At 36.7% G+C, this 72,089-nt stretch overlaps 1 protein-coding gene across 1 annotated transcript; it reads right to left on the reverse strand.

Moving 5' to 3' along the window:
• Window positions 1-9,182: 9,182 nt before the first annotated feature.
• Window positions 9,183-31,903, reverse strand: LOC124508908 (olfactory receptor 2M5-like). The gene is made up of 3 exons (XM_047075611.1): window positions 31,840-31,903; window positions 19,922-20,870; window positions 9,183-9,450 (listed from the first exon to the last, which is right to left on the reverse strand). The coding sequence occupies exons 1-3, from the start codon at window positions 31,901-31,903 to the stop codon at window positions 9,183-9,185; spliced, it is 1,281 nt and encodes a 426-aa protein (XP_046931567.1).
• Between the last annotated feature and the right edge of the window lie 40,186 nt (window positions 31,904-72,089).

Below are 72,089 nucleotides of genomic sequence, written 5' to 3' on the forward strand. Positions count from 1 at the left end.
GCTGGATCACAGGGTAGCTCTATTTTTAACTTTTTGAGAAATATTCATACTATTTTTCAGAGTGGCTGCCCCAGTTTGCATTGCCACCAAAAATGCAAGAGGGTTCCCCTTTCTCCACATCTTCACCAGCACCTGCTATTTTTTGTGTCATTGATTTTAGCAATTCTAACAGGTGTAGGTGATATCTCTGTAGTTTGGATGGATTTGAATTTCCCTGATGATGAGTGATTTTGACCATATTCATACAACTATCGGCCATCTGGTTGTCTCTTTGGGGAAATATATATCCATGTATTTTGCCCATTTGTTTTTCATTGGATTATTTGTGTGAGTTGTTTTTTTTTTTAATTTTTATTTATTTTATTATTGGTGTTGAGTTTTATACTTTAAAAAAAAATTAATCTTTATTTTTGTGAGAAAGAGAGAGAGAGAGAGAGAGAGAGAGAGAGAAGGGGTAGAGAGAAGGAGAAGGAGACACAGAATCCAAAACAGGATCCAGGCTCTGAGCTCTCAACACAGACCCTGACACAGAGCTCGAACTCACAGACTGTGAGATCTTGACCTGAGCTGAATTTGGACACAACCAACTGCGCCACCCAGGCACCCCAAGTTTTAAATGTTTTTTATATATTTTGGATACAAGCCTTTTATCTGAGAAGTCATTTGCAACTATCTCTTGACTGTGTCCTTCACTGTGCAGAAGTTTTTAATTTTGATGTAGTCCCAATAATGTATTTTTGTTTTTGTGTCCCTTGCTTCTGGAATATCTAGAAAGAAGTTTCTCTGAAGGGGTCACACAGGTTATTAGCTGTGTTTTTCTTCAGGATTTTAATGGTTTCTTTTCTCACATTTGGACCTGTAACCCATTTTGAACTTATTTTTGTGTATGGTGTAAAAAAAAAAAGTGGTCTTGTTTTATTCATTTGGATGTGGCTGTCCAGTTGTCCCAACACAATTTGTTGAAGAGACTGTCTTTTTCCCACTGGATATTCTTTCCTATTTTGTTGAAGATTAATAGACCTTAGAGTTGTGGGTTCACTTCCGGGTTTTCTCTTTTGTTCCATGATCTATGTTTCTAATTTTTGCAGTATGCAGTAACATACTTTTGTGCTCACCACCCTTTGTAATACACCTTGAATTCTGAAATTGTGATGCCACCACTTTGCTTTACCCTCCCCAGGTTATTTTGGCTATTTGGAGTCTTTTGGGGTTTGAACAAATTTTAGGATTCTTATAACTCTGCAAAAAATGCTGTTGGTGTTTTCATAAGGATTGCTTTGAATGTGTGGACTGATTTGGGTATTATAGACATTTTAATAATATTTATTCCTCCCGTATGTTAGCATGGAATATCAGTCCTGACAAAAAGATCTACTTGGGTGGCTCTGGCTTCTGGGTCTATGGAAAGGGTGGTGTGTGTAGCCTGAATCTTCTGGGGTTGATAAATACTCATTTCCACTGGAATCAGGCTTGTGTCTTGTTTCATGGGGATAAACTTGGAATGCAGATCTGTGGGGAGCAGCCACTGTGCTGATTCAGAGCATATACAATCTTCTGGACCACCTTCTCTAGTCCTTCAAGTTACTGCCACATAGTTGACACTAACTGAGTCATCAAAAGGCCATTCCACTGTTTTATCAAGCAAGCTGCCTCATGGTGGTGAGGAACATGGTAAGACCAGTGAATTCTATGGTCATGGGCCCAATACTATTCTTCTCTTGCTGTGAAGTGTGTTCCTGGATCAGAAGCAATGCTATTTGGAATACCGTGAAGATGGATAAAGCATTCTGTAAGTCCATAGACAATACTTTTGGCAATGGCATTGCATGCAGGGAAGACAAATCTGTATTCAGCGTGTATATTTCATTAAGAATAAAATGTTGCCCTTTCCATGATAGAAGTGGCCCAATGTAATTAATCTTTGGCTAAGTGGCTGGATGATTATCCAAGATAATGAGTCATTTTGGGAACTCAGACTTGGTCTTTGATTCTGATAGATTGGACACTCAATATTGACTGTAACAAGGGTGTCCTTGGTAAGTGGGAGTCAATATTTCTGATGTCATGCACAACCTGTCCTTACCACCATGGCAATTTTGTTCATGAGCCCATTGGGTGATGATAAGGGTAGCTTATGAGTACTCATAAGATCATAAGGGTATGGAGCAATTGAAAAACATGATCCATCATCTTGGCTTAAAAGAAATAGACTGGTACCCACAGAAGGGGTTTTACTATCTAATATATTGTTAAAATCTACTGAGGTTACACTTTGGTGGTCATTCATGAGAGACACATTTTTATATTCTTTACCCTTTCAGAGAGCTCTATCTTCACACTTCTTTCCAAAATTTCATTGTCACCAATTTTCCAATTATGTTCTTTGAGTCCTTGACCAACCAGCCAAACCATTGGCCACAGCCCATGAATTGGTATATAATCACACATCTGGCCATTTTTCCCTTCTATCAAAGTGAACAACCAGATTTACTGCCCAAATTGCTACTTGATGGGAGGATTTTCCTTTGCCATTGTTTTTCAAGGATGTCTCTAATGGGGACTGTAGTACCATAGCCACTTACTTTTGGTTGATACCTGCATATAGTGCAGATCCATCTGTAAACTAGGCCTGAATCTTTTTTCTCTGTCAACTGATTGGAAGAAATGTCCATGAGAAGAGAAGGTAATGTAGCAGGAATGGAGATCATGGGCATTTGGACCATTTCTACATGTAAATTTACTTGTGACTTCAGAGTTTATCTGAATCAATTGCATGAAACCACTTTTATTTGGTAATAGAGTATTGGCATACATGCCCAACTTAACAGCTTGATAGATTAGAAAACACCGAGTTCATCATGGGCAACTCAGATTGTACAGTAACTTGGTATCTCATGGTCAAATATTCAGTTTATATTGAAGTCCAGTAGCATACCAAAAGCTGTTTCTCAAAAAGCAGTAGTTATTCATAGATGAGGAGAGAGAATTGATTCAAACTCCAAAAGGTCTGCACGATGACTCACTTAAAGAGACCTATTAAAAGCTCAAACAACATCAGTGTTTTCCACCAACACTTTAATAACCATTGCATCTGCTGGGTCATATAGCCCAAATAGTAGAGCAACTTTTACAACAGCCCGGGTCTGATGCAAACCATTCTCTTGGGCTCCATTCAAATCTAGAAGCTTTACAGATCACTTGATAAACGGGCCAGAGTCATACACCCCAACGTGGTATTCCATGTTCTCTCCAAAATCCAAAGAGACACATTCAATATCCCACTCTAAATATTGGAAGAACAACCAGTTACAATGTAAGTGAAAAAAAAGGACAAAGCACAATAAAATGACCAAATCTGACATACATATACAGAACATTCTACCCCATAAAAACAATATACACATTCTTCTCAAATGCATATGGGACATTCTGCAGAACTGAGCTTATGTTACCCTTCACCAGAGAGTCTGGCCCATAATTTTTTGCAAATGCCTACTACTAGGGTCCACTGGCAGACAAGCCTGGTGCTTGGGCCCATTGGAGCATGCCTAGAACCTGGGTCCATGAGAGTAGGCCTACAGTCTTGATCCACTAAGGCAGGCCTGATTATAAAATGAGTCTGAGGCTTGGGTCCTCATGGAGGTCATGGAGCCTTGGTCTGTGTGATCTTATTTGGTGTTGGGTACAACATGTAGAGGCCTAGAGCCTGGGTTCACAGGGGTCTGTCTGGAACCTGAGTCCATAAGCATTTACCTGGATGCTAGAGTCCATTGAGGCCTACTGGCACTAAAGTCCACTGAAGTGTGCATTGAGCCTGGGTCCATGAAAGCCTGGATCTTGGATCTTTATGGGTGGTCCTGACAAAAATATCTACTTGGGTGGCTCTGGCTTCTGGCTCCATGGAAGGGGTGGTGTGTGTAGCCTGATTCTGCTGGGGCTGGGGTTGATAAGTACTCATGTCCACTGGAATCAGGCTTGTGTATTGTTTTATGGGGATAAAGTTGGAATGCAGATCTGTGGGGACCAGCGTAAAATTTTGTTTCATTAGGGATGGCTTGGTACTGGGTCATACATGGATCTTAAGTCTTTGAGGCCTTCCTGTCATGGGTATCAATTGAGGGGTTTGAATCCTGAGATCTTAGGGGTATCCCACGGCATAATTCTGTTGAACTAGCTTTGCACCTTATCTGCTATGCTGGGCCTAGCATCTGGGTCTTCATGTTCAAGTTGGAGCCTGAGTGTGTGGGACAGGCTGGGACCTGGCTCTGTAAGAGCCTGTGTCCTTAAGGATTAGTCTGGCACTGAAGTTTAGTGAGGTGGACCTGATCCTGGGGTCTACAGTAAAATTGGAAGTTTAATTCATTTTTTTTACTCCACCCCTTTCTTCTCCTCTCTTCCTCTGTCTTTCTCAGCAGGAGCTTTGGGATGTGTTGCATGAGCATTGGGGTGTGGTAATGTGGGTACAGTGAAACTGTTTTTCCTATCCTTTCACTGAATACTTTCTCATTTCTGTACTCCACCCAGAGTATTGCAATCTCCCACCTGTATTCTGGAACTGTCAAAAACAGATCTTTGTGCATGTGTGGCTATCAAATTTGTGTTTCCATGAGAGGATGAGGGCGGAGACATCTTATTCCTCCATCTGGATATCATTTTCCAGTAATGTGTTGTTATTATTTTGCATCATGCCCTCATTTTCCCTTTGAAAATTCTAAGTAGATTTATCTTAATATTTTCTTTAGACTCTCCATAAAATTAATCCTGACATAGGGAGTTTGAAGATAGCAGAATGAGAGAATCCTGAGATCACCCCTTCCTACCTACACACTAAAGCAGCAACTATATCTCGATGACTAATTTTGAAAACCACCTGAACAATGGCAGAACAGGTCTTCCACAGCTAGTCATAGATGAGTCTACATCAAAAATAGTAGGACAGGTGGAAACATGGTTGAGAACCAAATACTCAGCAAAACGAATTATAATTGGGAAGGACATCACAAGCCTTAAGAAGCCAGATTATCAGGCCCCATCCCAGGAACCCATGGCACTGGAGATCTGCACTGGGAAGATGTGTCCCTATAACATCTGGCTTTGAAAACAAGCAGAGTTAAGTTGCAGGAACTTTAAAGGTCAGTGGGTCTAACTACAAGACAGCTAGAAGGCAAGAGGAAACAGAGTCTACATCCTTTAAAAGACAGCATACTGGGGGCGCCTGGGTGGCTCAGTCAGTTGAGCATCCAACTTCAGCTCAGGTCATGATCCCACAGTTCATGAGTTCAAGCCCTGGGTAGGGCTCTGTGCTGACAGCTCGGAGCCTGGATCCTGCTTCAGATTTTGTGTCTCCCTCTCTCTCTGCCCCATCCCCACTCATGCTTTGTCTCTCTGTCTTAAAAAAATTTTTTTAAAAATTAAAAAAAGACAGCATACTGAGTAACTCAGCTGAGACACAGCACAAAATCAGCCATTCAAAAAATGCTTGGGGTACACATAAAGATTTATTGACTAATAACTAAATGTGGCAGAAGGGCTGGGATCTGCAAGAAACTTATCCAGAGGGGTGCCTGGGTGGCTCAGTCGGTTAAGCGTCCGACTTCAGCTCAGGTCACGATCTCACGGTCCGTGAGTTCGAGCCCCGCGTCGGGCTCTGGGCTGATGATGGCCCAGAGCCTGGAGCCTGCTTCCGATTCTGTGTCTCCCTCTCTCTCTGCCCCTCCCCCGTTCATGCTCTGCTTCTCTCTGTCTCAAAAATAAATAAACGTTAAAAAAAAATTAAAAAAAAAAAAGAAACTTATCCAGAAACAAAAGTTCTGGTGGATGTTCTTTATCTTCCCCTCCTTCAGTCTAGATAACTGGACATTTGTGGGGATCGACATTAACACTCTCCATCAACCTTGCTAATAGCATATGCCCCATCCCTCTATTTCCTGGTGGACCCCCCACTTCCATCCAATATAACCAAGGCAGGCATTATTTCAAAACAGATCCTGCTCCATCACATTCTGAAGATATCCCCAACCAGATCTCCACCTCTCCAAAGTGACTCTTGCAACTGGTGTGTGTGGGGAGCTGAAATAACTACACTAATGAGCAGTTCTGTCAGTGTGGTCTCTTAGCTGGCTGTTCAAGGAGCATGCTTTGTGCGTTGATGTGTCTGGAGGTATTATAGAGATGCTAAGTGCAGAAAATAAAGCTTACTGCCGGCCCCCCACAACTGGCCTTCAGTAGCCTTAGAAATACATCACAAAGCAAAAAGAACAAACTCGGCAAAATGCACCAACAGCAGCAAAGTGGATCCTTGCAGTTGGCTGGGCTGAAGGCAGTCATTGCTTAGCTACCTTAGAAGGGTGCACACAGCCCAAACAGAAGACATCCATGGAGCACCTGGTTTTGGTGACTGGGGATATTGTGCTATAGGGCTCCACAGGACCTCTTCTACAAAAGTCTATTAATTGCAAGACCAGGAGATGTAGTTGACATACACAATACATAGAAGCAAACACAGTGAGCTATATGAAATAAGGAAAGAGACAAATATGTCCTAAAGGAAAGAACAAGACCAAATCATAGTAAAAGAGCTAAATAAAATGGAAAAAAAAAAACAATGTGTCTGATAAAGAATTCAAAATAATGATCATACATCCATTTATGTAACAATTAGGAAAGACCTTGGGATTGAGGCTGATGTAGAGGAGATTAATTATTCTGACTTCCAATGCTTTGATGAAACTTCAGATGTGAAGCCTTCTGTCCAAGCATCTATGATTTCATATTGTTGAGCATTCATTGGATTCATGGGGATTGCAGCTTTCTATAAGTTTGCCGTGGCCAACCAAGAAAGAAGGCATATGCAGATTCCTACAGAAATTATGATTCTAAGAAACATTTTTGAGGAGATAATAAGGCTAATATCTTTTAGAGTATAAAGTGATTTTGTAATGTTAAGAATTACTTTGGGCTGAGTTTCATGGAAGTTTGTCACTGACTGTGCTCTTGAAAGATGACACAATAATATTGGGTTATGGAATAGTTTCTCTTGCTAAATAAACAATTAAAAATTGCAATAGTCATAAAGATACTCACTGGAATTGAAGAAAGAGTGGACAAACTCAGTAACAACTTCAACAAAGAGATAGAAAATACAAAAAAAATGTCCATTGAAAGCTGAAAATTTCAATAACTGAAAAAAATGTTTTAATGTTTATTCATTTTTGAGAGACAGAATGTGAGCAGGCAGAGGCAGAAGGAAAGGGAAACACAGAAGCTGAAACAGACTCTAGGCTCTGAGCTGAAGCAGACTCCAGGCTTTAGCTCAGAGGCCGGTGTGGGGTTCGAACCCACAATCCATGAGATCATGACCTGAGTCAAAGTCAGATGCTTAGCCCACTGAACCACCGTGGTGCCCCAAATAAGAGAAATTTAAAAGTGCATAGAGGGAATAAAAAAAAACAGATTAGAGGATGAACAAATGTGTAATATTTGAAGACAAGGTATGTAAAACAAACAACTTGAACATCAAAAAGAACAAAAAAGAATAATAAAAAATGAGAATAGGTTAAGGGAAGTCAGTGTCATCATTAAGAATAATAACAGCCATATTATAGGGATCTCAGAGGGAGAATAGAGGAGACAGAAAGCCTATTTGAAATAATAGCTGAAAACTTCCTTAATATGAGGAAGAGAACAGGTACCCAAGCCCAGAAGAACACAGAATCCCTAACAAGTTAAAGCCAAAAAGGTCCACAACAAGACACATAATAATTAAAATGGTAAATATTACAATAATTAGATAATTTTTAAATTAACAAGAGAAAAAAAAGGTTACATTCAATGGAACCTCATAAGGTTATCAACCGAACTTTTTTTTTTTCAAAAGAAACTTTACAGTCAAGAAGATATTGGCACGATGCATTCAAAGTGCTGAAAGAAAAATACTACAACCAAAAATACTCTACCTGGCAAGGTTATCATTCACAATAGAAAGAGAGATAAATAGTTGCCATACAAACTAAAGTTAAAGGAGTTTATCAACAGTATCCCAGTCTTACAAAAAAATGTTAAAGTGATCTTTTTAGTGGAAAGAAAATACCATAATTAGAAATGAGAAAATCATAAAAATAAAAAAAAATCATAGAAAAAAATCAAACAGAGTCAAGGTAGGAAATTAACATTTATAAAGTCAGTATAGAGGTAAAAACACAAATGTAGTAAAATGAATTATATCTAGAAAAAAATTAGTTATGGCATTGACAAAATAAAAATGGGTAAAATAAGACATCACATGCATAAAATGGGGACAGGCAGCAAAAAATTTTGTGCTTTTAGAATGTCTTTGAACTTAAGCAACCAACTTAATATAGACTGCTATACACATAAAAATTTTTATATGAACCCAAATGCAACCACCAAAAAAACAAACCCACCCTATAATAGACACACAAAGAAAAAAAAAACAATCCAAGTATAACACTATAGAAAGCCATGAAACCACAAGAAAGAGAGCAAGAATAAAAATATAATGTTGTGAAAGAGGCCAACATGGTAGAGAAGTAGTAGGTTCTCTACTTCCCGTGTCTCTCAAACAAAGAAGTGCTAAAGCCAAAGGACTTTGAACCCCAAGAGTCTGGGAGTAAAAGAGACTGAGTCAAAAAGGGAGAAACTGCTACATCCTTGATGGCTATAGGTGGGTGATTATGAAATGAGGGAGATAAAACAGGCCATGTAGGCATGGAGGGGAGAGATCCCCTTTTGCAGAGAGACAAAGGGAAGAGGAAGAGCAGCCAGGGAAATGTAAGACTGTATCTGGACAAGAGATAAATCTTGAACTGGGACTGAGAGGGATCCCATCTCTAACTGGGGCTTTCTTCTGATTGGTACCAGCTGCCCCATTCTTGCACCTGGGGAGGAGAGGAGCCAGCCCTGGGTTCAGTGGTAGGTCAGGGACACAGTCCACAGTAGGACAAAGCAGTCCCCTCCCTGGAATGCTGTGGGACAGGACAAAGCCTGTCTGCCCCTGCCACCCCCAGTCTCCTCTAGGTGGTGAGGTCAGCAGCACAGTCTGAAGCAGGAAAAGGCCGTCCTCCCTGAAGTGCTATGGCACAGACAAAACCAGCAGGGAGCACATATCAGGCTGCACAGAGAGGTGTTCCCCAGTGCCAGAGCACATGGAGGGATGTTGAATCCTAGCCAAGTGGAGGATCAGGGGAGTCAATGGAGTGAGAAGTACCACCTGTCTGTGCCCTGGGCACAGTGAGGACATCTTGAGCAGAATGCACCAGGACCATGGAGAAGAGACTAGGGGATGGCCAATTTCCTGCCTCCCCCCCATACCACCAAGGGGGGTCCTCAGTGATGGGTCCCCGGGGGCTCATAGTGGATGTAGGACCAGTCTTCACCATTCCACGCCCCTCCACTCTGGGTAATTGCATATCTGCTGGAGCAGGATAGATGCTGTGGAAACAGAAGGATCCATCATCCAGACCAGTGCTGCTGCATAACCTAGATTAATTCTAGGACAGTTCTTGTTATTTAGACATATTCTCCCTTCCTTACTCTTCCCTCCTCTAGGCTGATTTATTCTGGTTGTTGGTTTGTTTAAGCAGACATATTTAACCCATTCTCTTGGTACATGTTCTACTCCTTCTGTACTTTCATTTCTCTCTCTCTCTGGAATAATCAAGCCATATAGTTTCTCCGTGTGGGTATCTATTTCTTCGTGTTATTTTACTTTATTTTTATTTTTTTTCTACCTCCTTTATTTTCCTTTCTCTCTCTCTGGATTAAGCCATTTAGTCTCTCTACCTGGTCAATGTTTATTTTCTCTTTGTCCCCGACCATCATTTCTCTCTTTGTATGTGCTCTTCCATCAGCACTGCCTCCACCCTGTTCTTTACTTGTAGATGGTGTTTCTGGTTTTGTGCTTTTGGATTGTTTTTGTTTGTGCGTGTGTGTGTGTGTGTGTGTGTGTGTGTGTGTGTTATTTGTCTGTGTGCTTGCATGTCTTTCTTTCCTGTTTGTTTGTCTGTTTGTTTTCCTTTCCAGGGCTACTTAAGGGAAAAATCAAAGCACACCTCGGGAGGGTCCAAAACATCATTACAAGTAGAGAAACAAAATAACCAAAATCACAACAACAGAGAGCCAGTAACACTCTCCAAAAAACACCTCCAGGAGGGCCAGGCCCTGGACAGTGTATGACTCGCATTAATATAGCAGTGCACACAGGTGCAGAGAACATAACAAGTTTTTAAAACTCATAAGGGATAGAAAACTAGCCAAAATGACAAAACAGAAGCATTCCCCTCAAAAGAAATTCCAGGAAGAAGTTACAGCTAAAGAATTGATCAAAAAAGATATAAGCAATATAACTGAACAAGAATTTAGAATAAGAGTCATAAGATTAATCACTGGGCTTGAAAATGAAATAGAAAAGCAGCAGAGAATCTATTACTGCAGAGATTGAGGAACTAAAAAATAGTCATGATGAAAAAAAATGTTGCAAATGAGGTGTAAAATACAATGGAGGTGGCCACAGCGTGGATTGAAAAGGCAGAGGGGAGATTAGGTGAATCAGAAGATAAAATTATGGAAAAAGAAGAAGTTGAGAAAAAGAGAGAGAACAAAACCAGGATCAAGAGGGGAGAATTAGAGAACTAAGTGATGTAATCAAAGGGAACAATATCCATATCATAAGAATACCAGAAGAAGAAGAGAAAGGGGCCAAAAGTGTACTTGAACAGATCATAGCTGAGAAATTCCCCGATCTGGGGAATGAAACAGACATTGAAATCCAAGACACACAGAGAACTTCCTTTAGACATAACTTGAATTGATTGTCTGCATGACATATTATAGTGAAACTGGAAAAATACAAGGATAAAGAGAGAATTCTGAAAGCAGCTAGGGATAAACGGGCCTTAACATACAAAGGTAGAAGCATGAGAGTAGTAGCAGACCTATTTAATGAAACTTGGTAGGATGAAAGGAATGGCAGGGAATCTTCAATATGATGAACAGGAAAAATATGCAGCCAAAAATCCTTTATCCACAGGTGGTCATTCAGAATATAATGAGAGATAAAATTTTCCCATAAAAACCAAAAACTGAAGGAATTCACTACCACTAAACCAGCCCTCCAGGAGATCCTAAGGGGGAGTCTGTGAGTGAAATGTGGCAAGGACCACAAAGTACCAGAGACATAACTACAAGCATGAAACCTACAGATAACAAAATGACTCTAAACCCATATATTTCAATAATAATGCTGAATTTAAATTGATTAAATGCTCCAATAAAAAGACATAGGGTATCAGAATGGAAAAAAAAAGACCCATCTGTTTGTTGTATGTTAGAGACCTATTTCAGACATGAGGACACCTTCAGGTTGTAAGTGAGGGAATGGAGAACTATCTATCATGCTACTGGAAGTCAAAAGAAAGCTGGAGTTGCCATACTTATATGAGACAAACTAGACTTTAAATTAAAGGCTGTAACAAGAGGTGAAGAAGGGTATTCAATAATAATTACGGCATCTGTCCATCAGGAAGAGCTAACAATTTTAAATGTCTATGCACCAGATTCAGGAGAACCCAAATTAAAAATAATAATAATAATAATAATAATCACAAACATAAGCAATCTTATTGGTAAGAGTGTGGTGTTTGCTGGAGACTTTAGTATTTCACTTACAACAATAGACAGATCATCTAGACACAAAATCAGTAAAGAAGCAATGGCCCTGAATGATACATTGGACCAGATGGACTTGACAGATATATTTTAACCCCAAATCCCAAAGCAGCAGAATATACATTCTTCTCGAGTACACATGGAACATTCTCCAAGATAGATCACATACTGGGTCACAGAAGAACACTCAATAATATAAAAGAATTGAGATCATACCATGCGCACTTTCAGATCACAATGCTAATGAAACTTGAAATCAACCACAGGTAAAAGTCAGGAAAACCTCCAAAAGCATGGAGGTTAAAGTATATCCTATTAAAGAACGAATGGTTCAATCAGGGAAACAGAGAAGAAATTAAAATATATACTGAAACAAATGAAAATGAGAAAAACAACAGCCCAAACACTTTGGGATACAGCAAAGGCTGTCCTAAGAGGAAAATAAATTGCAATCCAGACCTATCTCAAGTTACAAGAAAAATCTCAAATACAAAATCTAACAGCACACCTAGATAACTAAAAGCAGAATAGCAAAGACACCCCAAACCCAGCAGAAGAATAGAAACAATAAAGATCAGAGCAGAAATAAACAATACAGAATCCACAAAAACAGTAGAACAGATCAATGAAACAAGAGGGTTTTTTTTTTCTTGAAAAACTAAACAAAATTGATAAATCTCTAGCCAGGTTTCTCAAAAAGATAAGAGAGAGGACCCAAGTTGATAAAATTATGAATGAAAATGGATTTATTACAACCAATCCCTCAGAAATACAAACAATTATCAAGGAATACTGTGAAAAATTATATACCAACAAACTGGACAACTTGGAAGAAAGGGACAAATTCCTAAAAACCCATACACTACCAAAACTCAAATGGGAAGAAATAAAAAATTTGAATAGACCCATAACTAGTGAAGAAATTGAATCAGTCATCAAAAACTTCCCAAAACATGAGTCCTGGACCAGATGGCTTCACTGGGGAATTCTACCAGACATTTAAAGCCAACTTAATACCTATACTTTTCAAGCTATTGCAAAAATTGAAATGGAAGGAAAACTTCCTGATCATTCTCTGAAGCCAGCATTACTTTGATTCCCAAACCAGACAGAGACCCAGCGAAAAAAAGAGAACTACAAGCAATTATCCCTGATGAATATGTATGCAGAAATTCTCAAGATACTATGGAATCAAATTCACCAGCATATGAAAAGAACTCTTCACCATGATCAAGTGGGATTCATTCTTGGGAGGCAGGGCAGGTTCAATGTTCGCAAATCAAGCAATGTGATACATACCATTAATACAAATAAAGATAAGAACCATATGGTCCTCTGATAGATGGAGAAAAAGCATTTGACAAAATACAGTATCCTTTCTTGATGAAAACCCTCAAGAAAGTCTGGATAGAAGGAACATACCTAAACATCATGGAAGCCATTTATGAAAAACCCACAGCTAATATCATCCTAAATAGGGAAAAACTGAGAGCTTTCCCCCTGATATCAGGAACACAACAGGGATGTCCACTCTTACCACTGTTGTATAACATAGTTTTGTATGTTCTAGCATCAGCAATCAGACAAGAGGAAATCAAGGGCATCAAAATTGGCACTGATGAGTCAAGCTTTCACTTTTTGCAGATTACAGGATATTATACATGGAAAACCCAATAGACTTCACCAAAAGTCTGCTAGAACTTATACATGAATTCAGCAAAGTTGCAGGATACAAAATTAATATACGAAAATCAGTCGCATTCTTATACACTAATAATGAAGCAACAGAGAGACAAACAAAGAAACTGATCCCATTCACAATGGCACCAAGAACCATAAAATACCTAGGAATAAACCTAACCAAAGATATCAAAGATCTGTCTGCTGAAAACTATAGAAAGCTTATGTAGGAAATTTAAGAAGATATAAAGAAATGGAAAACATCCCATGCTCATGGATAGGAAAAATAAATATCATTAAAAAGTCAATACTACCCAAAGCTACCTACACATTCAATGCAATCCCAATCAACCTTGCACCAGCATTCTTCTCAAAGTAGAAAAAACAAGCCTAAAATTTATATGGAACCACAAAAGACCCCCAAAGAGCCAAAGTAATATTGAAGAAGAAGACCAAAGCAGGAGGCATCACAACCCCAGACTTTAGCCTCTATTACAAAGCTGTAATCATCAAGACAGCATGGTATTGGCACAAAAACAGACACTTAGACCAATGGAATAGCATAGAGACTCCAGAATGTAATAGAATAGAGACTCCAGAATTGGACCCACAAAAGTATGGCCAACTAATCTTTCACAAAGCAAGAAAACGTATCCAATGGAAAAAAAAATACAGTCTCTTTAAAAATTGGGTCCTGGGAGAACTGGACAGCAACATGCAGAAGAATGAAACTAGACCACTTTTCTTACACCATTTACAAAAAGAAACTCAAAATGGATGAAGGACCTGAATGTGAGACAGGAAACCATCAAAACCCTAGAGGGAAAAGCAGGAAAAACTTCTTTGACCTCAGCCTCAGCAATTTCTTAATTCACACATCTCCAAAGGCAAGGAAATCAAAAGCAAAAATGAACAATTGGGGCCTCATGAAGATAAAAATCTTCTTCACTGCAAATGAAGCAATAAACAGAACTAAAAGACCACCTACGGAATGGGAAAAGATATTTGAAAAAGACATATCAGGTAAAGGGCTAGTGTCCAAAATCTATGAAGAACTCACCAAACTCCCACCTGAAAAACAGATAATCCAGTGAAGAAATGGGAAGAAGACATGAATAGACACTTTTCCAAAGAAGACATCCAGATGGCCAACAGGCACATGAAAAGATTCTCAACATCACTCATCAGTAGGGAAATACAAATCAAAACCACACTCAGATATCACCTCACACCGGTCAGAGTGGCTAAAATGAACTAATCAGGAGACTATAGATGCTGGAGAGGATGTGGAGAAACGGGAACCCTCTTGCACTGTTGGTGGGAATGAAAACTGCTGAATCCATTCTGGATAGCAGTTTGGAGGTTCCTCAAAAAATTAAAAAGAGGTCTACCCTATGACCCAGCAATAGCACTGCTAGGAATCTACCCAAAAGATACAAGAATACTGATGCATAGGGGCACATATACCACAACGTTTATAGCAGCACTTTCAACAATAGCCAAATTATGGAAAGAGTCTAAATGTCCATCAGCTGATGAATAGATAAAGAATATGTGGCTTAAATATATAATTGAATACTACTTGTCAATGAGAAAGAATAAAATCTTGCCACTTGCAGCAACGTGGATGGAACTGGAGGGTATTATGCTAAGTGAAATAATTCAGGAAAGAAAGACAGATATCATATCTTTTCACTCATACGTGGATCTTGAGAAACTTAAAAGAAGACTATGGGGGAGGATAAGGGGAAAAATTACAGAGAGGGAGGGAGGCAAATGATAAGAGACTCTTAAGGACTGAGAACAAACTGAGGGTTGATGGGGGGTGTGGGAGAAGGGAAAGTGGGTGATGGGCATGCGGGAGGTAACTTGTTGGGATGAGAATTGGGTGTTTTATGGAAACCAATCTGACAAATTATATTTAAAAAAATATAGTGTTCAGAAATAGGACAGTGTGTGGGAAACAGCAGAAAGAGTAAAGCAGGCAGCTGCTACTAGTGGTAACACTACTTCTTTATTTTAAGGGCAGGGAGTGGTGTAAAGGGAACCAACAAAGCTGCCCAAATGGGTTATGGCCTTTTGTGAAGGAATGCAATCAACTCCTCAAACCCAGCCTGGTGAAGGTAGGGCCACCAACACTCTAAACTCTTCCCTCTGATCTGCCAGTGCCTCTCGTAGATCAAATTTAACAGGATGTCAGAATACAAGAGAATTGGGGTGATAAAGCCTGAGTAGGGGTCCATACTGGTCAAGAGAGGGCAGGGTCAAATATGGACTACCTAGCACAGACCCCATGACAGTGACCCATAGCATATGGGTGCTTCCTGTCCCAAGGCCACCAAAGGAGATTTGTCAATAACCTGTGAGGCTGAAGTAATATGTCTCCCTTTTGGGTCCAGAGATTTAAAACTGCATTCTTTCAGTATGCATACCTTTGAGGTATGGTCAGAATTGGATTACATCTTCTTACTGATATTCTTCCACCTCTGTTCAAACTTCTACTATCTCTCACTTTAAATATTGCAATACTTTTCCAATTGGCCATAGATAATGTGCTCCTGATGCTGTCTTACTGTGTCTCCTATCACTTTTTCAATGAGTCTGGTGTCGCCTCATCAGTGTCCCTTGAACATGCTATGCCCACTTCTACACCCAAAGTCGTTTTTAAATTGTTCTTTTGTTTGAACAATATTTTCCTAAATGTACTGTCCCTCCTTTACTCATTACAGTCTCTGTTCAAATGACCTCTAATCAAAGATGCTTTACCAGGTCATACTGTATATGAAGGCATCCCATCTCTATCTTTCCTCCCTGTTTCTCTTTTCTTCATGTCACTTATCAGCATGTTACATATTGAGTATTTATTATTTCTCATATTCCACAACTAGAATTAAGTTCCATAAGAGTAGTGCTTTTCTTGTTTCCACTGCTTTAGCTCCAGTGCCTAAAATAACTCCTGCCATATAGTAGGTTCTCAAAAAATATTTCTCAGGGCGCCTGGGTGGCTCAGTCGGTTAAGTGGCCGACTTCAGCTCAGGTCACGATCTCGTGGTCCGTGAGTTCGAGCCCCGCGTCGGGCTCTGGGCTGATGGCTCGGAGCCTGGAGCCTGTTTCACATTCTGTGTCTCCCTCTCTCTGACCCTCCCCCATTCATGCTCTGTCTCTCTCTGTCTCAAAAATAAATAAACGTTAAAAAAATTAAAAAAAAATATTTCTCAAACAAAATGACCATAGTCTCTGATGTCATATTGACCTGAAATTTTATGAAGAAACCCTGATGTTTGTTCGTATGTCAACAAAAAGTTATTTGTCACCACAAAACTGCTCTCTTCCTTGATAATTTTCTCTTTCAAATTTAGAGTTAGTGAGGCATGCTCAAAAACAATTGGAAAAAAAAACAAGACTTTGACCAATCACTCATGTTCTATAGTGATTTTAGTTTTCGAGATATTTCATATGTAATTTTGTATCCCTTTGACTTTTTATGGTAAGTTGTAGAATTGGTGATTACAATCTACATATCTAATTTGTCAAGAAAGCCTCAGCTAATTTCTTGTGGTGATATGACTGATACTGCTATTTTTAATTGTCTCAAGTCAGAGAACCATTTGAAAAGTGTTTGTCTTCAAATACATCCTGCCCCCTCCCTGCTACAATTTAATGTTTATTTTCCATTTGTAGTATCTCAGAGTCTCTGTGCACCTGAGATTGTGGTCATCGTGTCCTTTTCATAAAAGTTTCATCTTCCTACATCTTTTTTTTTTTTTAATTTTTTTTTTCAACGTTTATTTATTTTCTGGGACAGAGAGAGACAGAGCATGAACGGGGGAGGGGCAGAGAGAGAGGGAGACACAGAATCGGAAACAGGCTCCAGGCTCTGAGCCATCAGCCCAGAGCCCGACGCGGGGCTCGAACTCACGGACCGCGAGATCGTGACCTGGCTGAAGTCGGACGCTTAACCGACTGCGCCACCCAGGCGCCCCTTCATCTTCCTACATCTTAAACCCATGGGATTCAGTTTCCATATTAAAGCAATTTATTCAGTTACAAAATTTTATTTTCATAGTATATTTAGTAATGTGGTTGATTTTTAAATATTTTATTTATTTACAGAAGATGTTTGAGTTGTTCCACAACAGATATATACATATAGGATATCTGTTAAAATGGAAGAAGAAAATTAAAATCATGAATATGAGAATGGGAAGAAACAAAAGAACCATGATTTAATTAGAATTGAATCATAATTCCTCTGAATAATCATGTACTTAACTACTTTATTTAATTATTTTCCCCTAAAGGATTAAATCCTCTTGTGTAAAGGTGCTCCTCCAACAATAGTTGTTAGAACCACATAGTTTAAAGTCCAAGATGAGTGCCTTCCAGAGATCCATCTGGAAAACTATTTGCTGTGAACTTCACATGGTTAAAATGTTCATTTATGAGTTACATATAAAAATAGAACTCTTTGTAAAAACTGTTAAACATAAATAACATGCTTTATGAACATATATGATTCAGCAGAAACTCTTCAGCTAGCACTATTTCCTCATTTAAGTATTTCTCCCTTCCTTCCTAGCATCATCTTCTAAATTCAATCTTATCTGTGGATTCCCCTTAGAGTACCAGAATATTATGGCACCACCAACTGGGTAGTGACAGACCATTGTAGTACCTATTAAATGACCCACTCCTCCAATTTGAGATGAGTTAGAGATAGTTTTTATTTTATTTTATTTTTTAGAGAAGTGGTATTTTGAGTCAGTTTCAAGTGAAATTCTCAGGGTCCTTTCTTGAACCATATTCTCTCAGCCATTCCTCTAGTAATTCTGGAGGGGACTTTTTTTTTTTTTTTTCTTTTTTTTTTTTCTTTTTTTTTTTTTTTCAACGTTTATTTATTTTTTTGGGACAGAGAGAGACAGAGCATGAACGGGGGAGGGGCAGAGAGAGAGGGAGACACAGAATCGGAAACAGGCTCCAGGCTCTGAGCCATCAGCCCAGAGCCCGACGCGGGGCTCGAACTCACGGACCGCGAGATCGTGACCTGGCTGAAGTCGGACGCTTAACCAACTGCGCCACCCAGGCGCCCCTGGAGGGGACTTTTTTAATATTGTTGGCACAGTTGAAATTTAACACAAATAATTTAAGTTTTTCCAAACTCACCTTTGTAATACAATCTCTGAAATACAATGTCTAATTGATGGCTTCTGAGATATTTAAGAGAAAAATAATTAGGCTGTTAGTTCTCCTTCTGAGTGTTTCCTATTCACTAAAAACCTGCTTTCCTGTAATTTCACTCAGTCACTTCTAAAATAAAAAGGCAAGGGTGCCTGGGTGGCTTAGTCAGCTAAGTGTCTGACTCCTGATTTCAGCTCAGGCCATGGTCTCATGGTTTGTGGGATTAAGCCCCCCATTCAGCTCCTGTCAGCATGGAGCCTATTTGGGGTTCTTTCTCTCTCCCCCACCCTCTGTGACCCTCCCCTGAGTGCACTGTCTCTCTCTCAAAATAAATAAAAATTAATTAATTAATTAATTAATTAAATTTTAAAAAGGAACACATGTAATAAATTCCTAGTGTTCTACCTATGTAGTATATTTTTGACATATATCAATATTTTAGAAAACTATGATGCATCCTGCTTAAAATTTCATTGTGTTATAAATATTTTCAATCATTCATATTTTATATAACAAATCTGAGTCTTCTTTACTTTCTCAACCACTGTGTGCTCAAATATTTAAATTCTGAAGTATTCCAAACATAAAGTTCATTCTCTACTATCTTAAAAAATAACATCAATTTTTGCCAGCCACCTTAAAGATTATTTTGCAAGGTTGGTCTAGAAAAGGGGGTCAATAATTATATCAGTGACTCACAAACTTTGGTAAACATGAAAATCACTAAAAGGTTTGCTAGTCAGATTCTTAAGCCCAATTTAACAGATTCTAATGATGTTCATCTGAGATGGGTGCAAAATTAGCATATTTTGTGAAGTCAACAAATGATTCTAATGCAAAAGTTCAGAAAACCACTCTTTGGAAGCACTGACATAGATTGAAGATTGTATTTTTCCAGGATTAAGAAGAATTAAAATTATGTTAGGGAGAAAAAAGAAATACTGGTAACTTTATTTGATTCCTGATGATTTATCATGGGACTCATTAATTATTTTTACCAGGGAATTATCCTGAAGCACAACCTAAATTCTAGGTGATTATTTTGCATTCTAGATATGCAGACACTGGCCTTTCTTTCATGGAATCAATATGATGCTTTGGAAATACTAAAATTCACATTACCATCAATTGTAAATCATGAAGAGAATTGATGTATACAGTCCCTTGTTCTTTATCAGCACATCATCTAGAACAATTGGACAGAAATTTTTAGATACAGGGAGGAAAAGATAAACATTTTTTTTTCCTTCAGATAAACTCAGTAAGATTAGTTGACTTTACCAGGGTTTGAAGGGATTATTATTTAACAGACAAAATGTCCCTTTGCTGGTACATCTTTATATTGCCTACAGCTGATATTGGGATTTCTGCCATTTACCTGGAGGACTGACACCACCCCATTAACTTTTTCAGTGCACTTAGAACTTCCTTATTCCTGAGACTGTAGGCAAGAGGGTTTAGGAGAGGGGTGAGGACAGTTCCAAACAGAAAAAGACCCTGATTTAACTTTGGAGTCTTGGCAGAACCAGGTCTCATGTATATGCACAAACCTGGACCAAAATAGAGACCCACCACACAGAGATGAGAGGAGCAGGTGGCCAGAGCCTTGTTCCTACCTTCTGGGGAGTTCATTCGGAGTACAGCAAGGAAGATGAGAACATAAGAAGACAAGATGAGAGATAAGGGCAGGAGCAGAACAAGGATGCTTGTTATCACCACTGCCTTCTCATAGGCTGAGATATCCTCACAGACGATCCTAAGCACAGCCATAACTTCACAGAAGAAGTGGGGAATTTCTCTGGGGCTGCAGATATTAAAATGCAAGGTAAAAGCCGTGTGGCCCAAGGAAGTAAGTGCCCCTCCAACCCAAGACATAGCAATCATCTGTAAGCATACCCTAGGATTTATAATGGCTGGGTACCGAAGAGGATTGCATATGGCTACATAACGATCAAAACACATGAGCGTTATAAGGATGCATTCCGCAATGGCCACCGTCAGGGAGAAGAAAATTTGAGTCCCACAAGCCAAGAATGATATGCTCCGCCATCCAGAGAAGAAGTTGGCGGCCATCTTGGGGATGATGCTAGAGGTCAAAGTTAAGTCCATTAAGGAGAGCTGACTGAGCAGGAAGTACATGGGGGTGTGGAGATGGGAGTACAACCAAATGAGGAGGATCAGAAGAGTGTTGCCAGTGAAGGTTGCCATGTAGATCAGGAGAATGATGGAGACCATGGCTGAAATGTATTTAAATTCAGGGAAGAAGCCCAGGAGGATGAAATCTGTGGGTTTTGTCTCATTCCTGCTCCTCAAGGCTGTCTGTAATGCTAACAGGAAGAGAGGAGATTTAAAAAAGGAAGAGATTTTTTTTTAATATCGTAGAAATGAAGCATTTTCTTATTAAAGTTTAAGAATAATATTGTAATAACAATGGCAAATATGAAAATAATCATCCATGATCACTTGAATCAGTTTTTAATATTTCTTTCTACATTACTTATCCATGCCCTAATGTACTTCTAGAAACCAGAGTGTATGTATTATAATGCATTCCATTAATTTTATTTTATGAGACTTATTTTCATATATTAAAAGAAACTTTGGATAAATGTAGTTGTTTTTTTCTTACAATTGTAAAATATGATGATGTGTTGATAAGTCACAATTTCCAACTGCCCATTGTCCAGTTTTTCATAACTTTAGAAAATTATGCTATTTCCATTCTCATCTTCTCAGTGATTTCCTTAATATAAATTATATTTATATATAATATAAAAATATAAATATATATATTATATAAATACATACAAAATATTACATATATATGTATATATATATATATATATATATATATAGTATATTTTTGAGAGAGAGAGTGAGCACAAGACAGGGAAGGATGGAGACAGAGACTGGGACACAGGATCCAATGTAGGCTCTGTGTTGACAGCAGAGAGCCACATGTGGGACTTGAACTCACCAACAGTGAGATCATGACCTGAGCCAAAGTCCCACACTTAACTGACTGAGCCACCCACATGTCCCAATAATATTTTTGAGGAAAAATTATAGATTTTGTTTTCCCATGAAAAAAAATCACTGTTAATTTAATTTATAGAAGGATTTTTCAAAATTTTAAAATACTTCTACTTTAGTCAAGCCTTTTGGCTCTGGGCACTTAGGGGACATTATAATTTCGGAGAAAATTGATCATTAGGCCTGTGCTTTGTGTTACACACATTTATGGTTATTTAAGTTTTTAATCTAATTGGTCTGATTTTCTATCCAGGGAAACTACTCATTGTATTTACATGGTTTATAGTAAATTCAGATTATGTATTAATGAGGGAGAAAGTTTTGTTTCTATATGAGCTTGTAGGGTTCTTGCTCTTATAGAATTTGTACTGTCTTTAACCTCTAGCTACAGCTGTTATGCCATTGATGGGCGCAGAGAAAAACTTTAGGTCTCCTTTCTTTCAAGTTTACTAACTTTATCCTTTTTAGATTATCTTAGCTCTATTTAATCCTCTTTCTAGATATCTATAAAACACTCTAAATATCTATACAACTCTTGCTGAGTCTATAACAAAAGGGAACACACCCATCTCTTTGTATGGGACTCCTATAACCTTATTACAAAAACCTGGCGATGATAGTACAAGAAAGAGAAATTGTATTCTTGCAAAAAGTTTCCAAATTATTTTTAAAAAGAGTAAATTGACCCTAATTGTGTATTTAAAAAAACATAATTACCTGAATTTAATGTAAGGCAAGATTAATATCAGAGTATTTCTAAAGTTAGTTCACCAATTAGAACAAATTAAATTTTAAAAAATGATATGCCTTTTGCATTAGTTACAAAAGCTTGATAGAATTTACTAAATCATGATTTAAAAACCTACCTAAGTAACGTGTAGTAAAATAAGAGACTCCAATATCCTATTCTATTATCTCCTTGGAAAACTGTGACATTCATTCATGACATTCTTGAAAATATCATTTCTAAATTGTTAGGATACTCCCCTCTTCTGAAAGCTGTGTATGTATGTATGTATGTATGTATGCCAACTGTAAGAGGGAGATCCAAGTTTCCTTTGTTAATTACAAAAAGGACTAAAAGAATCTGTTGCCCGCATCCACCCAGTACCCTCTCCTTAGAAACAGTGTGTTCAAATATTAGGTCATTGATTACTTTTCTAATACTTGTGCAATTTGATTTCAATTCACTGCTTCTTTCCAGATACTTCATTTTGATTTGCTCACCAAAAATAGTAACGACTTTTGGATGCAGAAATTATGACAACAAAAATATCCAAGTCTGTTCTCCCTTTGCTCACACTAAGAGCCTCAAACTTCTTGTGAGAATGAGAAAGCCTCTGTGGGTTGGTACTGCCAGAAATAGTCATCTGTTTTCATATATCCATACTTTATTACAGCATTCTATGTTGATCGCCTTCAAATCAACTGATCACATGCGAATCAGACCTGCCTTCTGTCACTGGGTGTTTGATTGACTTGATGAGTTAGCCTGCTTTTAGATATGGAGATAGTTTAAGATAAAAATAATAATAGTAATAATAATAATAATAATAATAATAATGACAAAACTTGCCATCATGCATCTTACTTTCTCCTGCCTTGGAGTGAGTCTTGGTGTAACCAGTGGGTTGTCTGTGCTTGATATAGAGTCATCAGATGGCGAGGAACTGAATTTTCAGAATGGCTAGATGTTTCAAAGTTGTCTAACTTCTCAGAAAAGCAAAGCAGGGTTCTGTGACTTCAGTGCTATGTTACACAGTTTCTGATTCCTAGCTCAAGTGCTGTTTCCTGAAGCTTTTGGGTATCCATAAGCTTGGCTAAATTCTATTATAAAATTTTCTTACAAATTCTATTCATTATAGCCTGGGCTGAAACCTAAATTTCATCATTGTCTGTGATTATATATTTTAACGTATGCCTTGTCCCTTAAACCATGAGATTTATGATGCAAGGAACTGTCTTTGCCACATTCCACCTTTTCTCTTTAGATCCTTCATGTTGCATTCATTGAAAATGAGTTAAATACATCATCAGCTTAGGGATGGAATACTAGATATTGTGCATGGACCAAGTAAATGTTTTTAGCACAAACATTTTTCTACCAGAAATTATTGCTTTATTTTGACTTATGATCCCTTATAGGCTTTAAAGCACTTTCCAGAATTTTATTTTGTTGAAATATATAGAAGGGGGCTCGACATTATTATGTCCACTTGAGAAATGATATAAATAAAGTACCAGGTCACAGTCTAATAACACTGTCCTATTTCTGAGCAAATTATCCATTTCCCAAGTTGAGCCTTACAAACACTATTGATAAATATGTGTTAGCATAAGCCTATTTTCACAATCCAGAAAAATTGAGTTACTTCCTCTATCAAGGGGCTTACCTTGTAATTTTTGTTCAGTCATTAAAATTTCTTAGAAAATATAAAATGTTCAAAATTCCTATTGCCAATTAATGTTGAATGTATTGTTAAAGAAGAAAACATAAACTATTTTAGTAGGAAAAAAACAAGTAACTCTGTAGGACTTGAAAAGCTGTCTCTCCTCAGCCTGTTGCTTTGTGAGCAGAGCTGGGATCTGCCTAATTCCTCAGTGCCCTGGGGTTTAGTGTGGAATGTCTTCTCAGACCAAACACTGCAGCTTCATGACAGCCCTTCCAGTTTCTCATTAAGAGCTGTGGTATTCAAATGTAGCAATCTTCTCCCCATGATATAATTAGAGTTTTTCAAAACTATCTATTAGAACAGGCTTAGATTCTTTTTTTTTTGTCATCACTTCTATTATTTTCCCAGAGGTCCAATTTATAATTCTTTGTCTTTTAGTCATCAATCCCATACAACCATTAAACAAGTTATTGATTTTTTTTTCCTTTCTAACATCTCTTATTTTCTCCTTACTTTGTATTCCCAGAACTAACACTCTAAAACTATTTCCCCTTTCTAGAATCATCTCCTTTACCTTATCTCATAGCTACATTTTCCATTTTCTTCAAGGTCAGATTTAAGTTTGACCTCTCTAGGAAAGTCTTCTTTTATGTCCACAGTGGATAACAACATATTTTTCTTAGTTAATTATGATATATATCTTTTGGCTTATTACCTACATTGTATTGTTACTGGTCTCTTAACATGCTCTTACAGTTAATAACAAGATTTTAAACTCTGGAAAGCCTAGGATTTTGCCTCAGTTTTCCTTTCGTTTCCTATTCCTGGTAGGTTTATTCTTACATTTCATTAAATCAATGAATGCTATACTATATGCTTTAAATTAAAAGTGGAAAAAAATGAATTCACTAAAGCTTGTTAAAATGAAAGAATATAGGGGTACCTGGGTGGCTCAGTCAGTTAAGTTGCTCACTTTGACTCAGGTCGTGATCTCATGGTGGCTCCTGAGTTTGAGCCCTACATCAGGCTCTGTACTGACAGATCAGCCTGGAGCCTGCTTCAGATTCTGTGTCTCCCTCTCTCTCTGCCCCTCCCCTGCTCATGCTTTGTCTCTCAAAAATAAATAAACATTAAACATTTTTAAAAAGGAATATGAGGAAATTGTTTGGAGAGAATTTATTTCTTTCCACATACTTGTTCTTTCTTTACTAACCCTACAGTCACCTTTGTTACTGCTAATACGGCCACATTTGAGCTTCAATCAAGTACTTTTGGACACCCAATCCTATCACGCTACTTTTTAAATATATTTTCCTCTTACAAATGGATCCAAATAGATCCCTGATTCAAAAGAAAATCAAATGATTCATCAAACTAGATACTTTTAAAACGTTAATAATATTTTAAAATAAACTTTTTATTTTTTGAACAGTTCCAGATTTATAGAGCAGTTGACAAATAGTACAGAATTTCCATACATCCTTCATTCAGTTTTCTATATTGTTAACATCATACATTACTATGGAACCAACATTGGTTCTTTAGTAAAACTAAGAACCAATATTTGTACATTAATATTAACTAAAATCTATACTTTATTCAGATTTCACCCATTTTCCATAATGTACTTATCTTTTTTCAGATTTTTTTTAAGGAGATCACATTATATTTAGTCAGCATGTCTCCTTAGGCCCCTCTAGGCTGTGAGAGTGATTCAGTCCTTGTTTTTAAAGCCTTGACCATTTTGAGGAGTACTGACAGGTGTTTTTAACACATCCCTCAATTATTTTTTGCCTGATGTTTTTCTCCTCATTAGACTAACATTATAGGTTTGGGGAAAGCAGATTGCAGATGTAAAGTGCTCTTGTCATGTCATGCTAGGGGTACATGATGTCTACATGACTTATCACTGATGATGTTAATCTTGGTTACTTGGCTGAAAGTACTTGTAAGATTTCTCCACTGTAAAGTTACTCCCCCCTTCCCTGTTATATGTCCTACTCTTTGAAAACAAGGCACTAAGTGCAGTTCACATTCAAGGTGGGAGGCAGGCTAATGTTCACCTTTTTTGAGGGGTGGACTATCTACATTAATTGTTTGGAATTATCCTATACAGGAGCTTGGTTTTCCTTCCTTCCTCCCTCCATCTCTTTCTTCCTCCCTTCCTTCTTCCATTCTTTCTTCCTTACTCCCTCCATCCTTTCCTTCCTTCCTTCCTTCCTTCCTTCCTTCCTTCCTTCCTCACTCCCTCCTTCCCTTTACCTTCCTTCCTTTCTTCCTTCCTTCCTTCCTTCCTTCCTTCCTTCCTTCCTCACTCCCTCCTTCCCTCCCTTCCTCCTTCCTTTGTTCTTTCCTTCCTTCTCTCCTTTTCTTTCTTCTTTTTTTCCTTCCTTCTCATAGTGATTCATTTATGTCACTATGAAGTCACAGACTTCATACTGTGCAAAAATCATATTTTTATTTTCCATTCTTTGAAAAAATAACAAGTGCTATGTATAGCCCTTAACTACGTTTTTTAACATTAAATTTTAAGATATGTATTTACATGCAGTTATGAAAAATAACACAGAATGATCCCATTTATGCTTCACACACTTTTCCCCAATTACAGTCAGGAATTGATGTGATCCACTGACTTTATTCACATTTCACCAGTTTTATATCCATTCATTTCTATGTTTGTACATTATATGCAATTTTCCCCATGTGTAAATTTGTGTGACCACCAACATAGGCAAGATACAAAATAATTCCAGAACAGGAATCCCTCATGCTATTTTTTTTAAATAGTAACAGCTACCTCATTCTCTCCTCTTCTGTAGCCCCTGACCCACTAATCTGTTTTCCATCTCTGTAGTTTTGTTATTTCAGTAACGTTGTATGCATTGGGTAATATATTGTGTGACTCTATGATATTTGCTTTTTTTCCCCATCTAGTATTATTCCTTTGAGATCTATTCAAGTTGTACATTATATAAGTCACTAATTTACTTTAATTGCTAAGTAGTAATCCATGCTATGGATGTATCACAGTTTAACTATTCACCTGTTGAAGAAAATTTAGGTTAGTTTGGCCATTAGAATTAAAGCTGCTGTGAGTACTTATGGGTTTTCTTGTGTAAACATAAGTCTTTATTGTCTAAGATACATACTCAAAAGTGCAATTGAAGGATGATAATTCCAGAATGGCTATGCCATTTTATATTCCTCAAACAAATGTGTGAGATATCTGAATTTTCTACCATCTTTCCATCATTTGTTGTCACTACTAATTCTTTTAGTTCTTCTTGTAGGTGTAAAGTATATCTTGTGGTTTTAATTTACATTTGTATAATGGCTAATGGTGTTGCACATTTTTTCATGTGTTTGTTTGCATCTATGAATCTTCTTTAGTAAAATGCCTGTTCATGTCTTTTGTTTGGTTTCTCATTAGATTATTACTATTGAATTAAAAATCTGTTATATATTGGTCTCCTGGGTAGCTTAGTCAGTTAAGGGTTTGACTTTTGATTTCAGCTCAGGTCATGATTTCATGGTCATGAGATAAAGCCTGACATGGGGCTCCCCATTTGGCATGGAATCTGCTTAAGATTCATTCTCTCCCTCTCCCTCTGCCCCTTCCCTAATAGCAGCTTCTTTCTCTCTTTAAGAAAAAAAAAGTCTGTTATATATTTTGCTATAGTCCTTTGTCAGATGTGTAGTTTACACATATTTCCTCCAAGACCATAACTGTCTTTTCACCCTCATAAAAGGGTCTCTTTCATTGTAATAAGAACACATAACATAAGATTTACACTGTCAACAAATTTCTAAGTGCAAAATACAAAATTGTTAACTTCAGGCATACTGTTGTACAGCAAAGGTCTAGTTCATCTTGTATAATTGAAATTTTATATCTGTTGAAGAGCCATCATGTTCCCTTCCTCCAGCCACTGACAACCACAATTCTGCTATCTGTTATATGAGTTAGACAATTTTAGATACTGCATATAATTGGAATTATACAGTATTTGTTCTTTTGTCAATGAATTATTTCATTTTGCATATGTTCTCCAGGTTCATACATATTGTCACATATGAAAGAATTTCCTTATTATTTTCTTTTTCCATTTGTCTGTTGATATACATTTAGGTTGTTTTTACTTCTTAGCTACCATGAATAATGCCACCTTCCACAATTATGAAAGTGCATATTTTTCTACAAGATCCTGATGTCAAGTTACTTTGGATAAATACACAGAAGTAGGATTGCTAATCATATGGGAGTTTTATTTTTAATATTTTGAGAAATTTCCATAGTGTTTTACATGGAAGCTGTGTCATTTTGTATTCCAATCAACAGTATACAGTGGTTTCAATTTATCCAAATTCTTACCAAGATTTGTTATTTTCTGTTGTTGTTATTGTTATCATTGTTGTTGTTGTTGTTGTTATTTTGGAAACTGGCCACCATAACAGGGATGAGGTAATATTTCTTGGTTTTTATTTGCATTTCCCTTATGATGAGCATCAGGGAAGGACATTGAATACCTCTTCATATAAATGTTGCTATGTCCTCATAGAGAAATGTTTATTAAATTCCTTGCCCACTTTTGGGGCACGTGGGTGGCTGAATGGTTAAGTGTCTGACTTCAGCTCAAGTCATGATCTCCTGGTTCATGAGTTTGAGACCCACATCAGGCTCTGTGCTGACAGCTCAGAGACTGAAGCCTGCTTTGGATCCTGTGTCTCCCTCTCTCTCTTGCCCCTCCCCTGCTCATACTCTGTCTCTCAAAAAATAAATAAACATTAAAAACATAATTAAAAAATCCCTTGCCCATTTTTGAGTATTTTATGTTTTCTTTTCTCTTTCTTTCTTTCTTTCTTTCTTTCTTTTTCTTTCTTTCTCTTTGTTTTTTTGAAGAAGTGTTTTTTTTAAATATATATTTGTAATTTGTTTCATCAGACATATTGAAAGAATATTTTCTGCCATTCTGTAGCTTGCCCTGTACTTTGCTGATTATTTTCTTTTGGTGCAGACGCTCTTATTTGATGTGATCTTACTCATCTTTTTTTTTTTTTTCTTTTGTTGTCATATACAAGGAATAATTCCCAAGATAAGTGTTATGAAGATTCCTCCTGTTTTCTTCCAGGGGTTTGACAGTTTTAGGTCTCACAATTTTTCTCCTTTTTATTAAATTTAAACTTTAATTAACTTATGGTGAAATACTGGTTTCAGGCATAGAATTCAATGATTTACCACTTACATTCAACACCCAGTTCTCATCCCAAGTGTCCTCCTTTGTACCCATAACTCATCTAGCCCATGCCCTCCTCACCTCCCTCCATCAACCCTCATTATGGTCTCTATCATTAACAGCCTCTTGTAGTTTGTTTCCCTCTTTTCTCCCCCTGTCTTCCCATACATTTATTTGTTTTGTTTCTTAAAGTCTGCATATGAGTAAAATCATATGGTATTTTTTTAATCTGATCAACTTAGTTCACTTAGTATAATACATTCTAGCTCCATCTATGTCATTGTAAATGGCAAATTTTCATTTTTTGATGGTAGAGTAATATTCCATTACATTTAAATGTATATATTTACACATACACACGCACACACACACACACATATATATATATGTATATATAATTGTTTCTTGATTGCTTTTTCTGTCTAGATGATCTGCCCATTGCTGTATTATATCATAATTATGGGGTATATCCATAAAGAAGAGCTAACAATTATAAATGTTTATGCACCTAATTTGGGAGAACTCAAATATATAAAACAATTAATCACAAAAATAAGCAATCTTATTGGTAAGAATGTGGTAATTGCAGGGGACTTTAAAACTCAACTTACAGCAATAGACAGATCATCTAGACAGAAAATCAGTCAAGAAACAATGACCCTGAATGATACACTGAACCAAATAGACCTGACATATATATTAACTTTTACCTTAAAGCAGAAGAATACACATTATTCTTGAGTGCACATGGAGCATTCTCCAAGATAGATCACATACTGGGTCACTAAACAGCCCTCAATAAATATAAAAGAATTGAGATCATACCATGCACATTTTCAGATCCCAATGCTATGAAATTTGAAAACACCACAGAAAATTTTACAAAACTCCAAATGTATAGAGGTTAAAGGACATCCAACTAAAGAATGAATGGGTCAACCAGGCAATTAAAGAAGAAATTTTAAAAATATATGGAAACAAATGAAAACAAAAGCACAACAGTCCAAACCCTTTCGGAGGCAGCAAAGGCAGTGATAAGAGAAACGTACATTGCAATCCAGGTGTATCTCAAGAAACAAGAAAAATCTCAAATACAAAAGCTAACAGCACCCTTAAAGGAACTAAAAGCAGATTAATAAAGAAACCCCAAGGCCAACAGAAGAAGAGTAATAATAACAATCACAGCAGAAATAATATAGAATCCAAACAAAAAGAACAGATCAATGAGATGAAGAGCTGGTTTTTTTTTTTGTTGCAAAAATAAACAAAATTGATAAACCCCTAGCCAGACTTCTAAAAAAGAAAGAGAGAGGTCCCATAGATAAAATCACTAATGAAAATGGATTTATCACAACCAATCTTACAGATAACACAATGACTCTAAACTCATATCTTTCAATAATAGCACTGAATGTAAATGGACTGTATGCTTCAATCAAAATACATAGGGTAACAGAATGAATAATAATAAAAAAAATAAGACCCATGTATTTGCTGTCTACAAGAGACCCATTTTAGACATGAGGACACCTTCAGATTGAAAATGAGGGGAAGGAGAACCATATATCATGCTATTGAAAGTCAAAAGAAAGCTTGAGTAGCCATATTTGTATCAGACAAACTAGATTTTAAAGGTTGTAACAGGAGATGAAGAAGAGAATTATATCATAATTACAGGGTCTATCCATCAAGAAAAGCTAACAATTATAAATGTTTGTGGACCTAATTTGGGAGAACCCAAATATATAAAATGATTCATCACAAAAATAAGCAATCTTATTGATAAGAATGTGGTAATTACAGAGGACTTTAATGATATATTATCTGTATCTGTTTTGATCAATTCTTTAGCTATCATTTCTTCCTGGAATTTCTCTTTAGGAAAATTCTTCCTTTTAATAATTTTGGCTAGTCTTCTGTCCCTTATGTGTTTTAAAAGCTTGTTATGTGCTTTGCACCTGCAAGCACTACTATATTAAAGAGGGGCCATACACTGTCCAGGGACTGGCCCTACAGGAGGTGATTTTGGAGGGTGTTACTTGATCTCTGTTATTTTGACTTTGATTACTTTATCTCCTTACTCATAGTGATGTTTTGGTCCCTCCACAAGATGTGCTTTGATTTGTTCATTGAAGTAGCCCTGGATAGGAAAACAAACAAACAAAAAACAGAAAATAAAAAAGCAAACACAAACACACACACATAAACAAACATTAAAAAAAAAAAAACAGAAACACCAGCTATAAGCAAACAACATTGATGATGCAGTGCTGATGGAAGAGGCCTTATCCTATACAAAGAGAGAAATGACAGGGGCAGGGGAAAATAAAATAAAATAAAAATTGACCAGACCGAGAAACTATACGGCTTATTCCAGAGAAAGAGAAAGGAGAATAAAGAAGGAGGTGTAGAACGTGTATCAAGAGAATGGATTAAATATGTCTGTTTAAACAAACCAACAATCAGAGTAACCAGACAAGAGGAGGGAAGAGATAAGGAGAAAAGTAAGGAAGAATGTATCTATACAATTAGAATTGTCCAAGAATTAAATCAGGCAATGTAACAGCTCTGGTCTGGAGGAGGGGCTGTCTAATTTCTCAGCGTCAATCCTACTCTTGAAGATATGCAGTTACCAAGTGTGGAGGGGCATGGTTTGGTGTAGGTGGGTACTGCCTCCACTGTGGGCACTTTGTCCATTCCCTGACGCCCCACCTTGTTGGTGATGGGGAGAAAAATGGTGACAACCCTGTCTCTTCTCCATAGACCAGGTGTCCTAAACCACTCTGTTCAAGCTGTCCTCATTGTGCCATGGGTGTAAACGAGGCAATTTGCCCCCCTCCTCTGACTCCCATGCCTCCCTGGTGCTTGGCTTGGATTTAAACCCTGATGTCTTAGAGATTCCCACTCCGTGCATCCTGGTTCTGAGTAAGAGATGCCCCACAGCCTCACAGTGCAGAGAATGTGTGGCTTATCACACTCTGCTGACTCCCATGTGTTGCTGGCGCTCCACTGGGACTTCAACTCTGATGTCTTTAAGGTTACCACTCTGCCCCGGGTCAGGAAGTTTCACTCCTTTGAGCTGATATATACCTTCTTCTCACAACACTCCAGGGAGGGGATCGCTTTCTCCTACTGTGGACTGCACCTCTGAGCTAGTTACTGAGCCTGGGGCTGGCTCCCCACCTCTCCAGGTATGTGAACAGGGCAGCCAGGCTGAGTCCAGAGAAAGCACTGCAGTTAGAGATTGGATCTTTCTCCTTATTGGTCGCTGGTTTTTCTCTTGTCCAGATACAGTCCTATATTCCCCAGCCTCTCTTTCTCTTCCCTTTGTCTCTCTGTAGAAGGGGTCCCTCCCCTTCATTTGTTTGATCTCTCTCAGTTCACAATCACCCACCCATATGTGGCCTGTCAGGTTGTCCCAGTGGGTCCCTGGAAGTGACTCTGTCACTTTGCTTCCTGGACTCTTACAGTTCAAACTCCTTTGGTCTCAACACTACTTTGTTTGAGAGATGAGGGAACATTGGATTCTCCTACTTCTCCATCATGTTGGACCCTCCTCTTTAATTTCCTTTTTGTATAACTTGTTAGTTTTAGAAACTCAACTGAGTTTTAAGTTTTGATTTTTCAATCTGAAAATTTGCTTTTTTTTTTACTCTATTTCATTTTTTAATGGTTTTTAAAGCTTTGCACATATAATATATTGTCAGTTACAACCAGAAATAACTTCTCTTCTGATTCGAATGAGTATTATTCTGTTTCTTTTTTTTTTAACGTTTATTTATTTTTGAGACAGAGAGAGACAGAGCATGAACAGGGGAGGGACAGAGAGAGAGGGAGACACAGAATCTGAAACAGCTCCAGCCTCTGAGCTGTCAGCACAGAGCCTGACACGGGGCTCGAACTCACGGACCGTGAGATCATGACCGGAGCCAAAGTCGGACGCTTAACCGACCAAGCCACCCAGGCGCCCCTATTATTCCATTTCTTGACTAATTGCCTGGTCTAAAACTTGCAGACCTATATTGAATAGAAGTAGTGAGAGTGAGCATTTTCTTTTCCTAGTTCCTGATCTTATTTTATTTATTTTATTTTTATTCATTCATTCATTCATTCATTTTGAGAGAGACAGACAGAGACAGAGTGTGAGTTGGGGATGGGCAGAGAGAGTAGGAGAAAGAGAATCAAGCAGGTTCTATGCCCAGCACAAAGTACCATTCAGGGTTCAAGGTCACGACTGTGAGATCATGACCTGAGCCAAAATCAAAAGTCAGAAGCTTAACCAACTGAGCCACCCAGGTGCCCCTTTTTAAAAATTATTGTTATTATTATTTGACAGAGAGAGTAGTTCCTGATATTAAAGGAAAAGTTGTTCACCATTAAGTATGATGTTCACTGTGGAGTTTTCACATATCACCTATATTTTGGTGAGATTTTTTTTTTCTATTCCTAAATTGATGAGTTTTTATCATGAAAGGGTATTGAATTTTGTCAAATAATTTTTCTGCATTTATTGAGATGATGTAATTATTTTTATTCTTTATTCGTTTAACTTATGTTAATTGATTGATTTGGATTCTTAACTGATGGAATTAATTGACTTGGATAGGTTGAACCATTCATGCACTGCAGTAGTAAATATCCCAAGTGAGCTGTTCATGGTGTATGTTCCTTTTAACGTACTGTTACATTGAGTTTGCTAGTGTTTTGTTGAGGATTCTTTTTTTTTTTTTTTTTTTTTAATTTTTTTTTTTCAACGTTTATTTATTTTTGGGACAGAGAGAGACAGAGCATGAACGGGGGAGGGGCAGAGAGAGAGGGAGACACAGAATTGGAAACAGGCTCCAGGCTCTGAGCCATCAGCCCAGAGCCCCACGCGGGGCTCGAACTCACGGACCGCGAGATCGTGACCTGGCTGAAGTCGGACGCTTAACCGACTGCGCCACCCAGGCGCCCCTCTTTTTTTTTTTAATGTTTATTTATTTTTGAGACAGAGAGAGACAGAGCATGAATGGGGGAGGGGCAGAGAGAGAGGGAGACACAGAATCGGAAGCAGGCTCCAGGCTCTGAGCCATCAGCCCAGAGCCTGACGTGGGGCTCGAACTCACAAACCGTGAGATTGTGACCTGAGCTGAAGTCGGACGCTCAACCGACTAAGCCACCCAGGCGCCCCTGTTGAGGATTCTTATGTCTATATTAATCAAGAATATTGATCTGTAGTTTTCTTTTGTTGTAGTGTCTTTGTTTGGCTTTTATATGTGATTAATGATGAACTTTTAATCTAAATTTGGAAGTGTCCTCTTTATTCTATTTCTTAGAAAACTTTGAGATGGACTACTGTTAATTCTTCTTTAAATACTTGGGAAAAGTGACCAGTGAAGCCATCTGGTTCTGGGCTTTGTTTTGTTGGGAGATTTTAAATTGTTGGGTCAATCTTCTCACTCGTTATTAGCCCATGCAAATTTTCCACTTTCTCTTGATTCTTGGTAGATTTCTTGTTTCCAGAAATGTATCCATTTCTTTTAAATTACCCTATATGTTGGCTTGTAATCATTTATAGTAATCTCTTAAAATTCTTTGTATCACTGTGGCATCAGTTGTAGTGTCTTTCATTTATAATTTTAATAATTTGAGTCATCTTTTTCATACCTAGTTTAACTAAGGGCTTTCCAATTTTGTTTATCTTTTCAAAAAGCCAACTTTTAGTTTCATTAATGTTTTTATATTGTATTTCAGTTTTCATTTTGTTGTTTTCTGCTCTAATCTTATTGTCCCCTTCTTTCTATAGCTTTGGCCTTATTTTTTTCTACTTTCCTAAACCTTTCAGCTGTAAGTTTAGCTTATTTGAAATATGTTTTTTATGTAAGATTAATAAAATTCCATCATTGTACTGCTATTGTTGCATCATGTAACTTTTGGTGTCTCGTGTTTTCCTTGTTTTTGTTTTTTTGTTGTTATTTACTAACTTCAATTTTGATTTCTTCTTTGACTCACTTGTTCAGAAGTGTGTTATTTTATTTGTATATATATATATATATATATATATAGTTTCCTGTCTGTTATTGATATCTAGCGACATCACCGTGTTTGGAAAATATACTTGGTATGATTTCAATATTCTCATAGTTTTAAAGAATGTTGTTTTTCTTGTCACTTAAAACATGATATATCCTTTAAAGTGTTCCATAAACACTTATGAGAAATGTATGTTCTACTGTTTTTGGGAATAATTACTTGTATACATCTATGAGGCTTATTTTTTTGTCCTATAGTATGTTAAAATCTTCTGTTTCCTTACTAATTTTTCTCTTGGTTCTTCTATCCATTATTAAAAATGAGATACTTAATTTTCCTATTACTTGTTTTGTTATTTATTTCTCCTTCAAGTCAATGTTTATTTATACATTAGATGCTCCTATTTTAGGTGCAAACATATTTATAATGTTTATATCTTCCTCATGAACTTATTATTATTACATAATGACCTTTTTTCATTTCATGTCAGTTTCTTCAAATAAAGTTTATTATGTCTAGTATAAATACACATTCTTGCTCTCCTTTGGTTATCATTTGTACAAATATCTTTTGCCATCACTTTAGTTTCAGCCTATGTGTGTCTTGTAGACAGCATATCCTATTTTAGTTTTTATTTTAATACTTTGAGTCATTCTGCCTTTTCATTGGAGAGTTTAATCTATTTGGTTTAAAATAATCAGTAATATCTATGAAATTGTTATTGTCATTTTTTAAGTGTTTTTCATCTGTCTTTTAGATAATTTGTCTCTCTTTTTCTCTCTTGCTGCCTTCTTTTATAATTTGTTGATTCTGGGAAATGATGCACTGATTTGTTTTCTTGTTATATTGTGTACGTTCTAGAGATACTTTCTTCATGGTTATCATAAAACTTAAGTAAAACTTTATATAGTTATAACTATCTGTTTTAAGTTGATAGCAACTTACTTTAATTGCAAATGAAAACTATAATTTGACTCATTTCTACACTTTATATTATTGATGTCACAATTTACATATTTTTATATTGTGTATCCAATAACATGCTTTCAGTTATTCTTCTTCTTATTACTTTTTTAATTAAATTTTATAGTAAATTTAAAAATGAATTTCACACCACTGTTATAGTATTACAGTAGTCTATACTTGTCTATAGATTTATCTTAACCAGTGAATATTAAATTTACATCCATTACTATGGTTTTTAACCTTGTTTCTATTTCAAGTTTAAACATTCCTAAGAGAGAGATTTCATGGAAGATGACAGATTAGGAGAATACCCACAGACATAATGAGGCAACAAATGCACCTATCCAATGAACTCTGAAAACAATCTGAAGACTATCAGAATAGATCATCCACAGTTAATTAAATAGAGAAGGCCAGATGGGATTGCCTGGGTGGCTTGGTCAGTTAAATGCCCTACTCTTGTTTTTTGGCTCCTGTCATGAACTCACAGTTCATGAGTTTGAGCCCCTCAACAGGCTATGTGCTGACAATGTGGAGCCTGCTTGGGATTATGTCTTCCTTTTTCTCTGCCACTCTCCCAAATGCTTTCTATCTCTGTCTCTCAAAATAAATAAAACATAAACTTAAAAAAGAGAGAGAGAGAAGGCCAATTGAAGAGTGTAAAAGAGGAAGAGATGTGGTTGTAAATTAAACTCAAGCCCAACTAACCAAAAACAAAAGGGACATCACAAGCATAGAGATTTGAAAGAATAAGACCCACACCTGAAGTCCCTGGAAACTGGGACCTTCACAGGTAAAATTCATTCCCATGATGTCTGGTTTTGAAAATCAAAAATGCTTAACTCCAAAAGCTTTAAAATGTGGTGGGTTCTAACTCCAGGAGTTATAAAATTCAGTGATCTTGAGGAAACTAAGTAGTATAGCAGGAAGAGCCTAGCCTTGTCTTCTCCCTTGAACACAACTAGATAATTATCAAATCATTCTGAATATCCAAGAAATAAACTTTCGGACTGACAGAACAAACCCCACAGCTAGGGGGAGAGAAGAGGCCACATTGATGAAGGTAGGAAGTGCAAACAAAGTTTGGGGGAGATATGAATCATAGTGCTACGGGGGGGGGCTTGATCTAAAGAAAGATGAGAGAGACACGATCATACAGGGGAACACATAATGAGAACACTTCCCAGTCATTGGCTGAAAAAATTAGAGAAGTTAACTTTTGCAAGTTTTTGCAACCAATGGGGCTTAATGACTGGAGTTTTAAGGTTCAGCAGCCTTGACTGAGATAAAGCCATGGGGGTATGGCCCTACTTCTGGAGAGAAGGCAGACAAACAACCTGGAAGCAGATGTTGTGATCTGAAGAAAGCCTGAGGCACACACGTGGAGATTATTGGATCTTCTTGGAACACATCTGTGAAAGGTAACATTCACAGAGCCTCCTCTCGAGGGACAACAAAGCTTTCCAGTGCCATTTTTCTCCCCCATCCCTGAGCATAAATGTAAAACCACCTTATAGGGGCAGTGCAACTCTCACTCTGGCTGCCTAGACTGCTTAGTCCAAGTCCCATGTCCCTGAATTCTGGTGAGACTTCCCTTCTTGGTCAAGGTTCAGCGCAGTCTCAGGTCAGTGAGAGCCTCCCCAGGAGGTCTTCACAGGCCCCTCCACACACCAAATCCCTAGATCCTGGAGTTTTGAAGTCAGTTGGCTTTGCTGGGATAAAGTATGAGGAGTGTTGCAGTACTCCTGGATAAAAGGCAGGGCAACAGCCTGGAGGAAGACAGCATGAAGGGAGTGATTTGGGGGTGCCTTGGACACAGGATGTTTGTGTTCCATGGGGTGCTTTCCTGAGAGTGATAAGCATGAAGAACCCACTCTGGGAACAAAGCAGATGACTGGAAATATTTCTCTCACCCACATCTCAGGATAAACACAAAATAACCTTGGTACCACAACTCTGACACAAATCAGCTTACACCAGATCCCATACCTCTGTACTCTGCCAATAGTGCCTTTCATGTTCAAGTTTCCTCAGAAAGACAGGTGGGCCACTTCTACAGAAGACCAGTAGAAACCAAACCCACACCAAGTCTCCCAACCAGAGAATTCTGCAAGGCTTCAATTTTATTGGAAGTAACATTATATCTCATTTAACAAGCAGACCAGAGAACACCTAGTTAAAACTCAACACACTCTAGCCAAAGAGAAAACACTGTGCACTGTAGGCAAGGAGGGCCTCTGTAGATTGCTGGACTGAAAGACAGAGCAGCCAAAACACACCAGCATAGTACACCCAGCACACATCAGAGACACTCCCTGAAGTGCCAAGCCTGGGACACTATATGACCTCTTCTTCCTAAACCCATTATTTTCATGAGAACAAAATATAACAGGCTTTCCTAACACACATAAGAACATAAAGACCTAGGCAAAATGCCAAGACAGTGAAATTTATCTCATAAGAAAGAACAAGAACATTTCACGTCCATGGATATAATAGAAAGAAATATAAGTAATGTGCCTAATGGAAAATTTAAAGCAACAATACTAAAGATGCTAGCTGGGCTTGAGAAAAGAATGGACGATTTCAAGGAGGCCCTTACTGCAGAGTTAAAAAAAATTTAAAAAAAATCAGTGAGAAACAAACACTGCAATAAATGAGATTCAAACCTGACTGGATTCAATGAACACAGGATGGGAAAAGCAGATGAAAAAATAAAGGATATAGAATATAAAATAATGGAAAATAATGAAGCTGAGCAAAAGAGAGAAAGAAGAAGGATGGAACACAAGAACAGACTTAGTGAACTGAGTGACTACATCAAATGTTGTAACATTTGTATTTTAAGATACATAGAAGAAAAAGAGAAAAAAAAGGGGGCAAAAAAGTTATTTGAGGAAGTCATAAGTAAAAACTTCCCTTATCCAAGGAAGGAAACAAACATCCAAATCCAGGAGGCACAGAGACTCCCATCAAAATCAACAAAAGAAACAAAACACCAAGCCATATTGTAATCACGTTTGCAAAATATACTGATAAAGAAGAATTCTTAAAAGTACCAAGAGAAAATAAGCCATTAATTTACAAATGAAGACAAAAAGGTTAACTGGAGATTTCTAAACAGAAACTTGGCAAGCTAGAAGGGAGTGGCATGATATATCAATGGGCAAATGGGAAAAAATCTGTAACCAAGAATACTCTGTCAAGAAAGGCTATTATACAGAATAGAAAGAAAAAGAGTTTCCCAGTCAAAAACAAAACAAAACAACCAACAAAGAAACAAAAATTAAAAGAGTTTGTGACCTTTAAACCAGACATACATGAAATATTAAAGGGGTGCTTTGAGTGGAAAGGAAAGACCAAAAAAAAAAAAAAGACAAAAACAAGACAGGAGCATAGAAAATCTCCAAGACAATAACAAATTAAATAATGAGATAATAAATACGTATCTATGAAAATTGTCCTGAATGTATATAAACTAAATGCTCCAATCCAAAGACATAGGATGTCAGAATGGAGAGAGTGTGTGTGTGACACACACACAGAGAGAGAGAGAGAGAGAGAGAGAGAGAGAGAGATCTATAAGCTTCCTATAAGAAACTCATTTTAGACCAAAAGATACCTGAGGATTGAAAGTGAGAGGATGGGAAGATGGTGGCCTAGAAGGACGCTGGGCTCACCTCGTCCTGCTGATTGCTTAGATTCCACCCACATCTGCCTAAATAACCCAGAAAACTGCCAGAAGACTAGCAGAATGGACTCTCGCAGGCAAGCATAGAAAAGAGGCCCATGGAAGAGCGTAGGAAAGGCGGAGAGGCAGTATGTGCTACACGGACTGGCAGGAGGGAGCCAGGGAGGTGCAGGGGCAGCCGACTGGGCAAGGCAGAGCCCCTGAACTCTGGCTTGCAAAAGCAGAGGGGTCAAACTCTGAGTTCTGACAGCTAGTGGGACTTAACATCTGGAATGTTAAAAGTCAACAGCTCTGCTCTCGAGAGTGGGAAGGGTGAAAGGATGCTGGGAGAGAGACGGGTTGAGTCCCTGAAGGAGAGCTCAGCAGGGGAACAAGGGCACTGGCAAACACCATTACTCTCTCCCATTCCCCAGAAATGCCAAAGGGAACCAGTTCCCATCACAAAACTTGCTTGCACCGCACAAAGGTCCAACACTGTGCTTCTGTGGATCCATCTCACCGATGGGTCTGCTTCCCTCCCAGTGCTACAGGGCCCCTCCCTCAGGAGACCACACATGACAAAGCTAGTTAAGCCTGCCCCTCCCACCCCTGTGCACCTTGTGGATACACCCTGCAAATATGCCTTTGGCAGATCCCATAGAAGCAGCATCACAAGCCTGGTAGTGTTCAAGCAGCCCAGATAGGGGCCACACCACTCCACAGTGAGTCCTGCCCATAGGAGAGGAGAAGATAAGGTACAAACTAGTCTGACTGTGGCCCCAGCTGTGGGCTGGGTGCAGACATCGGGTCTCACTGTGGCCCTGGCCACCAACACAAGTTTCTCCAGACAACACAGGGGAAGTGCCCTGCAATTTGGAAATACCACAGGGATTACCCAAAATGACAAAACAGAAGAATTCTCCTCAAAAGAAACTCCAAGAATTGATCAAAACCAATTTAAGCAATATAACAGAATAAGAATTTAGAATAATAGTCATAAAATTAATCACTGGGCTTCAAAAAAGCATAGAGGACAACAGAGAATCCATTGCTACAGAGATCAAGGGACTAAGAAATAGTCATGAGGAACTTAAAAATGCTATAAATGAGGTGCAAAATAAAATGGAGGTGCCCATAGCACAGATTTAAGAGGCAGAGTTGATGATAGATGAATTAGAAGATAAAATTATGGAAAAAGAGGAAGCTGAGAAAAAGAGAGATAAAAAAATCCAGGAGTATGAGGGGAGAATTAGAGAACTAAGTGATATACTCAAACAGAACAATATCCCTATCATAGGAATTCCAGACAAAAAAGAGAGAGAAAGGGGCTGAAGGTATACTTGAACAAAACATAGCTGAAAACTTCCCTGATTTGGGGAAGGAAACAGGCATTGGAATCCAAAAGGCAGAGAGAACTCCCTTCAGACATGAATTGATCTTCTGCACAAGATAACATAGTGAAACTGGCAAAATACAAGGATAAATAGAGAATTCTGAAAACAGCTAGGGATAAACGGGCCCTAACTTACAAAGGTAGCACATAAGGGTGGTAGCTGCCATATGTACTGAAACTTGGCAGGCCAGAAAGGAATGGCAGGAAATCTTCAATGTGATGAACAAAAAAAATATGCAGATAAGAACCCTTTATCCAGCAAGTTTGTCATTCATAATAGAAGGGAAGATAAAGGTTTTCCCAAACAAAGACTGAAGGAATTCATAACCACTAAACCAGCCCTACAAGAGATCCTAAGGGTACTTTGTGAGTGAAATGTGGCAAGGACCACAAAATACCAGAGACATCACTACAAGTATGAAACCTACAGATATCACAATGACTCTAAACCCATATCTTTCTATAATAACACTGAATGTAAATGGACTAAATGCTCCAACCAAAAGACATAGGGTATCAGAATGGATTAAAAAAAAAGACCAATATAGTTGTTGTCTACAAGAGACTCATTTTAGACCTGAAGACACCTTCAGATTGTAAGTGACGGGATGGAGAACCATCTATCATGCTACTGGAAGTCAAAAGAAAGATGGAGTACCCACACATATATCAGACAAACTAGACTTTACATTAAAGGCTATAAGAAGAGATGAAGAAGGGCATTATATAATAATTACAGGTCTATCCATGAGGAAGAGCTAACAATTATAAATGTCTATGTGCCGAATATGGGAGCCACCAAATATACAAAACATTTAATCACAAACATAAGCAATCTTATTGATAAGAATGTGTTACTTGCAGGGGAATTTAATACCCCACTTACATCAATGGATAGGCCATCTATACACAGGATCAATAAAGAAACAAGGGCCCTGAATGATACATTGGATCAGATGGACTTGACAGATATATTTAGAACTCTTCATCCCAAATCAACAGAAGATACTTTCCTCTTGAATGCACATGGAATATTCTCCAAAATAGATCAGATACTGGGTCACAAAACAGCCCTTAATAAGTATAAAATAATTGAGATCATACCTTGCACACTTTCAGACCACAATGAAACTTGAAATCAACCAAAGGAAAAAGTCAGGAAAAACTCCAAAAGCATGGTTGTTAAAGACCATCCTACTAAAAAATGAAGTGGTCAACCAGAAAATTAGAGAAGAAATTAAAATATATATATAGATATATATATGGAAACAAATGAAAATGGAAATACAACAATACAAATGCTTTGGGATGCAGCGAAGGCAGTCTTGAGAGGAAAATACATTGCAATCCAGGCCTATCTTAAGAAACAGGAAAAATCCCAAATATAAAATTTAACAGCACACATAAAGGAAAGAGATGAAGGACAGCAAAGACACTGCAAACCCAGCAGAAGAAAAGAAATAATAAAGATCAGACCAGAAATAAACAATATAGAATCTAAAAAAAAAAAAACTGTAGAGCAGATCAATGAAAGTAAGAACTGTGTTTTTTTTTAAATAAAGGAAATTGATAAACCTCTAGCCAGGCTTCTCAAAAAGAAAAGGGAGAGGACCGAAATAGATAAAATCATGAATGAAATAGAATTATCACAACCAATCCCTCAGAAATACAAGCAATTAACAGGGAATACTATGAAAATCTATATGCCAACAAACTGGACAACCTGGAAGAAATGGACAAATTCCTAAGCACCACACACTATCAAAACTCAAACAAGAAGAAACAGAAAACTTGAACAAACCCATAACCAGTGAATTAATTGAATAAGTTATCAAAAATGTCCCAACAAATAAGAGTCTAGGACCACTTGGCTTCCCTGGGGAATTCTACCAGACATTTAAAGCAGATATAATACCTATCCTTCTCAAGCTGTTCCAAAACATAGAAAGGGAAGGAAAACTGCCAGACTCATTACATGAAGCCAGCATTACTTTGATTCCCAAACCAGACAGAGGCCCAGCAAAAAAGAGAACTACAGGCCAATATCCCTGATGAATATGGATGCAAAAATTCTCAACAATATACAAGCACATCGAATTCAACAGCATATAAAAAGAATTATTCACCATGATCAAGTGGGATTTATTCCTTGGCTTCAGGGCTGATTCAACGTTCACAAATCAATCAATGTGATACATCACATTAATAAAAGAAAAGATAAGAACCATATGATCCTGTCTATCAATGAAGAAAAAAAATTTTGAGAAAATTCAGCATCCTTTCTCAATAAAAAATCCGCGAGAAAGTCGGGATAGAAGGAACATACTTAAACATTATAAAAGCAATTTATGAAAAGCCCACAGCTAATATCATCTTAATGGGGAAAAACAGAGCTTTCCCCCTGAGATCAGGAACACGACAGGCATGTCCACTCTCACCGCTCTTGTTTAACATAATTTGGAAGTTCTAGCATCAGCAGACAACAAAAGGAAATCAAAAGTATCAAAATTGGCAAAGATGAAGTCTAGCTTTCACTTTTTTCAGATGACATACACGGACAACGCGATAGACTCCACTAAAATTCAGCTAGAACAGAAACATGAATTAAACAAAGTTGCAGGGTACAAAACTAATGTACAGTAATCCTTTGCATTTCCAGACACCAATAAAGAAGCAACAGAAATACAAATAAAGAAACTGATCCCATTCACAATGGCATCAAGAATCATAAAATACCTAGGAATAAACTGAATCAAAGATTTTAATTATCTGTATGCTAAAAACTATAGAAAGCTTATGAAGGAAATTGAAGAAGATACAAAGAAATGGAAAAACATCCCATGCTCATGGATTGGAAAAATAAACATTGTTAAAAAGTCAATACTACCCAAAGCTATCTACACATTCAATGCAATCCCAATCAACCTTGAACCAGCATTCTTCTCAAAGTAGAACAAGCAAGCCTAAAATTTATATGAAACCACAAAAGACCCTGAAGAGCCAAAGTAATATTGAAGAAGAAGACCAAAGCAGGAGGCATCACAATCCCAGACTTTAGCCTCTATTACAAAGCTGTAATCATCAAGACAGCATGGTATTGACACAAAAAACAGACACATAGACCAATGGAATAGAATAGAGACTCCAAAATTGGACCCACAAAGGTATGGCCAACTAATCTTTGACAAAGCAGCAAAGAATATCCAATGGAGAAAAAAACAGTCTCTGTAAGAAATGGTGCTGGGAGGGGTACATGGGTGGCTTAATTGGTTAGGCGTCCAACTTTGGCTCAGGTCATGATCTCATGGTCCATGAGTTCAAGCTCCGTGTCGGGCTCTGTGCTGCCAGTTCTCAGCCTGAAGCCTGCTTCAGATTCTGTGTCTCCCTCTCTCCCTTCCCCTCTGCCAGTCACACTCTGCCTCTCTCTATTAAAAAAATCAACAAATGTTAAAAAAAATAAAAAAATAAAAAAATAAACGGTGCTGGGAGAACTGGACAGCAACAGAAGTAAACTGGACCAATTCTTACACCATTCACAAAAATAAACTCACAATGGATGAAGGACCTGAATGTGACACAGGAAACCATCAAAACACTAGAGCAGAAAGTAGGAAAAACTGATTTCAGCCACAGCAATTTCTTACTTGACACATCCCCAAAGGCAAGGGAATTAAAAGCAAAAATGAAGTATTGGGACCTCATCAAGATAAAATGCTTCTGCACTGCAAAGCAAACAATCAACAAAACTAAAGGGCAATCGATGGAATAGGAAAAGATATTTGCAAATGACATATTAGACAAAGGGCTAGTGTCCAAAATGTGTAAAGAACTCACCAAACTCCACACCCAAACAACAAATAATCCAATGAATAAATGGGCAGAAAACATGAATAGACACTTCTCTAAAGAAGACATCCAGATGGCCGACAGGCACATGAAAAGATGCTCAACGTCGCTCCTCATCAGGGAAATACAAATCAAAAACACCCTCAGATACCACCTCATGCCGGTCAGAGTGGCTAAAATGAACAAATCAAAAGACTACAGATGTTGGCGAGGATGTAGAGAAATGGGAACCCTCTTACACTGTTGGTGGGAATGCAAACTGGTGCAGCTGCTCTGGAAAACAGTGTGGATGTTCCTCAAAACATTAAAAATAGATCTACCCTATGACCCAGAGATAGCACTGCTAAGAATTTACCCAGGGGATACAGGAGTGCTGATGCATAGGGACACTTGTACTCCAATGTTTATAGCAGCACTTTCAACAATAGCCAAATTATGGAAAGAGCCTAAATGTCCATCAACTGCTGAATGGATAAAGAAGTTGTGGTTTATATATACAATGGAATACTACTTGACAATGAGAAAGAATGAAATATGGCCCTTTGTAGCAACGTGGATGGAACTGGAGAGTGTTATGCTATGTAATAAGTCATACTGAGAAAAACAGATACCATATGTTTTTACTCTTATGTGTATCCTAAGTTAACAGAAGACCATGGATGAGGGGAAGGGGAAAAAAAAGTTACAGAGAGGGAAGGAAGCAAACCATAAGAGACTCTTAAAAACTGAGAATTAACTGAGGTTTGATGGAGGTTGGGAAGAAGGGGAAAGTGGCTGATGGGCATTAAGGAGGGCACCTGTTTGGATGACCACTGGGTGTTTTATTGACACAGATTTGAGAATAAATTTCATTAAAAAAAATAAAGTGAGAGGATGGAGAAACATGTATCTTGCAAATGACCACCAAAAGAACGCCAGAGTAGCAATAATTATAGCAGAGAAATTAGATTTTAAACCAAATCTGTAACAAGAGGTGATGAAGGGCACTATGGCATAATAAAGGGGATATCTAAAAAGATGTAAAAATTGTAGATGTTTATGCACCCAACATAGAGCACCCAAATATGTAAAACAATTCAAAATGAACATAAATAAACTAGCTGATAATAATACAATAATAAGGACATTAACTCCCCAAAAACGTCAATGGGGAGATCATCTATACAAAATATCAACAACAAAATATTGATTTCAAAAGCACACTGGACTAGATGGACTTAACAAACATTTTCAGAAATAAAAAGAAACATCCTTTTCAAGTATACTTTGGGCGTTCTCCAGAATAGATCACATGTTAAGTCAGCAATCAGGCCTCAGCATGTACAAAAACATTGAGGTCAAAACATGAGTATTTTCTCAACACAAGGCTATGGAACTTGAAATCAACCACAAGAAAAAAAAATAGAAAGACCAAAAATACATGAAGATTAAACAACATGCTAATAAACAATTAATGGGTCAACCAGGAAATCAAAGTTGAAGTGAAAAAAATACATGGGAACAAACTAAAATGGAAATACTGTGGCCCAATACCTACCTGTGAGATGCAGCAAAAGCAGGCAAAAGAGGGAAGTAAATAGCAATACAGTCCAAAGTCAAGAAGCAAGAAAAAAACTCAAATATAACATTACACCTATTGGAGCAAGTAAAAGAACAAACAAAGCTTAAAGCCAGTAGAAGGGAAATAATAAATATTAGAACAGAAATAAATGATATAAAAACTAAAGCAAAAATATAAAGAAAAACAAAAAACAAAAACAAAATAAAAGAAAAAACAAAAAGAAACAATAGGAGACATCTATGAAACCAGGAGTTGTTTATTTTGAAAATGTTAATAAAATTGATAAATACCTATTCAAACTTATAGAAAAAGAAAAAAAGATGCAAGTGAATAATATTTCTAATAAGATAGTATAAATAACCAATGCCACAGAAATGCAAACAATTATAAGAGAATATTATGAACAACTATATGCCAAAAAATGGACCACATCCACAAAATGGATAAATTCCTAGAAAAAAATATAAACTACCAAAACAGGAATAAATAGGAAACTTGAACAGGCTGACAACCAAAGAAATTGAATCAGTAATCAAAAAAGGCAAACAAAAGGCCAGGACCAGATGGCTTTACCTGAGAACTGTACCAAACAATTAAAGAATTCATACTATTATTCTCAATCTACTCCAAAAAATACAAAAGGAAGGAAAATTTCCAAATTCATTCTATGAGGCTATCTTTACTCTGATACCACAACCAGTAAGGACTTCCCAAAAAAGGGAACTACACGTCAATATCCCTGATGAACATAGATGCAAAATTTTTCACTAAAATGCTAGAAAATCAAGGGGTACATGAGATGCTCAGTAAATTAAGCATCCAACTCTCGATTTTGGCTCCAGTTATGATCTCATGATTTGTGAGTATAATCAGGCTCTGTGCTAAGAGTGAAGAGCCTGCTTGGGATTCTTTCTCCTTCTCTATCTGTCCCTCCTTTCTTTCTCTCTCTCTCTCTCTCTCTCTCTCTCTCTCTCTCTCTCGATAAATAAATAAATAAATAACTTTAAAAAAGATGTACTAACAAATTGAAGCCAACAGTGTATTAAAGGAATCATTCATAAGTATCAAGTGGGATTTATTCCTGAATTGCAAAGGTGGTTTATTTTTTCAAATCTATCAATGTGATACATGAAATTAATTAAAAAAGGAATAAGGGTCTTATGATCCTTTCAATAGATGCAGAAAAGCATTTTATAAAGTACAACATCCCTTCATGTAAAATCCTTTAACAAAGTAAGTTTACAGGAGACATACTTCAACATAATAAAGTCTATATTAAAAAAAAAACAACTTATAGTAAATGGGGGAAAACTGAGAGCTTTTCCACTAGCGTTAGGAACATGACAGGGTTTCCACTCTCAACACTGTTATTTATCATAATAGGGGAGTCTGTGTCTCAACAATGAAAAAATCCAAATAAATAAAAGGCATCCAAATCAGCAAGGAAAAAGTCAAACTTTCACTATTTGCAGATGACATGATTCTCTATATAATGAATCCAAAAGACTCCATCAAAAAATCGCTACAACTAATACATAGATTCAGTAAAGTTTCAGGATACAAAATCAGTGTTCAGAAATTTATTGCATTTCTATATTCTAATAATGAAGTACCAGAAAGAGAAATCAATCAATCTAATTTACAGTTGCATCAAAACTCAATAGATACCCAGGAAAAAACCTAACTAAAGAAGTAAAAGATCTGTACCCTGACTGCTATAAAATGCTGATGAAAGAAATTGAAGAACACACAAATAACTGGAGAAACATTCCATGGTTTTGGATTGGAAGAACAAATATTGCTAAAATATCTATAATACCAAAAGCAATCTACATATTTAATGCAATCCATATAAAAAATGCCACCAGGATTTTACACAGAGCTAGAACAAACAACCCTAAATTTGTTTGGAATCACAAAAGACCCCAAATACCCAAAACAATCTTGAAAAGCAAAGCAAAGAAGGAAGCATCATGATTCTGGACTTAAAATTATATTACAAAGCTGTAGCAATTAAAACAGTATGGAACTAGCTATTTTGGGGTCTTTTGTGGTTCTGTAAAAATTTTAGTATTATTTGTTGTATTTCTGTCAGTATATATATACATATATATATCAACAATGTATAAATATATGTATTTATATAAATATTATATGAAAATATATATATATTATATACAATACCTTATTTATATATATACACATTGTTGTTATTTCTGTGTATTTTTTCATATCTATTACAGGCTTTTGATTTGAAGTTACCTTACATTCATACACAACATATTATGTATATATCAGTCTATATTAAGTTGATGGTTCCCTAATGCAAAGGGGTTGCATTAAATATGTAGAATGATTTGAGTAGTGTAGACATTCTAACAACATTGATTCTTCCGATATATGAGCATGAAATTTATTTTATTTGTGTCATCTTCAATTTCTTTCACCAATATTTTAGTTTTATTATTTATTTACTTTGAATTTTATTTTTTTAAATACAATTTACTGTCAGATTGGTTTCCATACAACACCCAGTGTTCATCCCAACAAGTGCCCTCCTCCATGCCCATTACCCACTTTCCCCTCTCCCTCACCTCCCATCTACCTATAGTTTGTTCTCAGTCCTTATGTGTCTCTTATGGATTGCTTCCCTCCCTCTCTGTAACTTTATTTTCCCTTCCCCTCCCTCATTGTCTTCTGTTAAGTTTCTCAAGATCCATATATGAGTGAAAACATATGGTATCTGTCTTTATCTGCCTGGCTTATTTCACATAGCATAATACCCTCCAGTTCCAACCACGTTGCTGCAAAAGGCCAGATTTCATTCTTTCTCACTGTCAAGTAGTATTTAATTGTATATATAAACTGCATCTTCTTTATCCATCTGTCAGTTGATGGACATTTAGGCTGTTTCCATGATTTGGCTATTGTTGAAAGTGCTGCTATAAACATTCTGGTACATGTGCCCCTATGCATCAGCACTCCTGTATGCTTTGGGTAGATTCCAAGCAGTGCTGTTGCTGGGTCATAGGGTAGTTCTATTTTTAATTTTTTTGAGGAACCTCCACATTGTTTTTCAGAGTGGCTGCACCAGTTTGCATTCCCACCAGCAGTGTAAGAGGCTTCCCCCTTCCCCACATCCTCTCCAGCATCTATAATCTCCTGATTTGTTCATTTTAGCCACTCTGACTGGCATGAGGTGATATCTCATTGTAGTTTTGATTTGTATGGCCAACTAATCTTTGACAAAGCAGGAAAGAGTATCCAGTGGAAAAAAGTCTCTTTAACAAATGGTGCTGGGGAACTGGACAGCAACATGCAGGAGAATGAAACTAGACCACTTTCTTACACTATTCACAAAAAATAAACTCAAAATGGATGAAGGACCTGAATATGAGACAGGAAACCATCAAAACCCTGGAGGAAAAAAGCAGGAAATACCCTCTTTGACCTCAGCCACAGCAATTTCTTACTTGACACTTCTCCAAAGACAAGGGAATTAAAAGCAAAAATGAACTATTGGGACCTCATGAAGATAAAAAGCTTCTGCACTGCAAAGGAATCAACCAACAAAACTAAAGGCAACAGACAGAAAGGGAAAAGATATTTGCAAATGACATAGTGGATAAAGTGCTAGTGTCTAAAATCTATAAAGAACTCACCAAACTCCACACCCAAAAAATAAAGTCATCCAGTGAAGAAATGGGCAGAAGACATGAATAGACACTTTTCCAAAGAAGATATCCAGATGACCAACAGACACATGAAAAGATGCACAATGTCACTCTTCACCAGGGAAATACAGTTTTATAGTACAGGTCTTTCACCTGCTTTGTTAAGTTTATTCCCAGGTATTCTATTATTTTTGGTGCAAATGTAAATGGGAGTATTTTCTCATTTCTGTTTCTGCTACTTTATTATTAATGAATAATAAGGCAATCATTTTTGTATATTGACTTTTATCCTGAAAATTACTAAATCTGTTCTCGTACAGATTTTTGCTGGAGACTTTAGGGATTTTTATATGTAGTATCATGTCCTCTGCAAAGAGTAAAATTTTTACTTCATTTTTATGAGTTTGGATGGCTTTTATTCATTTTTCTTGCCTGATTGCTGCAGCTAGTACCTTCTGAGCTACATTGAATGAAAGTAACCAGACAGAATATCCTTATCATTTTCCCGGTCTTAGAGAAAAAGCTGTCAGATTTTCACCATTGAGTATGATGTTAGTTGTGGCTTTTTCATAATATGTTGAGGAATGTTCCCTCTATACCTACTTTCTTTTTAAACTTTATTTATTATTTATTTATTTATTTATTTATTCATCCATCCATTCATTCATTCATTCATTCAGAGTAAATGGGGGAGGAGCAGAGAGAGGGAGAGAGAAAACCCCAAGTTTGAACTCACAAACCAAGAGATCATGGCCTGAGCTAAATTTGAGAGCTTAACTGACTGAACCATCCAGGTGCCCCTAAACCTACTTTCTTGAGAGTATCTTTCATAAATCAGTTTTGTAGTTTGAATAATGCTTTCATGCATATATTGAGATGACCATATGATTTTTCTTTCTCTTCTTAATGTAATGTATCACATTTATTGACTTGTAAACATTATACCATTCTTGAATCTGAGGAATACATCTCACTTTGTTTTGGTGAATGAGGTTTTTTATTAATGTGCTGTTAGATTCAGTTTGCTGGGGCACCTGGGTGGCTCAGTCAGTTACGCATTTGATTTCAGCTCAGGTCATGATCTCATGATCCATGGATTCCAGTCCCATGTTTGATTCTGTGCTGACAGCTCAGAGCCTGGAGCCTGCTTTGGATTCAGTGTATTCCTCTTTCTCTACCCCTCACCCATTCAAGCTCTATATCTTTCTTTCTCAAAAATGAACACTAATTTTTTTTAAAGATTCAATTTGCTAATATTTTCTTGAGAATTTTTGCATCTATGCATCTATGGTCACCAGAGAGATTGGTCTGCAGTTTTGTAGTTTCATATATATTTTTTTAAATCAGGAAATGCTGTCTTTGTAGAATGAATTTGGAAGTTTTACTTTCTTTTTAAACTTTCATAATTGTTTGAGAAGAATAAGTATTAACTGTTCCTTAAATGTTTGATAGCATTCCACTCTTAATTCACCAGGTACTGGACATTTGTTTATTGAGAGTGTATTGGTTATTGATTTAGTTTCATTGCTGATAATTGGTCTGTTCAAATTTTCAATTCCTTCCTGATTCACTTTTAGCAGGAATCCATTTCTATTAATTTATCTATTTATTTTACGTTGTCCAATTTGTTGGCATACAATTTTTCATAAAACTGTCATACTCCTTTATATTTATGTATTGTCAGTTATTTCTCCTAATTTATTCTACTATATTTCTTTTTTTTAATTTTGTTAATGTTTATTTGTTTTTGACAGAGACAGAGCATGAGTGGGGGAGGGGCAGAGAGAGGGAGACACAGAATCTGAAGCAGGTTCCAGGCTCTGAGCTGCCAGCACAGAGCCTGATGTGGGGCTCAAACTCACAGACTGCGAGATCATGACCTGACCTGAAGTTGGACACTCAACCGATCTGACCCACACAGGCGCCCCTATTCTACTTTATTTCTGATTTTATTTCTTTGACTCTTCTCTCTTTTTTCTAGTGAGTCTCACTAAAGTTTTATTAATTTAATCTTTCCAAAAAACTACACTCCTGTTACTTACCTGTTCTGTCGTGTGTGTTTGTGTTTTTTTTGTATAGTTGTGTTATTTTAGCTTTAATTTATTTCTTCTTATTTTTTTATCAAGTTCTAACTTCTACTGGGTTGTACTTTGCTTATTCTTATTTTTCTAGCTCCTGTAGGTGTATAGTGTTAGGTTGTATATTTGAGATTTTTCTAAGTTTCTTGAAGTATGCCTATATTTCTACAATCATGCCTCTTACAACAGCTTTTGCTGTAACAAAAATAGTTTGGATATCTGTGTTTTTTAGTTTATTTAGTATCCAAGAATTTTTACTTTGATTTTGAATTCTTGGATGATCCATTCCTTGTTTAATGCATGTTATTAAGCCTTAATATATTTATTATATTTCCAGATTTTTTTCTTGTGCTTGCATTCTAGTTTCATATCACTGTTTTGGAAATGTTTCCTGACATAATTCCAATCTTATTAAAATTTTTGAGACTTATTTTGTGGACTAACATATGATATATTATTGAAAATGTTCTATATGTACTTGAAGAGTGTGTGTTCTCTTCTTTTGGATGGAATATTCTACATACATCTGTTAGGTCCATCTGTTCCAATGTCTCATTCAAAGCCACTTTTTCCCTGTTGATTTTGTTTTTGCATTGATGTAAGTTAGCTCTTAATGTCCTCTACTATTATTTTATTACTGTAATTTTCTTTATTTATGAGTATTAACAATTTCTTTATGTACCTTGGTACACACATGTTAGGTGCATAGATATTTGCAATTATTACATCCTCTTATTGTATTGTTTTCGTTATCATTATGTAGTGTCTTTCTTAGTATCCTACTACAGTCTTAAAAATATATTTTGGATTGTTTTAGGAAGATAACTGAGTAGGAGGAACTGAAACCCACTCTGTCTTACATTTAAAAATAGATACCATCCACATATAAATCAATAAACTGAAGAGTGTCCCAAACCTAGAAGAAGAAACTCCACAACTAAATACAGAGAACAAGCTTCATCTGAAAGGTTAGGAAAGTCAAAAAGGTGGAGGGAAGCTGCCTGCAAGAGGTAGGGGAATGAATGCATTAAGAGAGCAGGGAAATAGGCTCTTGCACCAGGAAGCTCACACGGGAAAGACTAATTCCCACAAAGTTTGGCTTTGAAAACTGGAAGGGCTGAATTGTGTTTGGGTAACCAGTGGTACTTGGAGCCTGGAATTTCAAATGTCAGCTGACTCAACACTAGGTTAGCCTGGAAGGCAAGTAATAGCTGAGTCTCCATTCTTGATGAGACAGCAGCCTTCTCTGAGAGGCAACAAAAAAAACAGCAGCTTACACAACACTGAGGACAAACAGGAGCAACATCTTTTCTACTGGATTCAGAGTCTGTTGAGGGACTTCTACAAAATGGAGGAAATAGGCAGGTGCCATTTTGCTCCATCATCCCTTACCATAAATATTTGTCTATCTGCAGATAGATGAGCTTCATAGATACTTGCTACCTTTGTGCTAACACTGTGCCACATCCAAGAGTTCTCCTGAGGGTTCTCTCACTCCCATCCTGCTAGACTTGGCCATAGGCTAAGGGAAAATTTTGGTAAAGCCTTGTGTGACCTGCACACCCTCTGGGTACCCTGTTCTCACCTTGCAGTACTCAGCCACCATCACCAGCCATTCGAAACCATTGACAAGATCCACGACCAGTAGAATAGACTTAGGTAATTCAGTGACTTCATCAAATATAATGACATTTGTATTATGGGAATCCCAGAAGGAGAGAAGAGAGAAAAGAGGGCATAAATTAAAAAAAAATGTTTATTTATTCTTGAGACAGAGAGAGACAGAGCATGAAAAGGATAGGAGCAGAGAGAGGGAGACACAGAATCTGAAACAGGCTCCAGGCTCTAAGCTATCAGCACAGAGCCTGATGTGGGGCTCGAACCCATGAACTATGAGATCATGACCTGAGTAGAAGTCAGATCTCAACTGATTGAGCCACCCAGGTGCTCCAAGAGGGCAGAAATTTTATATGAAGTAATAATAACTGAAAACATCCCTAATCTGAGGAAAGAAACACATATCCAGATCCAGGAGGCACAGAGAACTTCCATCAAAATCAACAAAAGCGGACCCATAATAAGACATACCATAATTAAACTGGCAAAATACAGTGATAAAGGAATAAATTTAGAGCAACAACACAAAGGAAAACAGTAACTTTCAAGGGAAAACCCATCATGCTAGTGGGATATTTTTCAAAATAAATTTTCCAAGTCATAAGGGAGTGGAATAATATATTCAAAATGTTCAATGGCCAAAATGTACAACCAAGAATACTCTATCCAGTAAGGCCATTATAGAAAATAGAAGTATAGATGAATAGTGTTCCATATAAACAAATACTAAGGGACTTCATGACCATTAAACCAGTCCTGAAGGAAATATGAAAAGTGTCTCTACCAGTGGACAGGAGAGACCAAAAGTGAAAGTATATAAGTAGGAAACAAAAAAAATCAGTGAAAATAAACATTTCTCCAAAAAAATTAATCAATGAACTCACAAAATAAAAGGACATAAAATATAACAACATATACCTGAAATGAGGAGGAGGGGTAAACATTGTGTTCAAACTTAACTGAATATCAACATAATATAGACTGCTGTATGCAGAAGTGATTGTATACAATCCTAATGGCAACCATATTTCAATAGATACTTATCAATATGCAAATATTAAGGACAAAGGAATCCATGTATATCATAAAACATCAGCAAAACGTGAAAGAGACAAGAAAAGATCAGAGAAAATCTTCAAGAACAACAAAACATACGAAAATAACAATAAATACATAATTACTTTAATGTAAATGGACTAAATGCTCCAATCAAAAAACATAGAATTATAGAGTTACAAAATGGTTAAGAAAAGAAGACCCATATATATGATGCCTGCAAGAGACCACGTTTAGACCTAAAGACACCTGTGAATTGAAGGTCATTGGATGAAGAAATATCTATGATGCAAATGTATGTCAAAAGAAGGCCAGAGGGGCGCCTGGGTGGCGCAGTCGGTTAAGCGTCCGACTTCAGCCAGGTCACGATCTCGCGGTCTGTGAGTTCGAACCCCGCGTCAGGCTCTGGGCTGATGGCTCGGAGCCTGGAGCCTGTTTCGGATTCTGTGTCTCCCTCTCTCTCTGCCCCTCCCCCGTTCATGCTCTGTCTCTCTCTGTCCCAAAAAAAATAAAATAAACGTTGAAAAAAAAAATTAAAAAAAAAAAAAGAAAGAAGGCCAGAGTAGCAATGCATGTATGACATAATAGACTTTAAAACCGACTGTAAGAAAAAAAAAAAAAAAAAAAAGGTCACTACATAAAATAAAATAGACAATCCAACAAGGAGATACTTACAATTGTAAATATTTTTGCATCCAAAAGTGAAGCATCTATATACAGAAAGCAGTTAATAACAAATAAAAATAACTAATTGATGATAAAATAACAGTAGGGGAATTTAACACCTCAATTACAACAATGGACAGATCATATAAAATAAAAAAAAAAATCAACCAAGAAGTAATGGCTTTAAATGACACACTGGAATAGAAAAATTTAACATATATATTCAGAACATTCCATACTAAAAGAGCACAATGCGTATTATTTTCAGGTGCACACAAGGCATTTTCAAGAATAGATCACATATCCTATAAAATATCTCAACAAATTCAAGAAGATTGAAGCCATACCATGCATCTTTTTAAACCAGAATGTTATGAAGCTAGAAAACAACCACAAGAGAAAAACTGTGAAAGACTTCACACAAAGAGAAAGAGTGATAAATACGTGAAGATTACAAGACATGCTACTAAATAATGAATGGGCCAATTTGGAAATCAAAGAATAAATTAAAAAGTACATGGAAACACATAAAAATATAAACACAATGGTCCAAAACCTCTGAGATGCACCAAAAGCAGTTCTAAGAGGAAAATTTAGAGAAATATCAGCCAACCTCAAGAAATTAGAAAAATCTCAAACAAACAAACCTTACATCTAAATGAGCTAGAGAATGAACAACAAACAAAACCTAAAACCAACAGCAGAAAGGAAATAATAAAGATTGGAGCATAAGTAAATGATATAAAGTTTTAAAAAATAGAACAGATCAGACTGTGGCCCAGGGGCAGCGGGCGCTGGGACTTGCACTGACTCCATCCTGAGAAGGTGTTCAGTAAAGATTCATTTAATAAATAATTGAATGAATAAATGAGTGCATTTATTATATAAATTATATCATTATATCAATGAGAATAAATACTAGTTCTTGGGATCCTGGGAAGATGGCAGCACAGGAGGACGCTGGGCTCACCAAGCGTCCTGCTGATCAATTACATTCCACCTACACCTGCCTAAATAACCCAGAAAACCACCAGAAGACTAGCAGAACAGAGTCTGCAGAGCCAAGCGCAGACGAGAGGACCACAGAAGAGGGTAGGAAGGGCGGCGAGGGGGTGCGTGCTACACGGACTGGGGGGAGGGAGCCTGGGTGGAGAGGCAGCCCCAGGCCAAGCAGAGCCCCTTAGTCTGGCTTGCAAAAGCGGAGGGGCCGGACAGAGTGTGTTCTGACAGCAAGCGGGACTTGACATCTGGAAGGTTATAAGCTAATAACTCTGCTGCGAGAGCAGGAGGGGTAGAGGACAAGGGGAGGGAGAGTCGTTGAGCCCCTGATGACAGAGCTCAGCTTGGTGGGTGACCAAAGGTGCTCACCAGCGCCATCTCCCTCGCCCATCCCCCAGCCAAAATCCCAAATGGAACCAGTTCCTGTCAGGGAACTTGCTTGCACCTCCCAAACACCCAATGCTGTGCTTCTGTGGATCCATCCCTCCAGTGGGCCTGGTGCCACAGGGCCCCTCCCGAAATGGATCTCCGAAGGAAAAGCGAGCTGAGCCTGCCCCTCCCGCCCCCGTGCACCTTGCTGATCCACCCCAGCTAATATGCCAGATCCCCAGCACCACAAGTCTGGCAGTGTGCAAGTAGCCCAGACAGGCCATGCCACCCCACAGTGAATTCTGCAACTAGGAGAGGTGAAGAGAAGGCACAGACCAGTCTGACTGTGGCCCCAGCTGTGGGCTGGGGGCAGACAACAGGTCTGACTGTGGCCCCGCCCACCAAGGCAAGTTATTCAAGACAGCACAGGGGAAGTGCCGCAGTCCTGCAGTCCCGCACCACTCCAGGGACTATCGAAAATGACGAAACGGAAGAATTCTCCTCAAAAAAAGTCCCGGAAATAATGACAGCTAATGAATTGATCAAAAACGATTTAAACAATATAACAGAAAGTGAATTTAGAATAATAGTCATAAAATTAATCGCTGGGCTTGAAAACAGTATAAAGGAGAGCAGAGAAGCTATTGCTACAGAGATCCAGGGAATAAGGAACAGCCAGGAGGAGCTAAAAAATGCTATCAATGAGCTGCAAAATAAAATGGAGACAACCACAGCTCAGATTGAAGAGGCAGAGGAGAGAATAGGTGAACTAGAAGATAAAATTATGGAAAAAGAAGAAGCTGAGGAAAAGAGAGATAAAAAAATCCAGGAGTATGAGGGGAAAATTAAAGAACTAAGTGATGCACTAAATAGAAATAATATATGCATAATTGGTATTCCAGAGGAGGAAGAGTGAGGGAAAGGTGCTGAAGGGGTACTTGAAGAAATAATAGCTGAGAACTTCCCTGATCTGGGGAAGGAAAAAGGAATTGAAATCCAAGAGGCACAGAGAACTCCCTTCAGACGTAACTTGAATCAATCTTCTGCACAACATATCATAGTGAAACTGGCAAAATACAAGGATAAAGAGAAAAATCTGAAAGCAGCTAGAGATAAATGTGCTCTAACATATAAAGGGAGACCTATAAGACTCGTGACTGATCTCGGGGCGCCTGCGTGGCTCAGTTGGTTAAGCGGCCAACTTCGGCTCAGGTCATGATCTTGCCATCTGTGAGTTCGAGCCCTGCGTTGGGCTCTGTGCTGACAGCTCAGAGCCTGGAGCCTGCTTCCGATTCTGTGTCTCCCTCTCTCTCTGACCCTCCCCCATTCATGCTCTGTCTCTCTCTGTCTCAAAAATAAAATAAACGTTTAAAAAAAAAGAAAGACTCATGACAGATCGCTCTACTGAAACTTGGCAGGCCAGAAAGGAATGGCAGGAGATCTTCAATGTGATGAACAGAAAAAATATGCAGCCGAGAATCCTTTATCCAGCAAGTCTGTCATTTAGAATAGAAGGAGAGATAAAGGTCTTCCCACACAAACAAAAACTGAAGGAATTCATCACCACTAAACCAGCCCTAGAAGAGATCCTAAAGGGAGATCCTGTGAGTCAAAGTACCAGAGACATCACTACAAGCATGAAACCTATGGACATCACAATGACTCTAAACCCATATCTTTCTATAATAACACTGAATGTAAATGGACTAAATGCACCAACCAAAAGACATAGGGTATCAGAATGGATAAAAAAAAAAACAAGACCCATTTATTTGCTGTCTACAAGAGACTCATTTTAGTCCTGAGGACACCTTCAGATTGAGAGTGAGGGGATGGAGAACTATTTATCATGCTACTGGATGTCAAAAGAAAGCTGGAGTAGCCCTACTTATATCAGACAAACTAGACTTTTAACTAAAGGCTGTAACAAGAGATGAAGAAGGGCATTATATAATAATCACAGGGTCTATCCATCAGGAAGAGGTAACAATTATAAATGTCTATGCGCCAAATACAGGAGTCCCCAAATATATAAAACAATTACGCACAAACAGAAGCAACCTTATTGATAAGAATGTGGTAATTGCAGGGGACTGTAACACTCCACTTACAGAAATGGATAGATCATCTAGACACACGTTCAATAAAGAAACAAGGGCCCTGAATGATACCTTAGAACAGATGGACTTGACAGATATATTTAGAACTCTGCATCCCAAAGCAACAGAGTATACTTTCTTCTCGAGTGCACATGGAACATTCTCCAAGATAGACCACATACTGGGTCACAAAACAGCCCTTCATAAGTATACAAGAATTGAAATCATACCATGCATACTTTCAGACCACAATGCTATGAAGCTTGAAATCAACCACAGGAAAAAGTCTGGAAAACCTCCACAAGCATGGAGGTTAAAGAACACCCTACTAAAGAATGAATGGGTCAACCAGGCAATTAGAGAATAAATTTAAAAAAATATATATGGAAACAAACGAAAATGAAAATACAACAATCCAAACGCTTTGGGATGCAGTGAAGGCAGTCCTGAGAGGAAAATACATTGCAATCCAGGCCTATCTCAAGAAACAAGAAAAATCCCAAATACAAAATCTAACAGCATACCTAAAGGAAATAGAAGCAGAACAGCAAATACAGCCTAAACCCAGCAGAAGAAGAGAAATAATAAAGATCAGAGCAGAAATAAACAATATAGAATCTAAAAAAAAACCTCTAGAGCAGATCAATGAAACCAAGAGTTGTTTTTTTAAAAAATAAACAAAATTGATAACCCTCTAGCCAGGCTTCTCAAAAAGAAAAGGGAGATACCCAAATAGATAAAATCATGAATGAAAATGGAATTATTACAACCAATCCCTCAGAGATACAAGCAATTATCAGGGAATACTATAAAAAATTATATGCCAACAAACTGGACCACCTGGAAGAAATGGACAAATTCCTAAACACCCACACACTTCCAAAACTGAATCAGGAGGAAATAGAAAGCTTGAACAGACCCATAACCAGCTAAAAATTGAATCAGTCATGAAAAATCTCCCAACAAATAAGAGTCCAGGACCAGATGGCTTCCCAGGGGAGTTCTACCAGACGTTCAAAGCAGAGATAATACCTATCCTTCTCAAGCTATTCCAAAAAATAGAAAGGGAAGGAAAACTTCCAGACTCATTCTATGAAGCCAGTATTACTGACTCCTAAACCAGACAGAGACCAAGTAAAAAACGAGAACTACAGGCCAATATCCCTGATGAATATGGATGCATAAATTCTGAATAAGATAGTAGCAAATCGAATTCAACAGCATATAAAAAAAAGAATTATTCACCATGATCAAGTGGGATTCATTACTGGGATGCAGGGCTGGTTCAACATTCACAAATCAATCAACATGATCCATCACATTAATAAAAGAAAAGATAATAACCATTTGATCCTGTCAATCGATGCAGAAAAGGCCTTTGACAAAATTCAGCAAACTTTCTTAATAAAAACTCTCGAGAAAGTTGGGATAGAAGGAACATACTTAAAGATCATAAAAGCCATTTATGAAAAGCCCATAGCTAACATCATCCTCAATCGGGAAAAACTGCAAGTATTAAAAAAATGTTAATACTGATATAAATTAAACTATACTAATAAGTATAGTTCAGTATAGGTCTGATGGACATTTACCATATAAATGAAAATAAGAAGAAAGTTTGGTTAGCAATACTTATACTGAACAAAAGATAACTTAAAACAAAGACTGCAGCAGGAGACAAAAAGAACACTACATGATGAAAAAAGAAACAAACAATGGGATATAATTATTATAAATATTTATGCACCCAACATGGTAGATCCTAAATACATAAAGCATCTATTAACAGACATAAAAAGAGAAATTGACAGCAATACAATAATACTAGAACATGTTAGCACCCAATATGCATCAATTGAGAGATTATCCAGTGAAAATCAAAGAGCAAACAGTGTCTTTGAATGACATGTTGGACCAGATGGACCTAACAGATATATTCAGAACATTCTATCCAAAAACAGCAAAACACACATTCTTTTCATGTGCACATTAAACATTCTCCAGAATAGATCACATTAGTACACAACACATTTCTCAATAAGCAGAAAATTATTAAAATAGTAATGTTTATTTTTTCTGACCACAGTAGTATAAAACTGGGTGCAAATACAAAAATAAGAAAAAAAAAACTGGAAAGACACAAATACATGGGGGCTGACCAACGTGTTACAAAACAATGAATGGGTCAACTAATAAATCAAATAGGAAACAACAAAAATATATGGAAACAAATGAAAATGGAAACACAATGGTTGTGTTGAACCATTCAATCATTGATCCAAATGGACACCTGTGTGACTAGGTTGGTTAAACATCTGACTCGTGATTTTGGCTCAGGTCATGATCTCATTGTTGGTGGGATCAAGCCCCATATTGGCCTCTGTGCTGGCAGTACGGAGCCTAATTGTGATTCTTTCTCACCTTCTATCTGTGCTCCAACCCCACTCATGCTCTCCCCGACCTCTCAAAATCAATAAATGAATTAAAAAAAATAAGAAACCAAATCATTGAAGTGCAACAAAGCTTTTCTAAGAAATATTAGAGCAATACAGGCCTATCTCAAGAAACAAGAAAAATATAAAATAAAAAAGCTAACCTTACATCTAAAGGAGTTAGAAAAAGATAAATAAACCCGGAAGACATTATAAGGAAACAATACTAAAAATTAGAGCAAAAATTACAGAAATAGAGACTTTAAAAAAGCCAATAAAACAGATTAATGAAAGCATTAGTTGGTTCTTTGAAAGGATCAACAAAATTGATAAAAATTTTTCCCAAAATCATCAAGAAGAGAAAAAGATACAGAGACAGATACACATACACAGAGAAAACCCAAAGAAATAGAGGAGAAATAACTGCCATCACAGAAATACAAAAGTTTGCAACAGCATGGTATGAAAAATTACATGCCAAAAAATTAGACAACCAAAATAAATGCATGCATTTCTAGAAACATATCATCTTTCAAAACTAAATAAGGAAGAAGTAGAAAAAAATTTTTTTTTTAATTTTTTTTTCAACGTTTTTATTTATTTTTGGGACAGAGAGAGACAGAGCATGAACGGGTGAGGGGCAGAGAGAGAGGGAGACACAGAATCGGAAACAGGCTCCAGGCTCCGAGCCATCAGCCCAGAGCCTGACGCGGGGCTCGAACTCACGGACCGCGAGATCGTGACCTGGCTGAAGTCGGCCGCTTAACCGACTGCGCCACCCAGGCGCCCCAGAAGTAGAAAATTTTAACAGAATAACAAATAAAATCAATAACCATAAAATTGCCAATAAACAAATGTCCTGGATCAGATGGCTTCCCAGATAAGTTCTACCAAACATTAAAAAAATGTTAATACTGATATTAATTAAACTATACTAATAAGTTGAAGAAGAAAGGCTACCAAATTTATTATACAATCCAAGACACTACAATAAGAAAACTAACCAACCAACCAACCAACCAACCAACCACAAAGCCAGTATCTCTGAGGAATATAGATTAAAAAATCTTTAAAAAATATTACCAAACTGAATTAAACAATTTATTTTCAAAAAATTCACTATGAGTATGTGGGATTTATTTTATGCATGCATGGGTGGTTTTATAATTGCAAATAAGTGAACATGATATGTTACATTAATAAGAAAAATAATTAAAAACCGTATGATCATCTCAACAGATGCACAAAGAACATTTAACAGAGTAATTTTTTTTTCAAAATTTTACTTAAATTTTAATTAACTTACAGATAATAAATAATATTGTTTTCAGAAGTAGAATATAGTGATTCATCTCTTACATAACACTCAGTGCTCAACAAAAGTGCCCTCCTTAATACCGATTATCCATTTAACCCATCACCAACCCACCACCCTCCATCAACCTTCAGTTTGCTGTCTATCATAGAGTCTTTTGTGTTTTATTCCCCTCTCTATTACCTCCTTTACCATATGTTCATCTGTTGTGGTTGTTAAATGCCACATATGAGTGAAATCATATGGGATTTGTCTCTCTCTGACTTACTTCGCTTAGCATATACACTCTAATGCCATCTACATCCCTTTTAATGGCTAAGTAATATTATATATATATGTATATATATATATATATAGTGCATGTATATATATAATATATATTAATATATAATATATATTAATGGCTGAGTGAATATATATAGTGCGTGTAATATATATAATATATATATGTATATATAGTGCATGTGTGTGTATAGCAATATATATTATATTATATTATATCATATTATATTATATTATATTTATTATATTATATATATACACACATATATAGTGTGTGTGCATCTGTGCATATAGCAATTATAAATATTTATACACCCAACATGGGAGATCCTAAATACATAAAGCATCTACTAACAGACATTAAAAGAAAAATTGACAGCAATACAATAATGCTAGAACATGTTAGCACTCCATATGCATTAACTGGTAAATTATCCAGTAAGAAAATCATATACATATATATAATCACATATTTTTTTAATTTAAATTCAAGTTAGTTAACATACAGGATAGTCTTGGTTTTCAGGAGTAGAATCCAGTGATTCATCTCTTATGTATGACACCTAGTAGTCATCCTGAAAAGTGCCCTCCTTAATGCCTATCACCCATTTAGCCCATCCACCCATCCACCTTGCCTCCAGCAACTCTCAGCTAGTTTTATGTAGTTAAGAGTCTTGCATGGTTTGTTCCCTCTCTGTTTTCACCTTATTTTTCCTCCCCTTCCCGTGTGTTCATCTGTTGTGTTTCTTAAATTCCACATATGAGTGAAATATTATATTTGTCTTTCTCAGACTGACATATTTCACTTAGCATAAGACACTGTAGTTCCTTCCATATTGTTGCAATGGCAAGATTTCATTTGTTTTTATTGCTAAGTAGTATTCCATTATGTGTTGTGTGTGTGTGAGTGTGTGCGTGTGTGTGCACGTGTATTCCCCCACATTCATCAGTTGGGGGGAATTTGGGCTCTTTCTGTAATTTGGCTATTGTTGATTGTATTGGTATAAACATTGCGGTGCATATGCCCCTTGGAATCAGCATTCTTGTATCCTTTGGATAAATACCTCATAGTGCAATTGCAGGATCATAGGGTAGCTCTATTTTTAATTTTCAGAGGAACTTACATACTGTTTTCCGGAGTGACTGCCCAGTTTTCATTCCCAACATTGCAGAGGGGTTCCCCTTTATCCACATCCTTGCCAAAATCTGTTGTTTCCTGAATTGTCAATTTTAGCCATTCTGATAGGTGTGAGGTAGTATCTCATTGAAGTTTTTATTTATATCTCCTTAATTATGAGAGATGTTGAGCATTTTTTTTCAACTATAACTTAGCCATCTGGATGTCTTCTTTGGAAAAGTGTCTGTTTATGTCTTCTGCTCATTTCTTCACTGGATTGTTTGCTTTTTGGGTGCTGAGTTTGGTAAGTTCTTTATAAATTTTGGATACAAACCCTTTATCTGATATGCCATTTGCAAATATCTTCTCCCATTCAGTCGGTTGCCTTTTAGTTTTGTTGTTTTCTTCACTGTGTAGAAGCCTTTTATCTTGATGAGGCCCAAATAATTCATTTTTGCTTTTATTTTCCTTGCTTCCAGGGAAATGTCAAGTAAGAAGTTTTTGCAGCCAAGGTCAACAAAGTTGCTGCTTGCTTTTTCCTCTATGATTTTGATGGTTTCCTGCAACACATTGAGGTCTTTCATTCATTTTGAATTTATTTTTGCTTATGGTGTAAGAAAGTGGTTCATGCTCATTCTTCTGCATGTCACTATTTTTCCCAGCACCATTTGTTGAAGATGCTGCCTTTTTTTTTTTCCATTGGATACTCTTTTCTGGTTCATCAAAGATTAATTGGCCATACATTTGTGAGTCCATTTCTGGGTTCTCTTTCTACTCTATTGATCTACGTGTCTGTTTTTGTGCCAGTACCATACTGTCTTGATGATTACAGCTTTGTAATAAAACTTGAAGTCTGAAATTGTCATGACTTCAGTATTGGCTTTCTTTTTCAACAATAGTTTGGCTAATTGGGGTATTTTCTGGTTCCATACAAATTTTAAGATTATTTGTTCTAGCTCTGTGAAGAATGATGGTGTTATTTTGATAGGTGTTGCATTGAATATGTAGGTTGATTTGGGTCCTGTAGACATTTTAACAATCCATTTGTTCTTCCAATCCATGAGTATGGAAAGTTTTCCACTTATCTGTGTCTTCTTCAAATTCTTTCATAATCTTTCTATAATTTTAAGCATACAGATCTTTTATCTCTTTGGTTATGTTTGTTCCTAGGTATCCTATGACTTTTGGTGCAACTTTAAATGGGATTTATTTCTTGATATCTCTTTCTGCTGCATTATAGTTGGTGTATAGAAATGCCACCAATTTTTGTATGTTGATTTTATATACTGTGACTTTGCTGAATTCATGTATCACCTCTAGTAGTTTTTTGGTGGAATCTTTTGGTTTTCTATGCAGAGTATTATGTCACATATGAAGAGTGAGTTTAACTTCTTCCTTGTCAATTTGGATGACTTTATTTCTTTTTGTTGTCTGATTGCTGAGCTAGAGATTCTAATGCTATGTTGAACAACAGTGTTGAGGGTGGACATTCCTGTCATATTCCTTATCTTAGGAGGAATGCTGTCAGTTTTTCCTCATTGAGGGTTATATTAACTGTGGGCCTTTCATATATGGCTTGTATGATGCTGAGTTATGTTCTTCTATCCCTACTTTCTGGAGGGATTTTATCAAGAAAGGATGCTATATTTTATCAAATGCTTTTTCTGAATCTATTGGAAGGTTCGTATGGTTTTTATCCTTTGTTAAGTAATATGGTATATCATACTGATTTATTTGTGAATATTGAGCCAGCCCTGCAGCCCAGGAATAAATCTCACTTGATCATGGTTAATAATTCTCTTGATGTACCGTTGAATTTGATTACTAATATCTTGTTGGGGATTTTTGCATCCATGTTTAGCAGGGATACTGGCCTTTTAAACTCCTTATTAGTGGTGTCTTTTTCTGGAATCAAGGTAATGTTGGTTTCATAGAATGTGCCTGGAAGCCTTCCATACATTTGCCTTTTGGGGGACAGATTGAAGATAATAAGTATTAACTCTTCTTTCAATGTCTATAGAATTCACCTGGAAAAGTCATCTGGCCCACGACTCTTATTTGTTGGGGGATTTTCAATAAATGATTCAATTTCTTTGGCGGTTATAGTCTGTTCCAATTTTCTATTCCTTTCTGAGTTTTGGTAGTGAGTGAGTGTCTAGGAATTTGTCCATTTACCAGATTGTCCAATTTGTTGTCATATAATTTTTCATAGTATTCTCTTATACTTTTATTTCTGTGGTTTTGGATGTGATCTCTCTTGTCATTTGTAATTTTATCTATTCGGGCCTTCTCTCTCTCTCTCTCTCTCTCTCTCTCTCTCTCTTTAGATGTTTGACTAGTGGATTATCAATTTTGTCCATTCTTTCAAAGACCAGCTCTTAGTTCCATTGATCTGTTCTACTTTTTTTTTTAATTCTATATTGTTTATTGTTGCTCTAATCTTTATTATTCCCCAACTTATGCTGGCTTTGGTCTTTATTTTACACTCCTTTTCTAGCCACTTTATGTGTAAGTTTAGATTTTGTATTTGAGACTTTCCTTGCTTCTTGAGGTAAGCCTGAATTGCAAGATATTTTCCTCTCAGGACTGCCTTTGCTGTATCCCAAATATTTGGAGTGTTGTGTTTTCATTTTGATTTTCTTCCATGTATTTTGAAGTTTCTTTTTTAATTTCCGAGATAATCCACTCATTCCTTAGTAGGATGTTCTTTAACCTCCATGTATTTGAGGGCATTCCAAACTTTTTCTTGTGGTTGATTTCAAGTTTCATAGTGTTGTGATTGGAAAATAAGCATGGTATGATTCCAATCTTTTTTTACTTGTTGAGGGATGATTTGTGGCCCAATACGTTATCTATTCTGGAGAATGTTCCACGTGCACTCAAAATGAATATGTTTTCTGCTGCTTTAGTATGAAATGTTCTAAATAGATCTGTTATGTCCATCTGGTCCAGTGTTTTATTCAGAGCCATTGTTAACTTGCTGATTTTCTAACTAGATTATCTGTCCATAGCTGTAAATAAAGTTTTAAAGTCTCCTCCAATAATGGTATTATTATCAATGAATTTGTTTATGAATTATACATTTGGGTTCTTCCATGTTAGGGTCATAAATATCAAAATTGTTGGCTCTACTTGATGCATAGACCCCTTAATTATGATATAATATCTTTCTTTATCTCTTGTTACAGTCTGTTTTAAAATCTAGTTTGTCTAATATATGTATGGCTACTTTGACTTTTTTTTAACCTCCCTTAGCAAAGTAGTGTTCCTCCATCCCTTCACTTTCAATCTGCAGGTGTCCTCAGGTCTAAACTGATTCTCTTGTAGGAAGCATAGAGATGGATCTTGTTTTTTATCCATTCTGATACCCTATGTCTTATGAATGGGGCATTTAATACATTTAAATTAAGAGTGATCATTGAAATATATGAATTTTGTGGCATCTGGTGATGTTCCTGTGTCCTTTGTTGTCTTTCCTGCTTTCCACTCAGATAGTCTCCTTTAGAATTTCTTGCTGGACAGGTTTATTGGTCACAAACTCCTTTGGTTTTAGTTTGTCTAGGAAAGTGTTTACCCCTCCTTCTATTCTGAATGGCAGCATCACTAGATAAAGGATTCTTGGCTGCATTTTTTTTTCTATTCATCACAATGAATATTGCTTGCCACTCCCTTTTGGCATGCCAAGTCAGTGAGCAGTTCTGCTACTAACCTTATGTGTCCACCTTTGTAATTTAAGAACATTTTGTCCCTAGCTGCTTTCAGAATTCTCTATCTTTTTATGTTGGAAGTTTCACTATGGTATCTCATGGTGTTGACCTGTTTTTGTTGAATTTGAAGAAAGTTCTCTGTGCCTTCTGGACTTGGATGCCTGCTTTCTTCCCCAGATTAGGGAAGTTATCAGATATAATTTTTTCAAACTTCTGCCACTTTTTCTCGCTCTTCTTCTACAATTCTTATGATACAGATATTGTTTCATTTCATGGAACCACTTAGTTCTCTAATTCTCTCGTGATCTAGTGTGAGGTTGTATGGCATCATGTTTCTTTTTATTTGTATTTCCCTGATGATGAATGATGTTAGGTACTTTTTAATGTGTCTGTTAGTCATAGGGATGTCTTCTTTGCAAAAATGTATATTCATGTCTTCTACCCACTTATTAACTGGATTATTTGTCTTGTTTTTGATGTTGTTGTTTGATAAATTCTTTATAGATTTTGAATACTAACCCTTTATCAGACATGTCACTTGCAAATATCCTCTCTCATTCTGTCAGTTGCCTTTTAGTTTTATTTTTTTGTTTTTGTTTTTTTGTTTTTGTTTTGTTTTGTTTTGTTTTGTTTATTCTGTTTCCTTGGTTGTGCAGGGCTTTTTATTCTGAAGCTATATTGCAAAGCTATGGTCATCAAGAACATATGAGATTGTCACAAAAACACATAGATCAATGGAACAGAGTAGAGAACCCAGAAATGGAACCACAACTATATGGTCAATAATCTTTGAGAAAGCAGGAAAGAATATGCAATGGAAAAAATACAGTCACTTCAACACTTGGTGTTGGGAAAACTGTACAACTACATTCACAAGAATGAAACTGGACCACTTTATTACACCATAAACACATATAAATTCAAAATGCATGAAAAACTTAAATGTGAGAGAGTAAACCATTAAAAATCTAGAGGAGAACACAAGCAGTAAGCTCTTTGACCTTGACCATAGCAACTTCTTACTAGATAAATCACTGGAGGGAAGGGAAACAAAAAAAAAATGAACTATTGTCACTTCACCAAATGTAAATTTTGATTTATTTATGATAAAAACTCTAAAAAAAAGAGAATTATAGGGAGCATACTTCAACACAGTAAAAGCATATATGAAAAAACTTTCAGCTAATGTTAAACTGAGTGGTGAAAAAATTAGAGCTTTTTCTCTAAGATTAACATGTTCACTCTCAACACTTTCATTTAACAAAACACCTAAAGTTCTAAGTAATCTAACAGTAATCAGAAAACAAAATAAATAAAACAAATATACATTTGTAAGAAAGATGTGAAATTTTTACTGTCTTACTTCCAAAAGACTCCACTGATAAAACGATAGATGAATTCAACACAATTACAAGATACAAAATTGATCTACATAAATCTGCTGAATATACAATAATGATGATTAGTAGAAAGAATATTTAAAAAAATCCATTTCCCATTGCACCAAATATAATAAAATACCAAGAAATAAACTTAACAAAGAGGTGAAAGACCTAAATACCCTAAAAACTATAAAACAGTAATGATAGAAGCAGAAAATGACACAGAGAAATTGAAATATATGCCTGCATATAGATAGGAAAAAACAATATTATAAAATGGCTATACTATCCAAAACAACCTGTGGGTTAATCTAATCCCCATGAAAATAAAAACAGTGTTTTCACAGAACTGGGACAAATAATCCTAAAATTTCTAAGGAACCACAAAAGACCCAAGATAGCCAAGGAGATATTGAGAAAAAAAGATAAAGCTTGGAGATATCACAGTCCAAGATTGAAATATATACTACTAACCTGTAATAATCCTAGCATCATGGTATTGAAACAAAAATAGAAAGATCTGTGATTAGAATAGTGTCCAGAAATAAACCCATGTTGATATGGAAAATTAATCTGTGAAAAAGGGAGCAAGAATATACAATGGGGTAAATGTAATCTGTTCAACAAATATTGCTGTGAAAACTGTATAGGTACATGTGAAGAAATGAAACTGGATCCCTTTCTTACACTACACAAAAATAAACTGAAAGCTAATTAAAAATATAATTGTGAGCCCTAAAAATGTAGAACTGCTAGAATAAAATATAGGCAGTGATTTGTTTGATATCTGCCATATTAATATTTTTTCTAGTAATGTCTCTTCAGGCAAAGGAAACAAAAGAAAAATAAATTATTGTGATTACATCAAAATAAAAAGCTTCTGTACTGCAAAGGAGAAAACACCAAAACAGTAAGCCTATAATGGGAGAAGACATTTACAAATAAATTATCTGATAAAGTGTTAGTATCCACAATATATAAAGAACTTCTAAAACCCAACATCCCAAAAATGAATAACCCAGTCTACAAATGAGCATAAGGCACAAATAGACATTTCTCCAAAGAAGACAGCACATGGCCAACAGATACATGAAAAGATGTGCCTCAATATCATCAGTGAAATGCAAATCAAAACTAAATCACACCTGTCAGAATGGCTGAAGTCAACAAGAAATAACAGGTTTTGGTGAGGATGTGGAAAAAAAGGAACACTCATGTGTTGTTGGTAGGATTGCAAAGTGGTGCAGCCACTGTGGAAAATAGCATGGAGTTTCCTCAAGAAGTTAAAAGTAGAACTACCCTATGATGGAGCAATTGTACCACTAGATATTGCTCAAAGAATACAAAAATACGAATTCAAAGGGAAACATGCACATTGATATTTATAGCAGGATTATATACAATTGCCAAATTATGGAAACAGCCCAAGTGTCCATTGACTGATGAATTGATAATGATGATGTGACTCACACACACTCTCTCTCTCTCTCTCTCTCTCTCTCTCTCACACACACACACACAGGAATAATAGCCATAAGAATGAAATCTTGCCATTTCAACAACATGGATAAAGCTAGAAAGGATTATTCTAAGTGAAATCAGTCAGAGAAAGAAAAAATATCATATGATTTCCCTCATATATGGAATCTAAGAAACAAAACTAATGAAGAAAGAGAAAAAGAGAGGGAAAGAGGCAAACCAAGAAACAGAGTCTTATAGAGAACAAACAAATGGTTATGAGAGTGGAGGTTGGGGTGGGTTGGTTAAATAGGTGATGGGAATTACACTGTGCATTTGTGATGAGCACGAGGTGTTGTATGGAACTGTTGAACTACTCTATTGTCCACCAGAAACTAGTATTACACTGTATATTAACTAAATGGAATTTAAATAATTTTTTGATAAGTATTCCATTGAATCTGTAGATTGTTTTGGGTAATATGGACATTTTAACAATATTATTTCTTCCATTCTATGATTGGATTTCTTTTGCCAATGTCTAATAATTACCTGCTTGGTGAAACTTAATCCTAGGTATTTTCTTCCTGTTGATGCAATTGTTAATGGTATTTTCTTATTTTCTCTGATAGTTTGTTGTTAGTGTATAGAAATGTAACAGATTTCTGTATATTGTTTTTTTTATTCTGAAACTTTACTAAATTAATGTATCATACCTAACAGGTTTTTGGTGGAGTATCACCTCTTGGGACAATTTGTTAATATGGAATTTTTATTAGTATTTATTGACTTGTATTTTTGTATACTACTGACATAATTACAATAAGAGAAATATTAAGTGTTTACATAGTTAATTTCACAGTGTATTAAGGGAATCCATAGACATTCTACTCAGATGCAAGGAACAATTCCCTAGAGAATCCTGATGATTAGAAAAGGTGTGTAATCCCAAGGGAAGTGATATCCTACGCATTTTCTAGGGTCCAGTGGGAATTAAAAAAAGGGAGATGTTTTCCTTTGCAGACATTTGTGAGAGTTAAGGCAAGTAGAAGGTACTGCTAATCAAAGTGAAGAACAGAACTCCCACAAGACATTTGAAATGAGATTCAGAGTCACTACTTTAACACACCATGAATGTAGTTGACATCCTTTTAGGAAATATTTATTTGTTCTCCCTCAAATCC

Source organism: Lynx rufus, unplaced genomic scaffold, assembly GCF_022079265.1.
Source record: "Lynx rufus isolate CCGP_SWC_20201006 ecotype Redwood Valley unplaced genomic scaffold, mLynRuf1.p SCAF_1, whole genome shotgun sequence".
NCBI classification, from domain to species: Eukaryota; Metazoa; Chordata; class Mammalia; order Carnivora; family Felidae; genus Lynx; species Lynx rufus.

What these genes read in the sequence shown, in the direction of transcription:
- LOC124508908 (XM_047075611.1), bottom strand. Translation starts at nt 31,903, where the DNA reads ATGGACAAAGTGCCCACAGTGGAGGCAGTACCCACCTACACCAAACCA. An exon ending in ACCATGCCCCTCCACACTTG is followed by an intron (nt 20,871 to 31,839) that starts GTAACTGCATAT and finishes TCTTCCTGTTAG; the next exon opens with CATTACAGACAGCCTTGAGG. An exon ending in GGGTGGTGTCAGTCCTCCAG is followed by an intron (nt 9,451 to 19,921) that starts GTAAATGGCAGA and finishes CTGTTTCCACAG; the next exon opens with CATCTATCCTGCTCCAGCAG.